The 60948-nt window shown below is 40.0% G+C and overlaps 3 protein-coding genes across 3 annotated transcripts in view; all 3 read right to left on the bottom strand.

Moving 5' to 3' along the window:
- Positions 1 to 277: 277 nt before the first annotated feature.
- LOC123659555 (unconventional myosin-IXa) lies at positions 278 to 31140 on the bottom strand. The gene is made up of 14 exons (XM_045594764.1): positions 31050 to 31140; positions 17307 to 17546; positions 16847 to 17013; positions 16395 to 16733; positions 12791 to 12990; positions 12113 to 12302; positions 11562 to 11825; positions 11264 to 11491; positions 10428 to 10612; positions 10132 to 10333; positions 9706 to 9978; positions 8851 to 9150; positions 1239 to 1661; positions 278 to 370 (listed from the first exon to the last, which is right to left on the bottom strand). Exons 1-14 carry the CDS (start codon positions 31138 to 31140, stop codon positions 278 to 280), a joined length of 3195 nt encoding a protein of 1064 aa, XP_045450720.1.
- Positions 31141 to 53698: 22558 nt separating this feature from the next.
- Positions 53699 to 54901, bottom strand: LOC123659801. The gene has a single exon (XM_045594973.1). It carries the CDS (start codon positions 54899 to 54901, stop codon positions 53699 to 53701), a length of 1203 nt encoding a protein of 400 aa, XP_045450929.1.
- Positions 54902 to 58223: 3322 nt separating this feature from the next.
- The window catches only part of LOC123659490 (fatty acid synthase), a 19058-nt gene continuing 16333 nt past the window's right edge, over positions 58224 to 60948 (bottom strand). The window contains exons 16-20 of the mRNA XM_045594704.1: positions 60752 to 60948; positions 60353 to 60681; positions 59550 to 59780; positions 59001 to 59165; positions 58224 to 58685 (exon numbers count right to left, since the gene is read on the bottom strand). The exon at positions 60752 to 60948 is cut by the window's right edge and continues 208 nt beyond it. Of these exons, the coding sequence (XP_045450660.1) occupies positions 58329 to 58685; positions 59001 to 59165; positions 59550 to 59780; positions 60353 to 60681; positions 60752 to 60948 (1279 nt within the window). The 3' untranslated portion in view covers positions 58224 to 58328. The remainder of the gene's footprint in view (positions 58686 to 59000; positions 59166 to 59549; positions 59781 to 60352; positions 60682 to 60751) is intronic.

Genomic DNA, 60948 nt, shown 5'->3' with positions numbered 1-60948 from the left:
AGTAATACTGCTCCGGCGGAGCTGGGACCTCATAAATATGTACTTAGTGACTATGTACACGTGCGGGGTGAGCCGGGCGTCAGGCGGACGTCTGGCGGGCGTCAGGCGGACGTCAGGCGGACGTTAGGCGGACGTCAGGCGGGCGTCAGGCGGGCGTCAGGCGGACGTCAGGCGGACGTCAGGCGGACGTCAGGCGGGCGTCAGGCGGACGTCAGGCGGACGTCAGGCGGACGTCAGGCGGGCGTCAGGCGGACGTCAGGCGGGCGTCAGGCGGACGTCAGGCGGGCGCGGGCGGCGGCGGCGGGGCGGCGCGCGGCGCGCGGGGCGGGGCCAGCACCGCGTGCGGGACCGGCACCGTGCGGCCGCACACCTGCGGGTCGTTGAGGTGGTTGGGACACAAGTTACTTGGATTTAACACAATTGAGTAAAATTAAAGACCCCGACTTCGGAGCGCGGACGAGCAAAGAGTTTGCAGTGACTATGTTAAACGGATTTTAGCGCACTGCGTAAGGTACCATGTACCATATTCGCTAGGAGTGGTACATTACGTCTCGTAACACGGGTCTTTACCCACCTTTACGGTGACACATCGAAAGAATTTTTAGATGATTTTGTCTATCTATCTAGTCGGGGTATCGATTATCGGGGTATCGGGGTACCGACCGGTATTAATTAAACTATATAAATTAGGCACGATAACTTTGAAATAATCATTATTGAAAATTAAAACAAAGGATTAATAAAAAAAACGTGCGTACGTACAAAGTACACATGTCAGAAGTGAAACTTCTTTGGCAAACTAGTTTTTAAGTCTCGTTTATATTTATACAAATTTAAAGCTTTAAATTTTTATTCCAGCGCCATCTAGTTCGTTTGCAATGTAATACATCGATATTAATGTAACAACCTTTGTAGATTCTATTGTACACGCTAGGTGGCTCTACTTATCAAAAACTACATTAATTTTTGTTCGACAAAAACGTTACCGTTTCATGAAAACGTTGCACGTTTCATCCGTAAAAATTTTATCCTCATGTGGCTAAAGAAGTTTTACTTCAAAAAACTTTAGAATTAACTACTGTGTCAGGGGTCCGAAAACACACAATACACAAGGACAAACGACCCAGATGGCAAACATCTGTATGGCCAATTCAAATGAATGCCATGTGCGGGGGCCCAACCCGCAACAGGCACGAGCCAGCGCGGCGAAGGGCCTCCGGTCAGTAGCGAGCGCGCACCTGCACGGAGACGTGTCCGCGGCGCGCGGCGCCCAGCGCCAGCACCGTGTCCCCGGCGCGCAGGCGCACGCCGCCCTCGTCCCAGTCCGCCGCCACCGTGCGCTGCTGCGGGTAGCCCAGCTTCACGCCGTGCGCCACCGTGTAGGCGCGCGGCGGCGGCAGCGGCGGCGGCCGCTCCAGGTCCAGCCCGAACAGCGAGCACGTGCGCTTCACCAGCTGCGGGTCGCACTTGTCGGCGGGGTCGGGCGGCGGCGTGCCGGCGATGGGCGCGGGGCGGCGGCGCGCGGGCGGGGCGGGGCGCTCGCCCCGGGTGCCCCGGCTGGGGCGCTCGCCCCGGGGGCCCCGGGCGCGGTGCTCGCGCCACGCTGCCTGGATGCACTCCGCCGCCGCCTGACGTCGCGCGCGCCGCATGCGCTCCAGCACCTTTGGTAGGAAGAATACGAGGCTAAGCCTTAGACTAGGAAAAATCGAATTATGGGGTTTTGGGGTGAGGTGTGAGGTACGGGGAGATACAGTAAAAGGCGCACAAGTGTTCCGGACAACGCTCTGATTTATTCTGCATACATATAATGAAAATACATGTCTTATAAACTAAATGTTACTACACTACACCACCGGGGCAAAATAAAAAAATAAAAATTAATTACATAATTAAGTTTTTTTTTTTTTGTATAAGTATATAATGTAAATATGAAAAGTTTTAATACGTAAAAGTAATAGTAATAAAACAATTAGTATGTATCTAAATATAGTATACAATAATTTGAAATGATTTAGAAATAAACATTAATTATTTATCTTTTACAAAAAGTTTTGTTCTATTTTTATGAATAATTTCAATTTTATTATTTCTCAAAATTTTTACATTCGGTTCCTGCTCTTCAATAACTAAATACGGGCCATTATACAAGGTATCTAATTTTCCTCCTGTTTCATTTTTTACTAATAACATATCATTTGGTTTGTATTTTATTTTATTTACCTTTTTATCATATTTCTGTTTTCTTTTCTCTTTAGACTTTAACAAATTTTCTCTCGCATCCCTATTAGCTGTCTGTAACCTGTACTTTAATTCTAAACTGTAATTGTCTGGATTGTATAAAGGTTCAATGTCAGAAGAAATTCTACTAGGTATTTCACATGATTTTCCAAAAACTAACTCGTATGGTGCATATCTTGTACTTGAGTGAATTGTATTATTATATGTAAAACACCAAAATGGTAGCCATTGGCTCCATGTCTCTGGATGGTTATCACATTGTATGCGCAAAAATGAACCTAAATGTTTATGTGCATTTTCAAGAGAACCAATAGTTTGATGATGGTATGCAGTAGAACTTAGTTTTTCTATATTTAGTAACTTACAAACCTGTTCCATTGTATCCGATATAAATTCAGTTCCACGATCCGTAGTGATGACCTTTGGGATTCCGAACCTTAAAATGAAATTATTCACAAAATTCTTAGCTATACTTACCGTTTCCTTATTTCTAAGAGGATATGCCTCTACAAATTTACTTAATTCACATTGTATTGTTAATATATATTTATTATCTTCTAAATCTCTATCTAATGGACCTATTATGTCTAGAAAAACTTTTTCCAAAGCAGAACTAGCTGTGGTTGTAATAACTAGGGGTTCCTTAATATGCCTAGAATGTTTACTTTTTTGACATTTTTCACACTTTCTAACGTAACTCTTAACATCATTTTCTATTCCTGGCCAGTAGAATTTACGTTTTATGTTATTTACCATTCTGCGAATCCCAGCATGTCCGCTTGTGGGTAGCAGATGATAGTCGTTCATAATAAATTGTTTTTCCTCGTCACTATCTATTCTTTTTATACCTTTCAAAATACAAATCCTTGGACCGTTATATTTATTTTTACTTTTTATTTCTTCTATAAGACTCCTTATAAATAACGCGTTATCTTCTTTCTTTATAATGCATATTTCTCTAATTTCTAACTTTTCACATATTTTCCTCAATTTTTCCACAAAAACGTCTCGCGTATAATGTGCTTTAAAATCAAGGTTAACATATAATATATTTTTATTTTTATTAAATGCGAAACATTCAGATTCGACATCCATATATTTTTTCTCTTTCATTTTTCTTAGTTCTTTCCCTTGTATTAAACTTAACTCAACTGATCCACTCGGTATTCTAAGTATTTCCACAACACTTGGTTGATCAGGCCAATTGTTCGGGTCAATACTTGGAATATCGCTTATCATTCTATCATCTCCACTTTCATTCTTTCTTTCTGCCTCTTTTACTTTCTTAGCCTGTGCTCTTGTTGTTACTGCTAATAACCTTTCATTCATAGCTTTCAAATCTTGGGAAGTCATACTTATTCGCGATAAAGCGTCCGCTATTACATTTTCTTTACCTTTCACGTATACTACTTTAAAATCATACTCTTCTAGTGCTAACCGAAATTTTAAAAGTCTACTTGAAGGGTCTTTTAGTCCAAATAGGTATATAAGGGGTTTATGATCCGTCATAATAGTAAAAGTACGTCCAAATAAATATGGTCGAAAATATTTTACACTCCAAACTATGGCAAGTAGTTCTTTCTGTATAGTTGGGTAATTTAATTCAGCTTTATTCAAAGGTCTACTAGCATATGCTACAGCTCTCATGTTATTATTACAAAGTACTGCACCTATTGCTGTCCCTGAAGCATCAGTTTGTAATATAAATTCTTTTGAAAAATCAGGGTATTGTAGAATGGGTGGATTTATTAAAGCATTTTTCAAAATATTAAATGATATCTCACACTGTTCAGTCCACTCATATTTGACATTCCTCCTACAAAGTTTATTTAAACAATTAGTTAATTCAGCAAAATTTTTAATAAACTTTCTATAGTAATTACACATTGCCACAAAACGTCTCAACTCATCGACGTTCGTCGGTATTGGGTAATTTTGAATAGTCTTAATTTTGTCTTGGTCTGGTTGAATTCCTTTAGAGGATATCGTATGGCCTAAATATAATAGTTCTGTTTTTAAGAATTGACATTTACTCGGATTTAGTTTGAGATTGACTTTACGTAAGCGTTCGAAAATTTCTATTAAGTTTTTATTATGTGATTCTAAATTTCTTCCGAAGCAAACACAATCGTCTAAATAAATAAAACAATTTATATAGTTAAGACCTGACATAGCTACTGACATGACTCTAGAGAAAGCGCTGGGACTGATCTTTAGCCCCATAGGTAGACGTTTCATTTGAAACTGACCTGTACTAGTTGTAAATGATGTGATTGGTCTAGATTCGGGTTTTAATGAACATTGATAATATGATTGACTTAGGTCTAAATGAGAGAAATAAATTGCGCCTGATAACGAATCCAATATCTCTGTTATGTTTGGTAATGGAAATTTATCATCCTGTATTACTTCATTTAACTTTCGATAGTCTATAACTAATCTCCACTTTTTATTATTTTTGTCATCTGATTTTTTGGGTACTAACAATATCGGACTGGACCATTCACTTTGTGATGGTTCTATTATGTCATCAGCTAACATTTGTTTAATTTGTTTATCTACTTCAGGTTTTAAACTATGTGGTAATCTATATGGTTTTATATAAACTGGATTTACATTTCGTTTCAAATTAATTGATTGTTCACACAAGTTAGTAGTCGTAAGCTTATCACCGGGTAAATAAAATATGTCAGCATACTTTGAACAAATACTCTCTATACTGTTACGTTCACTTGTACCTAAGTGATCAAGTTTCAAAGATTGCAACAATGTTTTTGCACGTGTAGAGTTCGAAGTACACTTATCAAAAGAACAAACATTATACTCTTTTAATGGTAATAGCTGAGGTTGAAAAATTGGAATAATAATTTCTTTGTCACTAGTGTTCATTAATCTAATAGGTATTATGTTATTTTTTGGTTTTACTATTAAACTAGCTAAAAATAAATTTTCTTGTAATTCTTCCTGTACAATCACACTATCTTCTTTCACATCTGAATTTAACTTTATATAATGAATAGTTTCGCATCGTGCTGGTATCGTTATATAGTCTGTACATAATTTAGGTGAAGTATATAATGGTATCTGGCTTTGTTTTTCATTTGTTAACATTAATATATTTTTCTCTAAATCGATAATCGAATAAAAATTGTTTAGAAAATCTAACCCAATTATTCCATCTGATTTACAAGGTAATTCCTCAAACAAATAAAATTTGTGTTCATAATTAGTTCCATCTAACGCCTGTAAAGTTAAATAAACATAACCCTCTGAATATGTCTTGCCACCTATACCGTTAATGACTATAGGGTCTTTATGTATCGGTGTATGTTTCGATAATATACTACTACGAATAGCCGATAAAGATGCACCGGTATCTAGTAACCACGAACATTTTTTACTATAGATATTTAAGAATATGTATTTTACATTGTTTTCGTAATTTAAAATATAATTTTTAGTCCCGAAAAAACTGTTTCGGTTCAGTAGTTTTTTCTTCTTCAAGTTGTACCGAACAAATATTTTGCTTACTACGGTTACCGCTACTATTGTAAATTCGACGGGGACCTCGAGTCGGGGTCGAGTGGTTTTTGTTAGAATAATATCCTGAATTATTATAATTATTTTTAACATACATACCTGTACGAGGGGTATTATTGAGATTGTTGTTCCGTCCACGATGTGAGTAAAAAATTAGTTTTATTGGTTCGTCCGCCTCTGCCTCTTTGGGAAGACCTATAGTAGGGGATTCGATTACCTCTTCTTTGCGCGTTGAATATATTGTTAGACGATGAAGGTTGTCCCAACTCCTCGTCTTCAGCAGCACGGACTGCATCCTTCAACTCGGAGTAGTCTCGAGCTGATATAATTGTGCTGAGTCGCCTATTACGTAATCCATCTGCAAATCTTTTAATCGCTAATTTTTCATTAATAGGTCTCAATATCTCACAAGCCTTCGGGTTTCCGTTGCTCTGTGCTATAGTGAGGCCTACAAATAACTCAGATAATTTATCTCCATACTCATGAATTGACATATTATTTTGAGATAAGTTATTTAATTGGCTAAGTATCGCATTTGCTGATTTTTTTGTTAATAAAGAATTTCTAATATCATGGATTAAGCTCTTTACATCACTATATTCGCTTTTTAATTTTAATTTAGCACATTTAGTTAACCTGGTTTTTAATACAAATGAAATTAATAATTTTTTCTGTGTGAAATCTACAAGATATTCATCATACATTTCAATTCCGTCAATAATTTTTTCAGTAGTTTCTTCCGTATTATCCATTACGGGAATTAAAGAAGTAGCAGTTTTTAAGTCGAACCTATCCATTTTTGTTATTTCCGATTTTTCCATTATACTATCCACACAATTAATTTTGTAACTTAAAATTTTATTATATACTAATTCAATGCGTTCTAATATTCCATAAACATAATCTTTTAATTCAACTTTACATTTTTGTTCGTTAAAAATATTAATAATATCTTTATATTCACGAAATAGTTTTTCAGCTTTTACAATTTTTTTATTCACATTATCTGTATATTGTAATCTTCTAGTGGGACCTAATTTCCTTAAATCAATTTGAATTTCACTTAACTTATTTAAAATAATTTCTAATTCTTTTTCCATATAGTTTTAAACTTACAGTCAATATTACACATAGTTCTTACATATTTTACGTAAATATGGTATGAAATCTATACACAGAAATTAACAATAGAGGGGAAGGAAAGGTTTTCACTTCACATATTTTCACTTTTCATTTATATTATTATTACTTTTTAACTTTTTACTTTCACTATTCACTTTTCACTATACCGTATCTCCTCCGTCAGCGTTTGTAGGGTTGAATCTGCCAGAAAACCTCTGCCGAATTCTCGTAAAAAATTCAGACTGCATTCTTTTTTCTATCCATTTCCTTTCTTTATTTCTCCAGCTTTTCCATGCCAAGTAAACCATAGTACAAATAAAAATTATTAGGGCCACGGTGATTAAAATATTACTCGTTTTTATGTTACTTTCGATTTCTGTAATTCCTCCAGTGTTACTCCCTGCAGCGGCATTCTGCGTTATTAATATTTCCTTATCTTCGTTTTTCGAGTAATTTTTCCCCATATTATTTATTAATTAGATATAGTTTTAATGAAAGTTTCACTTTATTCACTGCTCGTTATAAATTATAAATTCTTTAAAAGTTGCACCGAGGCACACTGGAATCCGTCGCGTTTGCGTTTTGCGCCGGTCACCCGACACTCGCAACCGCCACGGCATGGCAGGGTCGCCATGAGGTGTGAGGTACGGGGAGATACAGTAAAAGGCGCACAAGTGTTCCGGACAACGCTCTGATTTATTCTGCATACATATAATGAAAATACATGTCTTATAAACTAAATGTTACTACACTACAGGGGTGTGGAGGGTGGAGGGTTTACGGGAAGCTATACAAGGTAACACTGGCGAACGAAAAGGCTGTATGGTCTGTAAAAACAATGAATTTATGTAAATGTAATCAACATTGTTTTGGAGCGAAACGATAAGTGGCCTGTCATTTTTATTAAAACATCTATTTCTCAGTTGTTAAACATTTGTTGTATCGTTTGTTGAAAAACCGTGTGAAAACGTTGAATTAACGTGTGAAATGTTAAAATCATGTGCGAAATGTGAAAATAACACGTGAAAACTACAAAACGGAGCATGAGTAACATAAGTTGTATCGTCTGTTGATCTTGGAGTCGAGATCGTTTTTATTTTGAAAATAACTTATGAAACGTGAAAATAGCGTGTGAAATGTCAAAACAGCGTGTGAAATGTGAAAATAACGTGTGAAAGCTGCGAAATTCTTCTTCTAACCTCAAAACTTTAACCATGGGGTTTCGAGGTGTGACAGTGGTACCAGGGGTAGCATTCACCACCCCCCCCTTCTCCCCACGGTCTCGAAATTCGGTTTTTCCTAATCTAAAGCTTTACCGAATACGATAACATTTGTTTGTTAAAAATCAAAACGAAGTTTAAAAAATGCTTGGCAAGATTTCAGACCTAGACGATGGTTCGAGAAATTTAAATTCCACCAATTCTGAGAAGCACTAATTTTTAAGAGATGGTGATATTTTATTGTAAAATCATTCGTCGTTAATTTTACTGTGTTATACGAGACCAATTTGAATGAGCCATCTTTTGCGTCGATAACGATACGATTCAGCCTGTAACATCCCACTGCTAGGCATAAGCCTCTCTCCGTGTATGTTAGTAGAAGGATTGGAACTTAAACTACCATGCTGCTCTAACGCAGGTTCGCGGATATATTACTATGAGTAACGATCGTTATCAGGAGTATATGATAACGGCTGGGACCTACAGCTTAACGTGCTCTCCGAGGCACAGTGGCTCCACAAACCGGATAAAAACATTTGTACAAATATAAATAACCATCTTGAGCGGAATCGAACCCGTAAATAGCCGACTCTTAGGCGCATACATGACATAGAGATTGTTTTGGATTTTGAAACGATTAGTTTTAAGGATAAAAAATTTGAAAATGGGATTAAAAAATCACTTATAATTTCTATCTCCCGCGTTCACGGTGGTCTTGCGAGTCCCTCACCTGGCGCATGCCCTCGCTGAGGAAGACGTGTCGCTTGCCGAGTGCCCAGCGCACGGCAGCGGGCGATGCGGGCGCGGGCGGTGCAGCGGCGGCGGCCACGGAGCGCAGCACGCGCGCGCACGCTGCGCCCGCCTCGCGCTCCGCCCCCGCGCCCGCCCCAGCCCCCGCGCCCGCGCCCCCGCCGCCCGCCTTGCGCTGCCACAGCGCGCGGTAGCGCCCGCTGAACGCGCGGAACCGCATGCGGTGTGGGTACCCGCTGGCCATCAGCTGGACCGTCTCCAGTATTTGTAAAGCGCGAACCTGAGACCGAAACATATGAATAATAATAAAATTATTTGAAATCGTCACTAAAGTAGGATAGGAAAGGAAATTTCCTCTTGATATATCATACTAGCGACCCGCCCCGGCTTCGCACGGGTGCAATGCTGATACTAAATAGACTACAGAATGTCTTTATTTATAGTGTGAAGCTAGCTTATAGCATGGTTATTAACATAATAACAACATTCAAATATGCGTCGTTAGATTACACGGTGTTACAGAATGCGTTAAAGAAACAAAGGTTGACTGCTCGTTCCCCGTAGGTGATAGGGTGATAATATGTAACCTATATGTTGACCCGACTTCTTAATAATATTCGTGCCAAATTTGAAGTAAATTCATGCAGTACTTTTTGAGTTTATCCCGGACATACACACAGACAAACAGACAAAAATTCTAAAACAATATTTTTGGCTTCGGTGTCGATTGTAGATCACACCCTAAGTATTATTTTAAAAAAATATTCAATTTACAGTTTTGACTTTCCTACCATTTTATTATATGTATAAATATGGTAGGGGTCATATAGGGTACCTGTCGGGCAACCGTGACGCGGTCAAAGAGCATAGGTGTCTCGGTGGAGTTGGCGCGCAAACAGCGCACGAAGTGCGGGCGCGCGTGTACGAGAGTGCGCAGCAGGTTGTCGAGGCGCGTGTGGAAGTCCTGCGTGAGCGTGGAGGCGGGCGCGGTGGCGGCGGCGGGGGTGGGCGGCGCGCCGCCCAGCGCGCCCGCCGCCACCGCCGCGCCGCCCGCCGTGGGCGACGCGCGGAACTGCGCGCCCGCAGGCCCGCCCGCCGCCGCCAGCGCCTGGATGATACGAAACGAAAATGTTACAGCACAGCGTTAGGCACTAAAAGTAGTGTTACATCCGATTCTGTCGTCAGGGCGATGCTGTAGTGCGTGCGAACGTCACTAATTACGCTTTCAATGACCTTGAGATCTCGACGAGATTTCGGTTACCTTGAGTTCGGCGCCGAAGAGATGCGTCGCGAAGCCAAATTCGCAGGTTCTAGTATCGAAAGCGGCAAGCAACTCGTCGGGCACGGCGTCGCGGTTAGCGTCCAGGAAGTCACTGGCGTCGTACGTCACCTCACCCGCGTAGTGTCTCACGGCGAAGCGTCGAGGGTGCGGCGGTCTCGGTTCCGCTAATCTCGGATGACCTCTGAAAACGAAAGTACATAAAGATCGTTTTAGCGTCCCGTTAATTATTAGTGGTCGAGCTGCAAACAACAACAAGACTATACAATATGCAGTACCTGTGCGCGGCCTTGATCCGCGCCACGTACTGCTCGGCCGAGCCGCGCGCCGCGCACTCGGCGTCCAGCGCGGCCAGCAGCCCGGTGCGCAGCGACGACACCAGGTCGATGCAGGGCACGTTGTCCACGTACTCCACCTCCAGCGCGCCCGACACGCCCTCCTCGCGACACGACTCCGCCGACGACTGGAATTAACCGTTAGAATGAGCCGCTGCGATACGGTCGAGGGTAATATTAGTAGAATATAATACGAATCGGTTGTAATTAAACCTTTTAAACTTTCACTAGAGACCTGACACAAGAGTCTAGTGACAGTTTTTCTATAATTATTTCAAAAAACCGGCCAAGTGTGAGTCGGACTCGCGCACCGAGGGTTCCGCAAAAACAAAATTATCAAAAATATTTTTATTACATGATGTAACTAAAAATTTATGATTTTCACAATTATTCTTTAATCTGTACTATAAGACGTTGCTTCGTACCAAATTTCAAGCTTCTGAGTTCACGGGAAATACCCTATGAGTTTTGATTCCCTTGCGAGTGTCGAAAATTTGCAGCATAAACGGCTGTATCTTTTGATTGCGATGGGTTAGAAGTTTGATTTTTTTACAGCTCTAAGGGACAATCGACCTGATTTAATAAAAAATTTAACTTGATACCTCCACGCGTTCTTGAGAAAAAGAGTCTTGACAGACAGACGGACGACAAAGTGATCCTATAAGGGTTCCGTTTTTTCCTTTAAAGGTACCGTTTTTTACTTTTAAGGTACGGAACCCTAAAAACTTGGGGAAGCTAAGTTTTATGTATTTTATAATAAATGTTTCGAGCTCGAGTACCTTGAAAACGTGCGTGTTGTAGAAGTGTTGCATGGTCTCGGCGCAGAGGTTGGCGCACAGGTGCTCGAGGCGGCTCGGGCCGGCGTCCTCGAAGCCGAACATGTCAAGGATGCCCACGAAGCCGTCGGTGGCGTGGCGCACGGCGTCGTTGAGCGCCGCCATGGAGCGCGCGCCCGCCCGCCCGCGCGCGCCGCCGCCCGCCGTGGACGCGCGCCGCGACGCCGCGTCCTGGCGACCCTGCGGCGTCACGCACACACTCACTCGCTCGCGACCGATTGGCGCGCGGACTGGACGCCACACTCACCGATTCGTTGGAGTCCGACGACAGCGTGCCCAGCGTGGAGCCGAGGCGCTTGAGGGAGTTGGCGCGCCGCACGATGGTGGCGACGGTGCGGCAGTATAGCGCCTTGGCCAGCGCGTCGCGCGCGGCGGCGGCGACGGCGGCGCTGGAGGCGGCGCGCACCTGGCCGCGCCCGCCGCGCGCCGCGCTGCGCGTGCCCAGCCCGCGCATGAGCGCCGCCGCGCCCACGCCCAGCAGCGCGCCCGCCGCCACCAGCTCCGCCTGCGGGACAGTGGTGCGTGAGGCACGTATATGTGTAAACAGCCGTTCAACGGAAAAGGAAATAGGATGCGGCGTCCAGAGGTTGGCAGCGATGTTGGGCAATTCGGTCAAGAGGACAAGACGTCGACACATCGCTTAGTCAAAGAATTTATAAACATAATTAAAATGAGTAATATAGCATTTGCGACATAGTTTCTTTAAACTGCTCATATGATGTATGAAGATAGTTAGAATAACTTGGGTAAACGCTTTACTGTAAAAAAATTCGATCGTGCGATCGGCTCTACCTCTCCGTTTGGCTCCGCGTTTCCCTCGGCGTTGTCGGTGAAGTGCACGTTTCCGAGGAGCAGCACGGCAGCGAGCACGCGCAGCACGTCCAGGAAGGGAATGCCGAGCACGCCCAGGCAGCTCTTCCACGCGTGGAACCGCGCGCCGTCCTCGGCTTCGGGCCGGCGCGGGTGAGACGACGCCAAGTAGCTGCAACATTAAACATGTGGATGTAAGTTGTAATGAGTCAGTTATTCGTACAAATTAAATTATATATATGTAAAGAAATAGATAAAACTTTTCTTTGTTCAATAAAGAAAACTAAAAAATAACAAATAATTAAATTGGAACACTTTTATTATAAAATACTGTAAAAAAACTGAGCTTTGACCTCTTTGGCTGTTCCTTTATGCAAACGTTGATCCGACTCGAAGGACCGCTGAATTCCGGTATAGAAATATGGATACGAGTATGTAGGGAATCACTCGTACAGAGGATATATTTCGTTGCTGGTTAAAGGCAAAGATTACAGGAACCGTAACGTTGATCAAAAATCATTCTCGTTCAACATTAAGACAAAATGAAAATTTAAGCGACTCCAAAGAGCAAAACCAAAAATACAATTGTTTTATACGGAATTTGAATCCGTGAACTTTTGTTTACGTTAGCGTATTCGAGTACAATTAGAAGTGGTGTACCGCAAGTCATTGGCGGTGTAGCCGTCGAGGTGCAGCTGCGAGCGCTCGTCGGGCGTGAGGCCGGCCAGCATCTGGTAGAAGATGTGGTAGTTGCGCTCGCCGGCTGGCGGCCGCACCACGCGCGTCTGGTCCAGGAAGTAGCAGTGGATCTTGGTGCGGTACAGCGCGCCGTCCGTCACCTGCACCTCGATGAAGTGGCCCTGGAAGCGGTTGGACGCTCGTTAGACACATAGCTTTTATAAAATCGAACTTTAGGTAGCCGTTGTTGTCAATAATACTTGTTATGTTGTTTGTGTATGTAATATTTCATAATAAATTCATTGCTAAAAATAATATTAGTATTTGGAAGAAGATTGCTTAAACGATATAGTAGGGTGAGTTCACTAAATACTACTTTTCATGCAAATACGCTTCAGCCTGTAATATCCCACTACTGGGCATAGGCCTCTTTCCCCATATAGGAGAAGGATCAGAGCTTAATCCACCACGCTGCTCCAGTGCGGGTTGGCGGATATATTCCCTACTACGAGTAACGATCGCTATCAGCCGGCCTAGCATGCATACAACGAGATATCTCTTGACGAGAGAGAGAGATAATGTCTACATCGAGTATTTTCTCGATTACCCTAACATGCGCACTACGAGAGACAAAATTCTCTTCCGAAGACTTCGCCTTGTCGAGTAGAGAAACATTATCAACCATAATCACAACTGATTATCATTCTTATTTCTTATGTCGTAAAGTTGAATTTACAAGGTTATTGACCAATCGTGCCAAACCGGGATGAGCCAACGATTGTATAATTTCAAACGAGTGACACATGTTTTTTCTCGGCCTTTTGGCTAAGATAAAAAGTGTATATCTAATTTAAAAAATCTAATATGGAAAATAAAACGGCGTAAGTAAATTAATTTAATTATATATGTAAAACAATATGCTCGTGTTGTGCTTTATATCTTGTCGCACATTAGATAATTGTAATTCTATCACGCATTGTTTTTTTTTTTTTTAATTTTTAAAATTTTTTGAATTTTTGAATTTTTTTTTTGATTATTGATTTTACTTTTATTCTATTTAATTTTATTTTTACTTATTGATTTTTTTAATATAATTTTGTTTTGTTTTTTATTCTGAATGTTGTCTTGTCTTGTTGTACTAACCCAATATGGACTTATACTTTGGTCTGAAATAAACTATTATTATTATTATTATTTAGAATAAGAAGCAACAGGGCGCAAATACGTTTTTTGTGTCATTATATGGCACACTTCGCTCGACTTTTCGCATTTCCCGCTCTTCGTATACCGAAATTATATAATTATAATAGGGAAACGCCATGGCATACAAAAAATAGGCACCCGGTTTTATTTATTTTTTATTTATCGTCTTTCTCGTCGATAATATTGAAAACGAGAAGTTTCTCTTCCTAAAACGACAAAATTCGACAAAATTACGATGTCATGTTAGCTTCCGTAGAGATAAATATCACAGATCACTAAAATTTAATGATTAGCTCTTCTATTGACGTAACGAGAAGAGTATCACGTGCACGCATGTTAGCTACTGTAGACAAAGAGAGATAATACGAGAAAAGGGGTAGACAAAATTTTGTCGTGGCGCGCATGCTAGGCCTGCAGGTGTACATGATAACAACCGGGACCGACGGCTTTACGTGCTCTCCGAGGCACGGTGGGGAGACCCACAAGGACTGCATAAACACCCAGACCACTGCAAACACCTGTATGGCCAATACAAATGTTTGTCATGAGCGGGGATCGAACCCGCAACCGCCAACGCAACAGGTACAATCCATGACTGTAACCGTTGCGCCAACGCGGCGTCGTTTCATGCAAATATTTCGACTAAATTTATTTATAATGGTTGAATATTTTATGTATATACTAGCTGTGCCCGCGGCTTCGCCCGCGTTGAAATTAGTGTGTCACAAAGTTTTCCCGGCAAACTTCCAGTGAAACTCTCATTAAAATCGGTTTAGCCGTTCCGTAAACATTCCTTTTGAAGCCCTCTCTCCATTGGTGAAACCGCATGAAAATTTGTTCAGTAGATTTTGAGGGAATCGATCACATACACTTTTGGGGACTTTGTTTTATAATACCTGTTACTACAACTGTTACCCGCGACTACATTCGCATGGTTATGAAGATATGCATTACTATTAAGATGTTTAACGCAAATTATTTTTTTATATAACCTATAAGGCGAACTTATAGCTGCTGTACATGTTTCATACAAACTATCATCCCCAATTTAACCTCCTTAGGGGTGGAATATCACAAAATGTTCAAACAAACAACGAAGTTCTTAGCGGAAGTCTACTAACTATAATCTACCTCCCTGCCAAATTTCATCATTGTCCATCCTGGATGGATGGGACCATCCAACGGTTTTTGAGTTCTCGTGATGAGTGAGTCAGTGACCTTTCTCTTTTATATATATCTATATATATATATATATATATATATATATATATATATATATATATAGATATATAGATATATATATAGATTACGATGCATTATTTGGACAACTCCTCACCATCTCCAGCAGGCATTTTAAATTTCAACTCTCTTACTTCAAAAATATAGGACTTTCATACAAACTTCCAGCCCCCGTTTTATCCCCTTGGGGTCGAGTTTCGTAAAATCTGTTCTTGGCGGATGTCTACCTTTTATAAAAAAACTACCTACCAAATTATAAGTTTGTGGCTGTTATAGTTTCGGAGATTTCGTGATCAGTGAGTCAACCTACCATCCCCCGTTTTAACCCCAAAAGGGGGTTATTTCTAAAGATACATTATTTGGACGCTTTCTCATCATCTATCCAGCATACATTTTAATTTTCAAGTCTCTTACTTCAAAAACATAGGACTTTCATACAAATTTGCAACCCCCGTTTTACCCCCTTGGGGGTTGAGTTTCGTAAAATCCGTTCTTAACGGATGTCTACGTCCTATAAGGAGCCTACCTCCCAAATTTCAAGTTTGTAGGTGTTATAGTTTCGGAGATTTCGTGATCAGTGAGTCAACCTACCATCCCCCGTTTTAACGTCAAAAGGGGGTTGATTTCTAAAGATACATTATTTGGACGCCTTCTCATCATCTATACAGCATACATTTTAAATTTAAAGTCTTTTACTTCAAAAACATAGGACTTTCATACAAACTTGCAACCCCCGTTTTACCCCCTTAGGGGTCGAGTTTCGTAAAATCCGTTCTTAGCGGATGCCTACGTCTTATAAGGAGCCTACTTACCAAATTTCAAGTTTGTACGTGTTATAGTTTCGGAGATTTCGTGATGAGTGAGTGACCTTTCGCTTTTATATATATTATAGATGTAGTCTTAAAAATAATAACTGTCTAGTTTCCTTGCGGTTCTTATCAGCAGGATTTCAATTGTGCGGTAGATTTGCATTAACTATCAGTAACTAATTAAAAACTAATAATTAAGAAACATATTTTGTATAACGATGATTCAATAGTCAATAATGCTTTTGAAAAAGGTTAATATGTAGCTATGTCATCGCAAAGGGTTGTCCGGTTTTAGCGTTAAAGAGGATCAATCGTCGAACACGAATGCAACTCACGATGCGGCTGGAGTGCGAGTTGGCGTGCGTGGCGGCCGTGCCCAGCGAGCGCAGCACGGTGAAGGCGGCGGCGAGGTGCTTGAAGGCGTCGGTCTCGGGCCCGCCGCCCGCCACGTCGAACAGGCGCCGCAGCAGCACCATGGACGCGTAGGTCTTGCCCGAGCCCGACGCGCCCGACAGGATGATGGCCTGCGGGCAGCCCGTGTCGGCCTGGTGGCGCACCGCGTCGTGCACCAGCCGCGCCAGCTCCGGCCGCTGCGCGCGCGCCGCGCCCGGCGTCAGCGCGTTGCCGGCGTCCGTGTACGCGTTCAGCGCCAGCAGGATCGGGCCCGCGGACGTCTGCGAGCACACGGCGGAAGTGCCCAATAGAGACTTTGTAAAATAAAAATACATCTGATCGTGGGTCGTCGGCTCAGAGAAACGTTCTCGCCGAGGACGGACTGAGCACTTACGTAGAATTTGTTATGATAAAATCGCGCCTGAAGCGCTCGCACGACGGCGTCCTCCGTGAGCGGGCCTCGCAAGTGGATGAGGTCGTCCACGTCGGAGCCGGTGCCCGCGCTCCCAATGGTTCCCGTCGCCGGGGCGCCGCCTGCGGAGCCGGCTCGCCATCGTGCTTCTGTAGCGAGTCGCAACAGTAGTCTCATAAGAACTCATTTCTAAAACACGTAGGCAATATGGTGCTTAAAAATATATTAGTAAGCGAGGATAAGGTGCATCTTGGCCCGTCGCATCGAAGCATTTTAAGAGTGGGAAGCCTTTTAAGTCCGAATCGATACCGGTGCTCAGTAAATGATATACCTATATCAACCAATTCGAAAGTCCTATCAGTGAGATCAAATGAAGGTTTTAGAACCTAGGTCAGGTAGGTCACTCTCGCTTCACGGAGGGGAAACATCGTAAGTGAGTAACCTGGCGGCGGCGGCGGAGGGTGGTGCGGCTGCAGGGGCGGCGCGGGGGCGGGGGGCGGCGGCAGGGGCGCGCGCGGCGGCACGGCCGGCTGCGAGCCGCCGGGCGAGGCGGGCGGGGCAGCCGGGGTGGCCGGGGCTCCGGCCCCGCCCACGTGCAGGTGGTTGCGGAGGGTGACCAGCTCCGAGCTGAGGCTCAGCAGCCGCCGCTGCAGGTGCACCGCTTCGTTGGACGACGATGCGTCTACTTGACGAGGAAAATTTCTTTCATGAATCTTGAAAATATATCTAATTCTAACTGATGCCAACCCGTTTTAATTTAAACTTAACCAAGCCTTTTAAAAACGTGATTTGTTATGAGATATTTCAAAGCGTCGCGCAGTTAATTAAATTACCACACGCTAATGAAGTAAAACATGTCGGTGTACAATTATTTGAAACGATTTGACATCAAACGTGTACTAATTATTTTAGACGTTAAGAAAATCATACCCAATCATAGTCACCAACCAATACAAACTCTAATACGAAAGGACGAAGAAAATAACGACCACTTCTCAAACGTCAAACTAGTTTGTGGATGCGTCAATATACATAACTATCTCTTGATAATATTAAGTAGAAGTATTAACAAAGCTAAAAAAAGAATTATAGAGAATTTAAGGAAAGCAACGAATAAAAATTGTCTAGTTGAGATGAAGACAAACACTGTCCCGAGAAGATTTAAAAAATCGAACGATGCAAAAGTATATTTTCGTCCGTCTTTTATTAGTACCGATCAAATTTTACAAGATTTTTGTGGTCTGATGAAGTAAAGGGTTTCTATTAAATGTCTAGTTATGACTAACGTTTTATTGTTTGAATTATTCAGATACGAATGCATAATCAATGAATTAGAATGCTAAATTCATAAAAAAATGTTAGGCGCTGCTGACTCATGACTAAGTAACTTTAAATGTACATCAAAAAAAATTTATAGAAACATGTATTTACTAACGTTAAACATTTTAAACATTTATCAACGTTATTCGCTGTTGGCCCGTGCCTTTTACATATTTAATTTCGAAGTAACCGAAGAAAGAAGATACGAATTATGTGCATGACCATTGTGAAAAGTAGTAAAAAGTAACCGATATAAAACATATATAATATGGGGAATTAAAGATAAGAATATGGGGATTTTTTTTTGCGGATTAGCTCAAGTACCTGGTGGCTCATTAAGGATCACATACTGCGCGTTAGGTAAATAGTTCAGACATTTTCTTTTAATGTAAGAATTTTAATTTATCTAATAACAAATATTTTTTGTATGATTCTTTTTTTAAATTAGCTATTATTAGAGGAAGATCTTATAAAACTTCAAGGAGGTATAATAGATAAATGTCAGTAATTGATGAAATTAGGTATACCTAGCCAAATTGATTTAGTCCAAATTCACATAGTACTGCGTGTTACAAAAATGCTATTTTTGGTCAGTTGTACATATTTGTTGTTGTTTAATTCTGATTATTGTATTTTAGCTGCAGCGCCTGAGCCGACACACATTATCTCGTGCGCGGCACGCGGCCGTAGGGGGGAGGGGGGAACCGGTTGCCGAGCGCAGCGGCCTTAGTCGTACTCCGGACTCGCGCCATGTCCTGAAAATTCGACCTTGCCACCATCGAATTAGAATTTGTTTCGACCTGGAATTTGGAACACAGGCCGCGTCAAAAACCTTTTTATTGGTGCGCCGTCGAAGGACACCGCCTTCCCGGCCGCTTTCGACGTGGCTCCGAGTGTGCCGAGCGGTCTTTGTCGACTCGAGAGAAACTACTCGGAACTCGTGAAAGTTGCACAGAACTTTTGTCAGGCCTATATTGCGCAAATAACAACTCGCTCTGCGCGTGCATAATGTTCGTCTCGCGACAGGCACGGACCACACGTTTGGTGGCATTCCTTCCTGAAACTCTCGGCGACTTATTATCTCATTAATCGGATTCCCAGCAAATTGTTCTCGATACTCGAGTAACTATATACCCGGGTGACAAAAAATGAATTTCATAATAGAGCGATCGCGTGCGTCGAACGCGAGAAGCTAGCGGTAAAAAATTCGACGGACTATTAACTCTGAAACAAGTCTGTGTGTATTTTTCCTCGTGGCGCAGGCGGTCCCGAGGTGGTGAGAAAATAAACGGACGCAGCTAGTTGCGAGTGGGTCGATCGGTTAATTGTGTTCTCAGCGCGCGGAATGTCGGCCCGCGCCGCGTCCGCTCGCGGGCGGCCGCGACGGGCCTCTTTATAGCTTCGGTTTAATTGTAAAACTTAACTCTGAACCGTTATTCCGAGATAGTATATCTGCTTTAACAAACTAGTAATGCGATGGATTTAATTGACAAAAGTTAAATGACTAGTACGGACGTTATTAAATCTTAAAATTGGAATATTTTAAGTTCATTTCTACGACTGTGCTCTGACAATGAGTCAAAACGAAAGGAGAAAGTCAGTTATAACCAGTACTACCAACCTAAACACTATATACGACATAGGGGTCGTTTGCTGGTAATAGAAATTGTATAACAGTCGCTATACAGCACAGTACACCTCAAGGCAGTATCCTGGGACCACGTTTGCTTTTTGTTTATATAAATGATTTATATTGTATAGAACATGAAAACATCCTTTGTGACGAGAATAGATAAGTTAATAGATAGATATTGTATTGTAAGACAAAAATTCATTTTCTGTTAAACGAAAAACAATGGTAATATTAAACAGACGAGGCATATTATAGAGTTACATTTTTTGGTTATTTTAATAATAAATATGTACAACAATATCAAATCAGAATATCTTAAGAAACTCCGAATTTTAACCTATTTTGATATAATTTCTCAGTGAATTTCAGTGAACATTACTTGACGTTAAATTATTATTATTAGATTAATATACGTATAGTAGATCAGTGCCAAAGCGTTTGAAAATGATAAAAAGTAAAAAAAAAATTATTAAAACAGGATGAAACCTATTAAGAAAGTGAGAAAACATAACAAAATACATTTAATTAGAATTTATTAAATCAACTTTTTTAGCGAAAAAAAGCAGCAATAAATACCAATCAAATTTTATACACAAAATCCTCTGAGACAAACTTAGCATTCCACGGATTCACCGTGCGGTGCCGGGTCTATCGTGTGGCAGATGAAAAGAATCAAATTTATACACAAAATCCTCTTCAAATATTATCTATTTTGGCACGTATTTTGTAATCTTTATATTTCATGGATTTGCAATTATTTCATTTATTAATATAACATGAAAACTTACATTTTTCGAGGAATCAAAGTGTAAATATTATTATTTTTTAAAGAAGTAAGTTAGTGTAAATTGAATTAAAAGGAATTTTCGAATTTGAGTTTTTTCGTTCTTTTTCACTTTCTGCGAAAATCTTATATAATAATATTTTGATACCATTAAGAGGTGGATATTCCAACACAAAAAATATAAAGAAAAATAAATATTTTTAATAAAAAAATACAGTATATTTAAGACAAAAATGTAAGTAAAATAAAAACCAAAAAAAGACCGAAATGTAAATTTTTGAACTATTCGCATAAATTTTGAGGTTATGTAAAAAAAGTGTAAACACTAAAGTTACTAGATATTTTATTGCCTACAACTTTGCCATTTAAAATTTTTGGATACGACTTGTTGTTTTACGGAAATCGTGATAAACCTTTTTCAACCTTAGAATCTCCTCCCCCTCCCCACTTCCCGACCTTAAACCGCCCTTCAATTATTTTTCCTTTTATTTTTGTTATATTTTCCTAATTTTCTAATGGTTTTCATCCTGTTCTGATTTTTTTGGCCTCAAAAATTATCGACCCTGGTCTATAGACAGGAAATTTCAAAAAAAAAAAACATATTACCTACGATAGAAATATAAAAACGTAACGAATTGAATAAAGTGTGAGTAAATTCCTGCGAACTGCGTCACTTCACTTTCCTGATCTGTTGTTAATGGTTTAACATAATAATATTTCTAATGCTGTAGCATTAGAAATATTAGAAAATATTACTTAGACCAGTGCTTTTAGCCTTTGAAAATGGTAAAAAGTGAAAAAAAATATTGTTGGATGAACATTGTAAAAGAAAGAGAATACAACGAAAATGAAAGGAAAAATAAATTACGGGCGATCTGAGGTCGGGGAGTGGTAGGGAGGGGTTGCATTTTCAGAAAACATTTATCATTGTAATGCATATATTTTTTACACCATCAGAAAGTAGAGATTTCAACAAACAAAAAGCCTAACGACTTTTTTAAAAAGCTGATATTTTGTCGTGAGAATTTTCAATTGAAAATCGAATACTGATCTAAATACGGTTCTTCCTATTTCGCAACGCACTTGAATACGTTTCAAAATTTCAGTTTTATTTCATACGTAGCTGATGTTTAAAATTTTTATAAATTGAGCATTTGGCGCACGATCCATAGATTATAGGTAATTAGTGTTTAATATCTGATTTATAATTCACGGTCAATGTGTGATACATTGAACTCGTAGTATTATGAAAATATTGTGCAAATGACATTCATTGTTGACTTGTTATCGTTGATAGAGTGAAACCTTGCTTGTAGAGACAATGAGATATAGAAAGTGTTTTTGTATAAAAACTGTTTGTATTATGGAATAATAAATAAAATGTTCTATTATTATATTCTGTATAAAAGTAATAAAAACACCTTAACTAAGTAAACTGAGCGCGGTGAGAGAATGTTTATAAATGGACGAACATTCAACAGAATGTAGGAACTCATTGTACTTATGGTTTTTTTTTTTTTTAATGAAATATTGAGCTCCGCTGTACGAGTGTGTGTCGGGACGTGTTTCATTAAAACCGTACGCACGCACCCCATAAAGCGTTTACTTTCCGCTGTAAAGTCACTTCGCAGAACGCACAGTCTTGACAATCTAGACACGTAACTTCATTCTAATGAAGGGACACAAGAAGTTCTTTCATACAAAGCAGTACAAGTCATTAAGAGATGTTTTGTAAGTATGCGATAGTCCGTCGGTCACTACATCCAGAGCCGCTCGCAGCCGACCGCACGCCGTCCGCACTCGCGCGAATTATAAATAAGCTACTCGAAGTCGTGAAACGATTAACTTTCGCGGCTTTTATTTTGATCCGCGGTCTGTGGTTATTCTTAAGACTATATAAACTAATTAGTAGGCTATAAGTCGATAGAAAAATATTTTGTTTCACTCATATAACATACATCGCATATAAATGTCTTTCTTTCTACGTATTTTATGACGCTACAAAGTTCCGCAAATTTGATAATGAGAAATGTGAAACGTGAACAAAGTTTTCAAAATATGGTCTCTATATGTGTAAAACTTGTTGATTTGTGTAATTCGTGTCAAGGCCAATACATGAACTTATTTACAGGAATAAAAACAAATACTGTATTTTGCAGCCAATTTAGCGGGGTCGACATGTTGAACATTATATTTTTTATATGAAAACGAAACAATCGAAAAAAATTGCGAGTCCGAAAACTTCAGAAATGAGTCACGACAATTAATTGTTAATGACAAATGGAACATGTCTATCTGTCTTGGTGTTATGTACAAATATTTTCTTCCGCGTAACGTTCCTTATTTGTGAGCGTGTGAAAACTCTAACACAGAAATAGGCGTATAATAAAAGCCGGCCTGGTCAGGTCGAAATTTCGTCAATCCGGCCTGTTGCGGAACGGATTGATCAAACCATGATGACCTAACTTTTTGTTTTAATTCCAACATAATTAGAGTATTAATGAAGCGTAAAAACAGCACAGGCTATATGAAATTATGTTTTATACTAATTTAAGACAAAATTAATAAGGTCTCTTTAGAACAGTGAGAATCTCAAAATTACTACAATGAAATAATTAACATTTATTGTATTAGTTACTGTTACAAACTCTAAGCACTCTAAAATAATTAAAGGACGCACACCGCTTGTGTTATTTGACCGTGAAAATAAAAAGACATGTATTTATTATTTAAATTCCTTCTATAGATAGATAGCGACAGAGACCTGCGAAATATCCGTAACTTTTATGTTTGCTTATGTTAAGATTAAAGATATTTTTATAGTTTCGCTTAAATCCAAAACATCTAAGTTAAAGTTCTTTAATGCCAGCACAATAAGTCTAGAAACTTCAGCGTTGTTTCAGTTGTAAAAATAGTTGAATATCTTCACCACATCACATCACAGCAAGTCTCTTATCTCAGCACCAAAGGACTCCTACACTTAAGAATCACGTTCCCTATTTCGATATTCGCGGTTTTTTTTCTCAAAAAAATGACATCACTGGATCCGGCAATTCGGCAGCGGATCCGGCAGGTGCAAAATGATGCCGGATCCAACGGGTTACCGGATCCGGTTTACCAGATTGCAATCCCTACATAGAAATCTTAAGAAGAACACGTATTAATGGGAATATTTTAGTTATGAATAGATTAACTTTCAAGTGTTGTCTCTGTCAGTCTGTGGTTTTCCCTAAGACTATACTCGTATAAACTAATTAGTTAGCTATACGTAAATAACAAAATATTTTGTATCGCTACTAAATAACTTGTCTTGAATGACTGCTTCGTTTTGCGTTTTATAAATAGGTATAGGTACATAAAGGTGCAGGGAATGTTAATAAAATCGCATACTCGTGTAACACACAAGATCTAATACGATAAATCTTCGAGATTTCTAATGGTGTCAGAGTCGTGCAAAAAACAAGAGTGTTATTGGTCGGCGACGCGTGCACAAGAAACTTGTCACCGGACGAAGGCTTCCGCGGCCGCTGCGCCCGCCGGTATTGCGCCTCTGATACACGCGTGCACCTCTCATTACGGTCGCGTGCATTCAAAGAATTTATATGCGATAACACAGGAACGTTACTTACATTAACTTAAATTAATAATATAAAAAGAAAACGGTCGGTGCGGTTTTATTTGAGGTCAAAAGAGCCTATAATTTTGGTATAAAATTTATACACAAACACGTTTGTAGCGAGGTATGGGGTCGTCGACCGATACGAGTCTATCGGCCGTTTGAAGCGAGGTCCGCACAATGGGGCGAGTGGATTTACTAGCAGTAGCCCGCGGCTCCGACCGACACGCACGTATCTAATCGCCTGAGTGCGAAAAAAAGGCGGCGCGCGTCACCGCTCACGTGCTCACCGTCGATGTGTCGCGAGGAATTTTCTCATTACACGACGACGCGGGCTCTAGGCCTTATTGTGGATGATTGCCATGTCGGACACGGGCGACACACGCGCGCATATGGAATATTGTGAAAGCCTACAAATACAAACAACAAATACTACTTACAATCTATACATCGTGTATCAAACATTTCTTTGCTCGAGTAGATTTCAAGCCTGTTTTGAATCGTCATTAGACAGAGTATACAATATTCTTTAATAAATCAATTATAGTCGTTGTTAAGTAACCGTCGATTATGAACATTTTTTTTTTAAGTGTAAATATATAAATTCAAATCTCTTGCGTGAAACCCAGCGACACTGCGCACGTATTTTTAACCGACTTCCAAAAAAGGAGGAGGTTCTCAATTCGACTGTATTTTTTTTTTTTTTTTTTTTATGTATGTTACATCAGAACTTTTGACCGGGTAGACCGATTTCGACAAATTTTGTTTTAATCGAAAGGTGGTGTGTGCCAATTGGTCCCATTTAAATTTATTTGAGATCTAACAACTACTTTTCGAGTTATATCTAATAATGCGTTTTTACTTGACGCTGTTTTCGTCGACCTACGTTGTATTATACCGCATAACTTTCTACTAGATGTACCGATTTTAATAATTCTTTTTTTGTTGGAAAGGGGATATCCCTAGTTTGGTACCGTGATAAGAAAACCAGGATCTGATGATGGGAGCCCAGAGAAATCGAGGGAAACTCTCGAAAATCTGCAATAACTTTTTACTGGGTGTACTGATTTTGATAATTTTTAATTTAATCAAAAGCTGATGTTTATTATGTGGTCGCATACAAATTTTATTGAGATCTGATAACTACTTTTTGAGTAATCTTTGATAACGCGTAGTTGCTTGACTATTTTTTCGTTGATCTACGTTGTATTACTTGTCGACGTAATTGAAGTCGGTTTTTTTTTCGTTTGCGAGCAAACACAATTATTAATTAATACACTCATTTAGTAAGTAATACGTTATGCGTATTAAAACTGCTCTTTAAAAAAAATCGGCTGTGGGACCTTGCTATGGAGTTACAATTTCATCGTTCTCAAACACAAAATAACACATTTCACAAAAAAAGGAGACTGGTGTTTTGGAATGTTGATTTATCTGCGAAAAAAATGATTAGAAATATTTTATATTTAATGAATATTTCATTTTAACTAAGTACATAGTTCTAGAACCGGAATGTAATTAATTTAATCATAGAATCAAGTCTATACAGTGGCTCCGTCGGCGAAATAAATTATCACATTAATCATAATTTTACGATTAATAATAAACCTTTACGAATATGTTTTTCATTTTCGCTCAGTTAAGGTGCACACTGCTCATGAATCGATTCAAATTCGATTAAAACTGATTTTACTCTTTATACATATAATATGATGACGTTGTATCGTTTGTTTTGTTAAATTTTTTTACATGATGTAGACTGGTACTGAGAAAGTTTTAGGCTACTCTCTTGAAAGTAAAAAAAAAAAACACAAACCCCCTCGATAAGTAAAGAAATTTATTTCGAGTGTCACAGTTATATGTTTATCGTAAACATCTTATATGTACGATATCTGATTAGTGTTTCTACGGAAAGGTTCACTTTTGAAATATGTTGACAAGCTTTAAAAAAAGAAACAAAATGAAATACAAAAAGTAAGTTTTGTTATCCGTTCTAAGAGCACGTGTTTTAGAACGATCAAGATCTGCGTTCCAAGAACAAGCCATCTCGCTTTCGATCAGCTCGTGATGGACCGGCTGACTTCTGAGCGATGTATACAACATACCGCGAACCTTGGACTATGTTGCGAGGAGATCTAGAGTATATCAGCATACTGAGGTCTAGTCATTTAATTTTCTGCCTGACCAATTATATGGGATCCTCTTCGTAAGATCTGTTGAAGATTTGTTTACGAAAACAACAATTTATTGAAAATTAATAAAAAAAAACTTGGAACCAACTTTACAAACTTGATCATATACAAATAATACTAACAAGTTAGGCCAAGGAGTATATTCGTCATAGTTGTGAGTGAAGGAGGAGCGGCCGCGGCCGGTGAGAGGCGGTCGTGCGCCTCGGAGCGGTTACATCGCCAGCGCCGGGACCGCGGAGTTATGAAAACGAGTCGCTTCCAAGAACTCGCACTAAACCATAGACATGCCTTTTAGTTATAAAGGTTCATAACTTCAATGAAAAACTCTTTATTTGTACTGCAAGTATGACTTAGTCCACTTATAAGAAACCTTTCCATCAATTATTATCGATAGTCATTAATGGTTTTCTTATTATACATATCTAGTACATTGAGAAATACTTGAACTGCAACAGCATAGTACGAGTATATATCAAAAAATATTTTACCCATAGTTACCTACGTAAATAAAAATTAAAACAGAAATAGTTTTAGTGACGTGACTATATTTATAAATATCTGTAGGTAAATACACCCTAGTTTATATTTTTCGGTAGTGAAAAATATAATCGAAATGTGTATTGATTTGAATCGTCCACATTATGTTTATGATAATGGTATGTGTGTGTTTATATGTAATGTGTATGTGTTTAATGGTAATGCGGATAATGTGCACGTTTGCCTGTTTATGTTTATATTACACACAAAGTGTATGAGCTAAAACTAATCAGTTTGCAGAGCTAAGATAATAAAATAAATGAATTATTTACTAAATGACTTTGGGTGTTAGTATATAGAACAACTGTAATCAATAAATATGTATTGCCAACATGTTACACCTATGTATCTGTATACCGTAGGCCTATTACTTATTTTTATACGTATAGAAGCTACATAATTATATAGCAACGAGTACCGCGGACTTCAATTGGTTATTCTAATTAAAAACAAAAACTCGTTCTCGAGAGAATTCGTTTTGAAATAAAATATTAATTAGGTAAATGTACTCGTCGAGTTGTCGTCACAGGAAATATCTTTCTGTAATTTGAATTTTAATACCGTTTATGATAATCGTCAAACGATACGTCGCTGATATTTTTATGGTCGATCTAGATAACACGGAGCTACGAGTACGACTTGCTCGCGGACCGCCACATAAAGATAAATCTTTACATGTTTGTATATTAATTATGCGTGAGGGTAAACTTCCGCGAACCGATGTACCCGTCGGTGTCGACGAACACCTGGACGAGTCGCGACGTGTACTCGACACGTTCGGCAGGCGTTCGATCAAAAAGCTCGTGAAGTGAACATTGGTTCTACGAGACGATAGTTTACTGCTTAGAGAGGTTTACTGTTATTTCGACTGCTATTGCAAGGTTGTCGGTGTTCTACCCGATAACAACCGCTAACTGTCTAACCGTCTCACAGCTGCGCAAACTTTTAGTGCTGTGATGGAGGAGTTTCAGAACGTAATTCGTCGCTGAAATGAGGCTCGCTGAGACTCACTACATTGTCGAAAATAAAATGATTTTTAAAAATAAATTTAACACGTGCAACACTGAGCGCTGTCTCTCTGGACAAAACTCAGTGGCTGTCTGGGTTCATGCGCGTAACCCCACTGGGTGGAATTACATTGAAATTAACTCCAATATTAAGCCTACAACTAATATTATGAGCCCTTTAAGTACATACATGTTCGCTAATGTGCCATATTGTTTTAATGGTCCTCTCTGGCGCCCGATTCCTAAATTTTTACGAGTAGCCGCCACAAGCCCACAACACGGTCGACAATACACAGATGTCGCAATAGGTACGTTGTGTACATGAATTCACACAGACTTCGAAACCGCTGAGCAAATGAAACGGGCTATTTGTTACTCGGATAAATTATTAATCAATACAATGTTAAAAAAAAAAACAGAAAAATGATTTAAATTTCTAACGGGTCTATTCAGATGTATATCATAAAACTATGTTGGTTATAATAATATACAATTCCAGAAATAATAACTAGCAAAATTAATTAAATTATTAATTATGTATCAATTTCACAGAGTATTAAATATCGTCGAGGAAAAAAAAAACAAATTAGACAAGTTTTTTTAGGAATGCGTACGAGTTGCTTTGAGAACGAATAAAAGTAAAAAAATATTAGGTGTTTCCCCAACCAGACTTCGATCTTGGTTTTAGAAACCACTAAGAATTTTCACAAGAATTACAATTAGAACTACCCCACAGATCGTCTGTAGATTTAAACTTTTATTTTTGAAATTGCTCCTCCAAGTGGTTATAATAAAATATCTTGTAGGAAAATCAAGGCAAGGCAAATAGTTGAATGAGGTTTAAGCTAGTTTAGTACGACTAAGTACCAACGCACGGCGTCCGCGCAACGGTCGAGTACGCGTTGAAGTCTTTCCCGCGGCGACACGTGCGACCTCTCCGTAGCGCGCGTGTGTACATCTACTCTACGCTTAAAGGTAATATGTTTTCAAAACATGTTACATTATGACAGGGAAATTATTCTAGTCTTAGAATTTAAGTTGTTCTTGCCAGATCGCTACGTCAGGGGAGAAATGCCCTATGTAGAGTACCGCCGACACGCTAGATTAAAGTAAAAATTGTTACACTGTTAGAACCATGGTAAGTTTTCATCTATTAGTTAGTTAGGTTCAGTTCCTGTCGTATATAATAGTGTCAAGAAATTAGATTATATATTATGGTTTTGTTGTTGTTGTGTCTGTAGCGGTCCATAGGAATGGTCGGGACGGGGACGGTCGACAGGTGCCGAAGAGAATCGAGACATTACCACTTGTGCAAATATTTCATAATATTCAAAGACTAAAATTTTGACTGAATTAAGAATTTTAAACATAAAACATTTACAATTTTTAGAAAAATAAATATATTTAATAAAATTTATGATACGTTTGTACTCAGAAGTTCGCGGAGGTCACAGAGCAAGAGAAAGGTTGGTCTCGCGGTTATCGGCGGCTGAGAGCCGGGGACCAGGCATTAAAGCTAATAATTATGCTCCTTATTGTTTCTAAACCTCAGTTACGTAGAATATTAGTCGTGCTTGCAGTTTAACTAATGTTACTTCTCTCCTTGCTTATAGTGTAAATTTTGTATTAAAAAATTTAAATGTGTTTTTAACACTCCCTAGTCATGTACATGGCTCGAGCATGCGGAAGATACGTAAATTGCGTGTTTTTGACGTTTGGTGATCTACGACAAGACATCGTTATTTTGCACTAAGCGGCTTTTTGCAGCGCACCGCCGCCGCCGTCGTGCTGCCATAGACATACGAGTACATCGAGTACGAGTGCGACGCATCGCTTTACATAATGACGGCGCGGCGCGGCGGGACGCAAAAACTGCGCGTGCGCCGCGAGTGCGTGTAATTGAAGTCACACGCAACGCGCACGGACGACGCGGAGCTTTGGACACTAGCATGAGCATAATTAAGACATGTACAGATTGCAGAGTCGCTGTCCGTCCGACTCAACTCTCTCTCGGAATTACAACATTGTATATCTCTGACGGACATGTAATTAAGCCTAATTTGAGTGGGAATTGAAACGGCAGATTCGAAAAACGGCGAAGTTATCCCGGCTCGTGTGAAAGCAGTTAAGGTAATTAGATCATAACCGGCAATGGATACATTCCGACGAAGCGAGCTTTGGGTTACAGCTTATATCGTCAAAATAATTTTGCGATTTCGTGTATCGTTAACAGTGGATACTAAGAGGCTCTCAGCGGCACTGTGATTCACGACGATAATATTTCTCGTTGTCGCGAGAACCTGCCGAGAGACCCGCGGCGCTCTCGAAAGGGCCGAATTTACTTAGATACCTGCGCGCCTCGCCTCCCTCTCCCCGCCGCGCCCGCGCCCGTCTCTATGAGCTATGCCGTTAGTCGCCTGGCAGGCGCAGCCACCCCGATCTCTTGCAACAATCTTGGTCTATGTATACAAATATTATTGATATATCACCTAGTTTTGTATATAATACAAAATTTAAAGTGTAATTTGACTATCAAGTAAATTATATCATATATTTAGGTATAATATATGTAGGAACCTATCGTATTTACATCCTCTCTGGTGCTTTTACAAAGCACTTTAACCCAGCATTTCTCAGGTGATAAACTCAGTAGGTGCATATATGTTTACATAACTTATGTGCTATTTCGTTTACTGTAGCAAACTTGTACATATCTGACCTTTGTTTTGTAAACAAGAGTGCACTGAGTGCCAGTATTTACCTGTTGCAGTGAAAAAGAAACCCAATACAGTCGACCACAGCACCTATCACTATCATTTCGATCTAAACGAATCTTCGCATGACTCAACGTCACAATCGAACTAAGAAACGGATGGTCACAAAAAACGTCCACCGACTGCCGACGGGCGCAGTCGGCCATCGGGCCGGAGGAATGATAATCTGCGTCAATAACGCTTAAAGTAACACATAAAAAATTTAAAAGCCTTCAATTTTCGGACACCATATAAGTAGTAATAAAATGATCACAATCTCGCGGCCGGCGCTCGCGCGGCGTCGTCGGGCGGCGGGCGGGACGCGCGGGCGGCGCTCGCTCACCTTGCAGCTTCTTCTCCGTCTCCCAGAACTTCTGCAGCTCGGTAAAGTACTTGTCGAGTATGAACACCTTGGAAAGGCCGAGCGTGGCCATGGCGGGCGGCGCGCTCGCATCACACTTCGCGGCCGCGCCGCTCTATGCCGACAACGGCGACTACTCTCACGCGCGTCTCTCCGCACACTGCCGGCTCCGCGGACCGCGCTCCGCGGCGCGCTGCTGCCCCCCGCGCTGACCCGCAGGCCCGCGCGCCCGCAGAGCCTTCTCGTTGAGCCCTTGAATCCCTTTATTAGGCACAATTTTAAAAGTATGCGCATATCTTAGTTGTCTATTAATATTGTTGCTAGTTGCTTAAAATTATATTTAACATAAAAACATCGGCGGATTTATGACTGTAAGTACAGTTTCAGACAAACATCTCATTCACATTAAAGAACACGAAAAATTGAATCGATTGAAATCCAAGGATTTCACGGCATATCAATACGACATCGATGCGGTCTTGGAGTTTATTTCATGCATTTAAGTATCTTAAGCGTCAGCAGGTGAGGCGGAGGCCGCGAGGGCGCGGAGGGCAGGGTTGGCCGGAGACTGGTTTGTTTATTCGTAAGCTCAAGCGCCGAAAGCTTCGTTCATCGGCCGGGCCTCGCCTCGCCCGCCCGAGCCTCGAGCCGCTCTACCCGCGGGCGTGAGCGGCCACCTGCAGCTCTATCGGGGACACGTCTGACATTGGCGATGTTGATCATTGATCTCGCATGTCGATTGATCCTAATCCGATTGCGCCGTTACCGAACGGAAACGTAGACAAATGCCGTTCTACAATAATTCGATTGATGCTGACACGCTCACTACAACGTTCTACACAGTGTCAGCCTAGTCTGTAAGCCTCTAAAAATAAAAAATCTAAGCGAAACTGTGCGCCTTTTTACCAATAATGGGGATGAATTGACCCTGATATTGGCAAATAAATGCTCCCATCGGAATCCAACAAAAATGTTAATCTTGTTCACAAAATTCTTAAAAACTTGACTCACCTCATATTCTAACATACACACTGGCATGTTACAAAAACTCTAATTGGATAAGGGGCACAGTCCATACGATAAGCAATGAATGAATAAATGTGTGGTGATTAGAATAGTTTCTACTATGACGAATATCAAGTCTTAGTCTGATGAATTTGAGGCTCTGGAGCCTGATTACTAGTTTTTTGTTCACTTTTGGACATAGATAAATCTCGTAAATACAATCCTCGTTCAACGTACGTCGGCGATTTTGATCAAATTGTTGGTCCAGCGGTCTTCACTCCAGGACATCTCCCACCAGCCAAGTGATCAGCCTACTGCTACTTTATCTTACTGATTCTTCTGGCAACGTGGGTTACTTTCTTTCTCTGTGCGGATAATGTCATTTCTGATCTTTTTTTCGAGAGATACTCCAAGCACAGTAACTTCTATAGCACACAAATTGACTTCAAAGTTGTTAATTATTTTTATTATACATACTGGTTATTTACACAAAAGTGATTTTAACACAAAAAAATTACAACTGTACATAAAAGTATATTTTTTTATATATTATTTTTTGTATGTGTCAGATGAATTATCCCGTTTTCCTCATTATCCTAATTTTAAATAAATATTATATTATTTCAATCACAACTATATATAAAAAACGTACGTACAAATTGCACATGTCAGAAGTGAAACTTCTCTGGAAAACTAATTTTTAAATCTCTTTTATATTTATACAAATCTCAAGCTTTAGATTTCCGTTCCAGCGCCGTCAATAAAAACGTTGCCGTTTCATCAAAACGTTGCCGTTTCATCAAACCGTCGCCGTTTCATCAAACCGTCGCCGTTTCATCAAAACGTTGCCGTTTCATCAAACCGTTGCCGTTTCATCAAAACGTCGCCGTTTCATCAAAACGTCGCCGTTTCATCAAAACGTCGCCGTTTCATCAAAACGTTGCCGTTTCATCAAAACGTTGCCGTTTCATCAAAAGTTGCCGTTTCATCAAAACGTTGCCGTTTCATCAAAAGTTGCCGTTTCATCAAAACGTTGCTGTTTCATCAAAAGTTGCCGTTTCATCAAAACGTTGCCGTTTCATCAAAAGTTGCCGTTTCATCAAAACGTTGCCGTTTCATCAAAAGTTGCCGTTTCATCAAAAGTTGCCGTTTCATCAAAACGTTGCCGTTTCATCAAAAGTTGCCGTTTCATCAAAACGTTGCCGTTTCATCAAAAGTTGCCGTTTCATCAAAACGTTGCCGTTTCAACCGTAAAAAAATTTCCCCTAATGCACCTAAAGAAGTTTCAGTTCAACAAACCTTTTAACTCACACCTACTAGCGTTTGATCCTAAGGCAGCTTAAATTTTGTAGTTTTAAATAGCAGATAACTTAAATATACAGGCTGTTCAGTTCATGGGTAAAATCCTGGCTCATTTTTAAATTTGACTTCGTTTAAATAGACAAACTACTTTGATAGATTCTTTCTGCATGATACTTTTCGTAAGCGCGTAAGATGTTGGCTATAATTTACAATAGAAAACATTCTACGAGAAAAATAATTCGTTTTTTTTATTGGTTCTCTAGTTGTATGCGGCAGTTAGAATTAATATTTCACTTTATCGACGTTTTTTATGGCTCAGAAAAATAGTATCGAACGGTTATGCAGAATAACGTTGCCACAGGTATTAAGACAAAGTAAAATTTAAAAAAGGTCTAGACATTTTTTTTTTACGTAGAACACGATTCATATATGTACAGAACCCCAATTTGAAGGAGTATTAAGAGTCGAAAATCCTGTATATTTCGTTGTGTTTAGTGTAACGCGCGCCATCTATCGTTACGCACGCGACTCTAGGTCACGCCGTAGCGCTGGCGCTCGATGTAGAGCGCGTCGAGCTTACTAGAACCTACGAGCGAGCCTAGAGCTTTCGAGCTTTACCGCGAGGGGCCGCGATCTGTATCGTCCACTACTGCGCGCTCACCAAATTATATTAACTGCAAACGAGTGCGATGAAGATTATTAGGATTGTTATTTTCATAATCTCCAGTCAGTTTCATAATCGATCAGTTATCCCCGCTAGATGTCTACTGTTGTCACCTCTCATCCAGCAAACATCACGGAGTAGGGATGAGAATGACGCCGGTCTTTACTCACTATACCGTTTTCGGCCATTTTTTCTTGTTTTTATTTGTGTATCGATCGTAGCAGTTATACGTATTATTTTTATTTTTCTGTGCACTAAATAAAGTTTACTTTCATTGTCTACAACGCTTTCGATTATAAGTAAATCCCCGCACACTTATAGACGTTTGCCGGCTCAGCTAGTATATATATCTGACTACCGACGGTTACTACCGACTGCCGATGTTGTAGATGACGACTTTCCTGTCTCATTTATATATATATTTTTTCTCTTTTTATTTTTATTTGTATTATATGTATATCAATTATTCTTCTTCTTTTTATTTTTTCTTTTATAGAACTATTGTATAACAAAAAAGTAATAAACAGTGAATAAATTTTTCACCTTACCCCCACGTGACGGTAGCGAAACGGCCAAGCCACATATTTTGACTAAGGTGTAGAGTTTGTGAAGTTAGGGCGTGTAGAGTTAGAAGCTTGGCTCTACGTGAGATCTGATAACTTTTTGACAGTGCGAGCCATATGATCTCGTCTTGGCAACATTTTACATGAAAATGTTTTTGGTGGGATATATATATACTTCACAGTCTGTAAATGTATAATGTATAAAAACATAAAACTTATAAGAGGTATAGCTTATGACCATTATGGTGTGCAAATATTAAATATCAATGTGGTTCGATACAATATATTTTTAACATGAACTGTAGGTTATTTATCATTGAATTATTTAAATTATTTATTTTTTCATTATTAAGTTATTTATACATTATTAATACCTACGGCCTACCAGTAGTCCAAGCCGCATAACGGGCATCGGTAGGTATAGTCTAATCGCGTAGAGTTTTCGTTGTACAGGTGCACGTCCTAACTCTAATTACTTGCACTGCTGACGCGGTACGCCGCACGCTCCGGCTGGTCGCCCGTCGCGCTAGCTCGCGATTCATTAGCGGTCCTCGTGCGTAAACGTATCATCACCGTAATGAACGCCTCCGGTTCGCGCTTTTATCGCAAATTTATAAATTAAAAATGATTGTGAGAATTTAAATTATATTTAATGGATTATTCGCAGGCTCACTCACTCAGTCACTAAGTCGGACGCGTTCATTTCACATATAAGCATGAATAAGTACATTTTATGTAGAGTGCCAGAAAATAACTGCAATTACAATGAGTAATGGAAACCGAGGTGTTTGCTTATTTACCTCGATACCTACTCGAATGTATTAAACTCCTATATATTAAACTTTCAGTGTGTGAGTAACATTTGACAAGTAAACGTTGTCTGAGTGTATCTAATTGATAATAGAGTCAAACAACAACAAGCCAAAGCACTTGCTTTTGTAACGTTGACTAGCATACGATGACGAATAAAATCAGGTGTCTATTCATATAGGGGATAAAATTAAGTGTTGCAATCAAGGTATTATTGGTACGACTGGGAGATATGACTAGAACCAGATTATCGTTAACACATATATTGTAACGCCTTAATAAAAATTTCCACATTGATATTTCTTTTCTTCTGGACGTAGTTTTCTGTATATTTTTATAATTTTCATTTGTGGATATTTAAAATATATTTCTATCGTAAACCAAAGGCCATTAAATGACGTCGTCGGTAACATTTTGCACCAAAAGAACAATGGTCTAGCGCCAATTAAGCTGCGGAGCGCGCTCGCCGCCGCGCCGTCTAGATAACGCGCGTGTAGTGATATACTGCACCTCAGCCTAGCGATTATTGCACACTAGCCATTATGCCTGTTCTCTAAGCCTACCTTAGAAACAGACGACCGTGCGTGTATGTTATAAGATATTTATTTATTCTATTTATTTTTATTTAATGGCTTTCGACAACCGTGTCGCTAATAGGACCCAATAACTACTGAAATCTGTTATAACATAACACCTTAACGGTAAGTTAACTTTTAATTAAAAAATAGTTAATGTGATGTAAAGAATGACGACAATTCCATTAAAGTCAAAAAATCAATTTACTAACGAGTACGTGGTCGTTAGCTCTACGAGTTACGTCAACGGATTGATTTAAGATCATGAACTACGTTTGAATAACGTTACTTATTGATGTTCAGATGTTCGTGACTGTGTGCTGTTTCACGAGAGGGTAAAACACACTACGTATTTTGAATCTTCTAGTGTTCTTAATGTTTTGCTTCATTTAAACATTTAACCGACTTAAAAAAGGAGGAGGTTACTCAATTCGACCGTACTTCGTCGTTTATGAACCGATTTTGATAATTCTTTTTTTGTTGGAAAGGAGATCTCCCAAGTGTGGTACCATGATAAGGAAACCAAGATCTGATAATGGAATCTCAAAGAAATCGAAGGAAGCCCTCGAAACTCGCAGTGATGACTATTGCATTTTGTTAATTTTTTTCGTCTACTTACGTTATATTACTTGTACGATGTAATTGTAGTCGGTTTTTTTTTCGTTTGCGAGCAAATACAATTATTTATTCAGTGTTTTTAATAACTTGCTTCATTTAATTCCTACTTTACTCAAAGGTTGCTACTACATACCGAGTCTCTGCGAGCGCACGCGGCGCGGCCGGTGCGCGCGCGTCCGCCGCTCACTCCGCTCCTCCAGCGACGCCTCCTTCTTCTCTTGGTCCACCGTCTTCGGTCTGCGGACACATTTGCGATTAGCGTCACAATCCCATTAATTAAAGAGTGACTTGATAATTCGCTTGATTATAATGACCTGTTCGACTGAGCGTGTCGAGAGCGATAAGTGCAGAAGAAGTCTGGTCGAACGTGGTGCGAGTGCAGCAGCGCGGCCAACGGCACCGCGGCGGCGGGGCCGGCGGGAGTGGCAGGGCCGGAGCCGGTGGAGGCGGCAGGGGCGGCGGCCGGTACGCCCTCGTACGTCTGGTCCGGCAGCAGCATGCCGCGAGCATGGCGGCGCGGCTGCGTCTCCACTGCACCGCGATCGGAGACGACCGCACGCCTTCCTCACTTCCTCGGAGTTGACGACATTAGTATGTTTTATCGTATGTCTACAGATGCACTTACATCTCAACAGATAGAACTTGAGCATCCGTATATTTATTTTATAGGATTTTTCCTTTCTACTGATATTCTCTACTGTTATGTCAAAACACGTAATAAAAATGCAAGTACAGTAGTATGGGTGCTTTTCACTCTTTCACGCAAAAGCTACTCAAATGAATGAAATCGGTTCGGGGCAGCTTCTGCTTGTATTTGTTCCATACCGTTACGTAACAGGTAGTACCTAGCATCATAGGTAATTGCAATGTCGACATTGTTTCCATTTTCAGTCGTAAAAAAATTATTAAACTATTTAAAACAGTTTATCTACACTGCCTTGTATAGTTTTTAACACTTTATTCTCATTAGCACTGTGATTTATATATAAAGTGGCATATTTTGCACTCTGTTGGAGCACGCGTGACACGGAGCTTGCAATAGTGCCGATTTATAAGGAACTCAAAATAACCGTTAAAAAACATTTGAAATGTGCCGTTTTCAGTTTTAATAATATGCCTTGCTTAGATTGGAGTTTTAAAGCACACACCTATAAGTTCCACCCACCGTGCCTCGGAGAGCACGTTAAGCTGTCTGTCCCGGTTGTTATCATATACATCTGATAGCGATCGTTACTCATAGTAGGGAATATATTCGCCAACACGCAGTGGAGCAGCGTGGTGCTCCGATTCTTCTCCTACATGGAGAAAGAGTGTTACGCCAAGCACTGTAATGTTACCGATTGAATCAATCAATTAATCATTCTTAACTTTGCAAAAAAAATTATACACGCGTATGTGTTAAAAGCTACTTTTTCCGTTACTGATTACCTGATCAATTCAATGAACCCTCTCGGTTCTTATATCGACGTATTTAGCGATCAACTTATATAATACTTGGATAATAAATAATACAGTAGTACTTAATTTAGTCATCACGTACGGTGTCATAATTATTGTCCCGATGTCAACTGATTTAAGTTTATAGGTGTAGACAACTAAGAATCGCCAATGGTTGTTTTTGACACGTGAAACAATCACGGCAATACGAAATCAGTAATGAAATGTGGGAACTTAAGACTCGTAGGCTTTACAATTCGACATATAAGAATAGTTGACGAGAAGAACTAAATAAGAATCATAAAAAAATACACAGAGGCAGTGGTTAGTGTGTAGTGCTGAAAATGCAGACCACTAGATACTTGGTTTACACCAAACTTGACAGTTAATGGTTGGCACCTACTAAGTTCATAAGTTGGGATGGACATGTGACCCGAGCCACGCAAGGTTTTTAATATAGATATTTTTTTTGTATGCGCTAAATTCAAAACAATATTTTAATTGGATCATTTGGGTATTTATACCTGAATAAATAAAAGACTTTCAATGTCATTAGATTATCGCTAAAGTAATCTACCTTTTTGTCAGTAGAGATTATAAAATGAAGTCATTTAGAACGTTTTATACTCGTATCACTTTTTAGTTTTTAAGTATTCGGCTCTCGAAGTACACTCGTGTATCACGTCGTCTGTCTGCTTCTTCGATGACGCATTAAGACTGTCACAAATGTTAATAACGTGTTTTATACGGAATGATAATGTTCCAAATCTATTCGAAAATAAATAAAGATGTTTCTGTTGTACTCTAACATTTCAGATGTAACGTTTGGGTCGTCAGCGAGCAGTCATTACGTTCGGTGAGTCGGCAGAAATGTACCAAAATACATAGAGTTTTTATTCTTCTAAATAATGGAACCAAACTTTCGTTATGACGAAATCGTTTATCTCAATTTATTATTTTTCAATTATAGTCTACAAGTGTGACTCTCAGAGGAGAAGAGACGCAGATCGCGGAGCGCGGGGTGCGTGGCCAGTCGCGCGCGTGCTTTTTGCTAGGATTCGACACCGCATTGTACCGTCCAGCCTGCGAGACACGACCCACTGCACCGTGTGCACTAAATTAGTCTACCGCTTATTATTAATTTCGAATACCGAGCACTCAATGTTCACAGTTCAATTATCGTTCCTGAACAAGTGATTGTCGCATAAACTCAGCAACATTATTAAATTAGTTTTGAGCCTATAAAATTCCCTCGCCATGGTTCAATAGAATATTTAAATAGACAAACTAGGCTCTAACATGTGATCGTTATATCGAGCGAGCGCACGTGACGGCGACGCTGCGCGGGCGCGCGACACAGAAACAAGGCGACATTGCGCGGCGGCGGCGCGACGCGCAGTGACCACTGAGTGGAGCAGTCGGCCAGCGCGCCTTGCGCCGGGGAGAGCGGCCACGAGCCTTCCCGGAACGACCTCCTCATTTGGAAGCCGGCCGCATTCGGTCCACAGCGTCGCATCTCATCGACTGTCAGCGGATCATTAAATATCATTACAAGATGAGTACGAAAATGTCACACGACAGGGCGAGCTCTACATAAGGGTGCGAGTTGCGACAAAGTAAGGCTCGATATTACTTTATAATTGATCTACTAAGTAAACCGTCGACCGTCCGGCGGGCCGCGTGCGAGCCTTTATTGCCGTCGCCTGCGTTTCGAAATATACAGTAATACAACGCGCATCTGGTTCCCAAAACGAGAGACGTCTCACAGTCAGAAAAAGCCGCGCGACTGAACTCGTCACATTATAAATTTTAATCCTGCGGCCGCTCCGCGCGGGCCGAGAGCGGAGACCATGTATTTACCGTATGTAATATTTAGATACAATAATCAGTATAATTGTGTTATATTAGAGTATTATTGAAAGTTGAGATCTTAGGTCTATTTAATTGTACAATAAGACTTGTTGATTTTATTAAATCGTCTCTGATATCACGCAGCATAAACGTAATGTGGGGAGCCCTCCGGCCCACTGAACCGACAATTTACGTAAGATCACCGGTGGAGGCTGGATGAGGATTGCAAGGAACTAGGATGTTTCGCGCGAATCTAGAGGCCTATGTCCAGCAGTGGGCTGCGGTAGCCTGACGCGAGCTATGATATTAAAAGTATTAATCACATTAGATTTTTGGTATAAATGATTTTAAAGTTGATTAAACAAAAAAAAAAAACTTATAATCGACTATCCCAGACAGCTTGGCTCAGTTGAAGAACTCATCACACGATGCCACACGCCGGGGTCCGCGGGCGCAGGCGCAGTACGAGCTAAGTAACTGTCAACCGCTCTACATTTTTTGCGGCACACCGCGCTACTGTCGCGCCGCCTCGCCTCCGACTCGAGCCTGCCGCGCGCGACCCACAAGCTACACAAACTGCTCTGACACATCTTGACACATGAATAATCTAACGATACGTAAATCATATTCTGAGCTCGTCATGAAATCCGTGTACTCTATTTTACTTAAATACTTTTGTTAATTTGCCAAGCCAAATAGTTTTTAGTTTGTTCCAACGAAATGTTTTTTTTTTTTTATTTATTTTAGGCTAGAGCCTCTTTTAAAGACCAAATAGGCCATACAGGCTGTAAATATTACGCTACAACTTACAGAACAGGAGTACTTAGTGGGTACCTATTCGTTTTTATCGATCAATATTAAGGGTACAGAAATTCGTGCCTTGCAAAATTATTAATAGCATCTACAATAACTACCTGATTGTTCTATATCTAGCCTCATTTAACTAGTCAACGAAACTATAATTGCCCCTGTTGGTCGTAGCGCCTTGGCAGGTTCACATCCAGCTCTAATAGGTAAGTATTCTGCTGCACTGGGATGACAAGAGGGTTCAGACGTCAGAATTGATGACAGTCCTATCCTTCTGCATAACCAAAAATTGTCCAATATATTTTAGCGTATATATTTTTTATGCAAAGATGATTTGTATGGAACACTAGCTGTGCCTCGCGGATACGTCCGTGTGATTTTCGATCCACTGGGAAAGATCGGATAAAAGTAGCCTATGTGTTCCCTCGGATCTCCAGCTATCTACGTGTAAAGTTTCATTACAAACAGCTCAGTAGTTTTTGTATGAAAGAGTAATAAATATCCATCCATTATCACACACTTTCGCATTTATACAATAATTATGATAAGTATAAGCAAGATAAACGATTGTTGTCGTTATAGGTTTTAGCAACAACTTATTTTTTGTTTGTATTACTTATTCTACCGCCCCTCACGCTACTTGCGCTATCTCGAACTCATACGCAGTCGTCACCGATGGACCGCTCAATAAAGTCATTGAGATTTTTTCCTGGCCGCGCCGCAACGGCTTCTAAACTAGTATGCCTGTCAGGTAATCCATGTTAAAATTTATGAGACAAATGCGATTCGAATACTAGAGTAGAAATAAAGAAATAATGTATTTAGAAGTAAATGCTCTCTATATTTGCTTTAAGAGGTTTTGTAAGATTCGATCGATGACGTCGATATGGTATGGTTTTATTTATTTAATCTTTTAAAGTATTCAATGTAAAAAATTTCACCTCGATGACATATCAATTCAACCAAAACACATTTTTCACGGAGACGTTATCACCAAAGTATTGTTGAAATGAATAATTTATGTAGGTCGTATTATACATGCTTGAACGTTGGTAAAAAAAGTTATTGACAACGTCAGATTCGGCAGATAGCTCTCAAATAAAATTCAGAGTTTGTCCAAAAACTAATGAACACCAAAGCACCAATAGTAAGAGCGAACGCTATTTTTGTACATGGATATTAAGTTCTGCTGCGGAATATAATAAAACCACTTAACCACAGCGAGTACGTTACATACGGGGCGTAGTTTTATTGCAGGAGGTCGCCGAGAGCTGTTGGCGCGGGACGAGACGTATCGGGTTTATATCGGGGACCAGTGGACAGCGCAGGAGAAACTTCGTTTAAAAAAAACAAACAAATTGAGTGCCTTTTGAAAAGCAGACACATTGGTAGTATTATGATAATTTAATCTTTTCATTTGCTTCGTTACTTCTATCTACAAAAAAGGCGAATTACTTGGTTAAAAGTACTTAAATTCGCGTTTGAAATGTACTTGCAGTTTTGAAGACAGTCATACTGTTTCAATGCTGAAGTTATTTATTATCGGACAGGATCGTTAGTGAAATTACCGCATTTAAACCAACTCTCAAGATTATTATAATACTTATTAAAAGGAATTTCTTACAATATGAAAACTGTGACGCGAGAACGTTGATTATCTGCTGTAATCTTGATTGCTGAATGCGACCTCTGCTTCGACTTTCTCGTCAGCGACATTGTAGATCAATAAAAATTTACTAAAATTAGACGTACGTATTTTGTTGACCTATCAAGTAACATAATAAAAAAAGTGCGTGCGTACAAAGTACACATGTCAGAAGTGAAACTAATTTGGCAAACTAATTTTTAAGTCTCGTTTATATTTATACAAATTTAAAGCTTTAGATTTCCGTTCCAGTGCCGTCGACAAAAACGTTGTCGTTCCATCAAAACGTTGCCGCTTCATTCGTATAAATTTTACCCTCATGCGCCTAAAGATATTTCACTTCAAAAACAAAAAATACAATAATAGAACACGGACTTCTAAAATTTAAAATACGATTATAATGTATTGACAGTAAGTTTTTATGTTGAAGTAAAATATAAAGTCGTAATCGGCGAGTTGAGCACGATACGAGCCGCAGCGGTCGAACCCAGACGGAGCAACCCTTCTGCAATTAGATGGGTGTGCCGCAGCACGCGGCGCCGCGAATTGTGTGTGAACTACAGACTCGCACGTGACGACGGCGGCGCGCAGGGACGCTCCCACGCCTCGTCGTCTCCTCCAACTTTCATTGTTTTTGTATAAAATTCATAGCTGTGTTAAACATGCGACGAGTTCGTATAAGTATAACAATACTAGTAAAGTTATTTATCATATAACTTTGTACATCTAGTGATCGACTAAAGGCATAAAATCAAAATAGGTAAATAAATAGATACTTATAAAATTATAGCAAATCGATATAGACGTAGTGAACTATGAACATTTTTTTGTAGAAGGTTTTTAATAATCTCACAAAAGAAATGAAACTGTACGAAAAACAACTAAACTGTTACTAACATTAATTATAGCAAACAAATGATAGGTACCTTACCTGCGTAATGCGTATGGTACTGCATCAAACATTGGCCGTATTAATTTGTTTGTTGTCGGGTGCTTTTTTTCTATAATTATTTTAGACAATTTTCTTGTTAACTGTTTTTAACCGACTTCCAAAAAAGGTGGAGGTTCTCAATTCGACTGCATTTTCTTTCTTTTTTTTTGTTTATGTATGTTACATCAGAACTTTTGACTGGGTGGACCGATTTCGACAATTTTTTTTTAATCGTAAGGTGGTGTGTGTCAATTGGTCCCATTTAAATTTATTTGAGATCTAACAACTACTTTTCGAGTTATATCTAATAATGCGTTTTTACTTGACGCTTGTTTCGTCGACCTATGTTGTATTATACCACATAACTTTTTATTGGATGTACCGATTTTGATAATTCTTTTTTTGTTGAAAAGTTGATATCCCTAGTTTTGTACCATGATAAGGAAACCAGGATTTGATGATGGGATCTTGGAGAAATCGAGGGAAACTCTCGAAAATTTGCAATAACTTTTTATTGGGTGTACCGATTTTGATAATTTTTAATTTAATCGAAAGCTGATATTTATCATGTGGTCATATATAAAGTTTATCGAGATCTGATAACTACTTCTTGAGTAATCTTTGATAACGCGTAGTTACTTGACTATTTTTTTGTCGATCTACGTGTATTACTCGTCGATTTAATTGAAGTCGGTTTTTTTTTCCTTTGCGAGCAAACACAATTATTCTATAATTATTTTAGACAATTTTCTTGTTAACTATTTTGTTCTATCTTAGTAAAACTATCGGCTCCAGCCGTTACCGATGTAGGCATTTTAGACACCTGATAGCGACCCTTACTGGTGGTGGGGTGATTATCCGCCAACCCGTGAAGCAGGTGGTGGATTGTTTTAAATCTTCCCGTACCTATACAGTATAAAGAGAGAAGTCTATCACAGAAGTTGGGTTTTATATCTGAATCAATCAATCAATACTGTATACACACAGAACAGGCACCAGTTTAGTAAAGTGACATGATAGACTGGTTCAGTTACTGCACACTGCTCTTCTCACCTCACGACTGCTACTCGTTTTACGATTCCTCTAGTCGCCAGGACTTCGAACACAAATTAAAACTCGGCGAATGTATCGAGTTAGAACAAAAATGTGTAGAATTTAAACAGATTACAGAACATCGTATATCGGTTCTAATAAACGTAAACAAACTGCAGGAACGCGAAAGTGTAGGACGACGCCGCGGCGCGCTGGTGGAGCGGTAGATGCCGTCGCAGAGATAGCAACCTGCGGGGAAATTCCTGAGACCACCCGCCACACGCGAGCTCGCTGGACTAACTCGCCTGTCGCCACATTTGTTACACTTCTGTCATTACGACGTTTTATTGTCTTTTTAACCGACTTCCAAAAAAGGAGGAGGTTCTCAATTCGACGGAATTTTTTTTTATGTATGTTACATCAGAACTTTTGCCCGTGTGGACCGATTTCGAAAAATTTTCCTTTAATCGAAAGGTGGTGTGTGCCAATTGGTCCCATTTAAATTTATTTGAGATCTAACAACTACTTTTCGAGCTATATCTAATAATGCGTTTTTACTTGACGCTTTTTTCGTCGACCTACGTTGTATACCGCATAACTTTCTACTGGATGTATCGATTTTGATAATTCTTTTTTTGTTGGAAATGAGATATCCCAAGTTTAGTACCATGATAAGGAAACCAGGATCTGATGATGGGATCCTAGAGAAATCGAGGGAAACTCTTGAAAATCTGCAATAACTTTTTACTAGGTGTACCGATTTTGATAATTCTTTTTTTGTTGGAAAGAAGATATCCCTAGTTTAGTACCATGATAAGGAAACCAGGATCTGATGATGGGATCCTAGAGAAATCGAGAGAACTTCTTGAAAATCCGCAATAACTTTTTATTAGGTGTATCGATTTTAATGATTTTTAATTTAATCGAAAGCCGATGTTTATCATGTGGTCACATTTAAATTTCATCGAGATCTGATAACTACTTTTTGAGTAATCTTTGATAATGCGTTGTTACTTGAGTACTTTTTCGTCGATCTACGTTGTATTACTCGTCGATGTAATTGAAGTCGGTTTTTTTTTTCGTTTGCGAGCAAACACAATTATTGTATATTCGTTACACTTGTTTCTGTTTAGAATTTTAACTTTTGAGGAAATCCTATTAATATTATAAATGCAAAAGTTTGTAAGGACGTATGAATATATGTATGTTATTTACTCTTTCATGCAAAACTACAGGACCGATTTTAATGAAACCTGATGAGAAGATAACTAAAGATCTACAATAACACATGGACTATTTTTTATCCCGACACTCCCACAGGATCAGAGATTATGCGGGTGAAATTGCGTGGTGCATCTAGTAATTTATACGAAAAAATAATGTCTACTCTATACTTATCGCATTCAGCCTGTAACATCCAACCGGTGGGTATGGGACTTTCTCCATGTAGAAGCTTAATCCACCACGCGGCTCCCCTGACGGATATGTTCCCTACTATGAGTAACGATCGCTATCAGATATTTATGATAATAACCGGAACCAACGGCTTAACGTGCTCTCCGAGAAACGTTGGAAAGACCCACAAAGACAGACATACATACAGTAAAGAAATATTTGTACAAGTACAAATATCCATCCCGAGCGGGAATCCAACCCACGAACTGTCGGAGCTTTAGCCGACTACTCAACACTTATACTACTACTCTATACTTTAGCTTTTTTAATTTTTAACCGACTTCCAAAAAAGGAGGAGGTTCTCAATTCGACTGTATTTTTTTTTCTTATGTATGTTACATCAGAACTTTTGACCGGGTAGACCGATTTCGACAAATTTTGTTTTACTCGAAAGGTGGTGTGTGCCAATTGGTCCCATTTTAATTTATTTGAGATCTAACAACTACTTTTCGAGTTATATCTAATAATGCGTTTTTACTTGACGCTTTTTTCGTCGACCTACGTTGTATTATACCGCATAACTTTCTACTGGATGTACCGATTTTGATAATTCTTTTTTTGTTGGAAAGAAGATATCCCTAGTTTAGTACTATGATAAGAAAACCAGGTTCTGGTGATGGGATCCCAGAGAAATCGAGGGAAACTCTTGAAAATCCGCAATAACTTTTTACTGGGTGTACCGATTTTGATAATTCTTTTTTTGTTGGAAAGAAGATATCTCTAGTTTAGTACCATGATAAGAAAATCAGGATTTGATGATGGGATCCCAGAGAAATCGAGGGAAACTCTTGAACATCCGCAATAACTTTTTACTGGGTGTACCGATTTTAATAATTTTTAATTTAATCGAAAGCTGATGTTTGTCATGTGGTCACATATAAATTTTATTGAGATCTGATAACTACTTTTTGAGTAATCTTTGATAACGCGTAGTTACTTGACTATTTTTTCGTCGATCTAGTATCTACGTTGTATTACTCGTCGATGTAATTGAAGTCGGCTTTTTTTTCGTTTGCGAGCAAACACAATTATCATTAAAATAGTTTTCAACCAGTAAGCAAGACGTAGGTACAAAAATCAGCCAAGTGCGAGCTGGACACGAAGGGTTCCGTACCATTGACCAGGTAAACAACAGTAGGTACATTGATTTTAACATTGGGCAAAAAGCGGCAAAATATCTTTTTTATTTTAATTTTATTATTTATCATCACAGTAAATATATAATTAAGTATTTTGTGAATATTTCAAGTGCCTACCTCATTGATCTTTTTTATAGATCAATGGCCTACCTGTTACTATTTATTGATATCGAGCAAAAATAGGCAAATAATGGTGTTTTTTTTATGATCGCCGTTCTTGAGATACACCCTGGTGACAGACAGACAGACGGACGGATGGACGGACAGACAGCGAAGTCTTAATAATAGGATCCCGTTTTTACCCTTTGGGTATGGAATCCTAAAAAACGTATTCAAGTGTGCGACAGTCCTTCTTTACTAGCTGACACGCGCCCGCTGCACTGGGCATTTAATTTTATTTTCGTCCACTAGCGCCATAATCCACAATAATTGTCATATTCTCAAATCTTCTGAACTATGCGTTCAAACAATATATTTTTTACTTAAGAAATTCGGGAGGGCAGAGTTCTTCTCACAATGCTGTTGCAGTCATTTTTATTTATAATGATTGATGGACCACGCCAAGTAAGCATTAACGCCCATAAACCAACTTCATTATTTTAATATAATTTAAGTGACCTACCCCTGCTAGATTTATGTAGGTATACATATAATGTTGCGGACTGTAAAGACTAACATTTTTTGGGGTATTTTATTGATGACGTATTTTTTAACAACAGCGATGCAGTAGTGCTATTTCTTCAGACCTGTTTAACAAAAGTTAATTTTTTGGTAGAAGACCTTATATTATTAATTTTATTGCCATAACCATAATATATAGGGTATAAGTTTATTAGATCAAGAGCCAGCCAAAGCTATAATGAAGGCACGAGTTAAACTTCATATTTAGCCATTGCTTCTACCGGTTTTGGAAGCATGCGCTGCGAAGTTTTTAGTTTTTATGAAATAACGAGTCTAGGACTCCCGGGCTCTTGGACTATAATCCTATGACACTCAAGAACAGTGTAGATTTCTATTGGTAAAAGAATTTTCAAAATCTACAAACCTACAACAATCTTAAAAATTTCACCTTTTTCATAATAGTATTACGTGTTGCCAATACTTCTAAAGGTAGCCCTACCGGAGATTTTGGGAATTACTCGAGCGCGTTAAAATAACATAATGGGACAGCCTTGCACCTTGTGAAACCTCAACCATACTTTTATATAGTTTCAAACGTCTAGGGCAGGCGATCAGAGTGCTTAGTGCGAGTTTTGTTTAATCTGTCTCGCAATAACGGGCGTAAATTTTAACTTTATTTTGTATGGGAAATTCGGCATTTCAACCTAGTTCTCGCGTTTGCCGCTAGATGACTCTGTATCGATTGTATCGTATACTATTCTTTATCGTTTATGCTGCACTGTTTAAATTCCTATGCAAAATAATCTTCACGTATAAACGCGTTTCCCTCATGTTTCTGTGAATAAAACTCGCACTAGACACTCAGATTAGTGAAAGATGTCGATTGTTAGAAAAACTCGAGCGCGTCAGATTATTATACTATACAAACGCTTCATCAGTGGCGTAGCGTGCTTGTCGGCCGCCCGGGGCGGAAAAAAAAATTGCCGCTCTCTTATTTAGATAATTCTATTGAATGTATACTATACATATTACATTACATACATTATTATAAAGAACTTTTCGGCAAAAACAGTCATCATTATTTTGCATTGTACGGGTTATATCTATACAATAAAAATTGTAGTGTCTGTAATAATCAAATAACCGCTTTTTACTAAATGAATATGAATGGATTTATTTTTGGCTTGTCGCTTTTTTACGTAGTTCAAAAGTCAACAAAGATATTTGTGAGGCTAAAATAAGTATAATAGCAATAGTTACCAACCACAGAATACGATTCTGGATGAATAAGAGCGATTTTTCACTCACCGGAGAGTTATAAAAAACGTCCAGATCTTTTTCTCTGTGGTTTTGCGATAGTAAATTCTTGTTGTCTGATACTCAGAATAATGCTCCGAATTAATGGTTTCAATTAAAGGATAGCTGTCACTTACTTCTTGTATGTAATAGAAGTCATTCTCGCTGATTATTAGTCACTTCCGCGCGCGACTTCATCCGCGTGGAACAGAGGCGCGCGCAATACTTGATCATTATATTACTGCGATGTTATTTTAAAACTGCCATATCTCTTGAGATACTCATTGAAATCCAATTATGTAAAAGGCTATTTTGTTTTAAATTAAATACTTGTGATGAATAACGTATTTATTTAGATAAGGATTAATATCATGTTTAAGAAAAAAAAAAAATAGAAAAAAGAACATCTTCGCAAATAATGCATTATTTTAGAACAAACTTGGTTAGCATAAAAAAGGTTATAGTGAGCCAACCTTAAAAGATAGATATATGCTGTCGCGGACTTTTTTTTAGAACTTTTAAAGAGCATCAATTCTGGCATACATGATGTTTGCGAAACTTTAACTGTTTTTACAGCGCACGCAGCGGAAGCTCTCAAACAGAAAAAAGAAACCCCGATTTTGAAACATTCTTCATTGGTGCTCCGTTCCTTTTGGTCTTAGCGTGATGATATATAGTCTATAACCTTCCTCGATAAATGGGCTATCGGACACAAAAGAATTTTTCAAATCGGACCAGTAGTTTCTGAGATTAGCGCGTTCAAACAAACAAAGTCTTCAGCTTTAATATTAGTATAGATAAACGAGGAAATCCCACAAGTTAAGATATTGCCAGTCGTTCGCCACAAAATAAGTAATTAAAAATTCCGTGCTCGTTTCAATCGATTCGAATTTGTAGTTGCGATAAAAAGAATGTAACTTGGTTCAAATATCTACGATTTTATTTTTGTGTTACCCCATAGAGCAACACGGAGGGGAGTAGCCATTGCGTCTGCTACCGATACAAAATTGTCTGTTATTTTTTGCGGGGGGGGGGGGGGAATTACACACATGCACACTTTATCTAATTCCCACACAAAAATAATCGTCTGTCACTACGAAACTCACACATACTAAATTAAAATCACACTTACATTTTTCACACACACATAGATACATTCTGTGTCATTACAGTATAATGACACGCCGCAACTACACTGACAAGTTTCTTACAGCCATGGTTGTAACAACTGTCGATATCCATTATCGATAAATTCAAGTACTCGGTTAGGGAAATAAGGTTTTTAAAGTGATACAAAGGTAAGATGTTATTATAAAAATAGGCTTAATTTATTATATCATCATTGCAGCCTATACAGTCCACTGCTGGACATAGGCCTCCACAAGTTTACGCCAAAAATAACGTGAACTCATGTGTTTTGCCCATAGTCACCACGCTGAGCAGGCGGGTTGGTGACCGCAGTACTGGCTACTACAAATCAAACATCTTCATGTAAAATAAACAATTATAAAGAGTAAAGATTTGATTATTTGTTTGTTAGCATTGAATAGGCTCCGAAACTACTGGACCGATTCAAAAAATTATTTCATCGTTGAGAAGCTACATAATCCTTGAGCGACATAGGTTATACTATATTTTCAAAAATATTAGGGATCCTTACTAAAACTCCAATAATGTAACCCAAGGGATAAAAAAATAACCTAAAAAATTCCTTACATTGCGTACGCTGCAAAATATACTGATAATAGAAATATATAATGTAGTAAGACTTTGTACAACACATCATTATCTACAATAATTGTATTTGCTCGCAAACGAAAACAAAACTGACTTCAATAACATCGACAAGTAATACAATATACGTAATATATAATAATAATAATAATAATAATATATTTATTTCGGGACTAGCCCATATAGTGTTAGTAACAATTTTTCTTATAATCTAGTGTTAGTACAATTACAAATTATAAACAAAATATATAGTGTTAGGTACAAAAAACTTAGAACTAAACTTACAACTAAGTTAGTAAAACTTATAAATGTAATATAATAATTTCTTCCTATGGGACCCCTGTGCTAAAGATTATAGTTAGCAGAAGGAGCATGAAGCTGTACCCAGCGACAAAATAATGGGGAGTCCCATCGGTCGGCCAAGACGTTCAGGATGGCGTTCGATGCTCCGCGTACTCGCGCCCACAACGACGCACACCGCTTTCGAATGATCGCGTGGAAGCAGTCGGTGCGCGCCTCGGCGAACATAGACGACGCGCTACAGAAGCGTGGCAAACCAAACAACATCCTGAACGCGTTGTTGTACTGGACACGGAGTGCACTGTATGCTCGCTGCGTGAAATCGACCCACAGACCGCACGTGTAGAACGATTGACAGTAGGCGTTGAAAAGTGTTATTTTGACTTGTTTGCTACAACGCGCAAATCTGTGAATCAACATGTTACATCGAACAGACAGCGCCCTACGCTCTCTTTCAATATCCACCGTGTCTGTCAAGCTCTCAGTGACCCAGTGACCCAGATATTTGAATCGGTCAACTCTTTTCAACTGAGAGCCCCCTAGAGTAACACAAGTTACTCTCCGTTGTCTCCTCGCGCCCGTCGCCCGAAAAACCATGAATTCGCTTTTCAACGCGTTATATCTGAGCCCATGAGCCACTGCGTACTCTTCACATATGTGAAGCAACTTAGTCAAGGCGCCGATCGATGGGCTCAGCAGCACCATATCGTCTGCGTAGCTGATGTTATTGATGCAAGTCCCGCCTACATGGCATCCTATGTAGGTGCTGCTGAGCTCCTCGATCAGCTTATTAATATACAAGTTAAAAAGCTTGGGTGAGGTCAACCCCCCCTGCCTCATCCCACATTCCAACCCGTACTCATCCGATCGCGAGCCAGCCCATTTGACGCAATTCCTCTGGTTGTCATACCAATATTTAAATATTGATATGACATCAAGAGGTAGACTGCTTTCACACCGTAGTTTTCTCCACAACAAATTGTACGATACTAAATCGAATGCCTTCGACAAGTCCAAAAAGCAAGCAAAGACTGGGGTTTTTCGAGCCGTGTAGTACTGCACAGTTTGCTTGAGACAGTAAATGGCACTCTCTGTGGACAAGCCAGGCTTAAAACCAAACTGTAAATCGTGGATTTTAATATTTTCGGCCAGTCTTCTGTCAAGCAAACCATCCAGCACCTTGGCTATTACCGTAGCCAGAGATATAGGCCTGTAATTGGACAAGTCGGAGGCATCCCCCGTTCTATTCTTTATTATAGGTACAACAACAGTATACATTAATTCCTTTGGTAGGTAGCAATGGCTTATACATAAATTAAAAAACGTAGCCAGAACTCGAGGCAAGTGCACCCCCGCGTATTTCAGGTGCTCGATACTGAGATCATCGTGACCGGGAGACTTACCTCTGGCCATTCCTTTAATAACCGAGGCGACCTCACCTTCAGAAAACCTAACAGTAAAGTCCCCGTCGCAACACCCAACATCGAACACCTGCGACTCTATAGGGAGGGAAGACTCCACTTTAAAGTGTTCACGGAAGGCATTTGCTATGTCAGACGGATCAAACTTACCATCAACACTCACAGGGAGGCTCGATTTTGGATTAAGCTTATTAGTATTTTTCCAAAATTTATTGAAATTTTTATCAGCATGATTTTGAGCAATAATATCTAATTTTATTTGTTTTTCATTATTTTGACAATATTTTAACTTAGCTTTAAATAATTTTTTCGAGTCACGCATCTTATCATAAATAAAACCAGTGTCCGGTTTACCATACAATAACCAAGACTGATACCAAAACCGAGCCTCCTTGTGAGCGCTACTAACGTGCATATTCCAGCCCGCTATGCACTTATGCCTCGTCACTTTTTTATCGACATAGCTACATGCTGCCGACTCCCTCAGAATACATACAATCTTATTATACATAGCTGTTATTTTAATTTTATGATCGACATTTGAACACTTTTTATCATTGCATCCACAAAAATCCGCCGGAAGGTCTATTAAGCGTAATTTACTATTACAACTATCAGTATATATCTGTATTTGATCACTGTCCCTTTCACCCCATTTTATTTGATTAAAATATTGTGTGGGGGCCACAATTTTACACTGAATCTTGCTTATGTTACATTCAATTAATAAGGGAAAGTGATCAGACCAGTAAACATCATGATTCAAAACAGATGCATTAAGTACAGAATACCGTGCGGCACTAGTAACAATACAATGGTCGAGCCACCTGCGAGAGCCGTGTGAGTCACTAACATATGTATAGGTATTGCTAGGTAATAGTTCCATATCTACACACGACCACATGTTTTCGTTACAAAAATTTAAAAGTTCTAGTGAGAACTGCTCACCGGGGTGTGCGTTGAAGTCCCCAAGTATAAAAACAGATTCGATGTTGTTTGTCTCCACTAAGGCACTTATTTCACCCATACAGTCCGTGAAATCAACAAGGTTCACCGCCGAGTCCGTAGGCATATACACAGTAATCACTAGCATCGACTTACCACTGTCGAGGTGTATTTTAACAGCCGCTAAACGCACACTATGACACTCAACTACCGACACACGCGGGAACGCAGACTTCCTCCACAATAGTGCCACCCCACCGTACGGTCTTCCACGGAGAATACCCTGTGAAGTGTCTACCGCTGATTTTCCAGTAAACGCGAAGTCCTCATCTATATTTCCCAGAAAGTGAAGATCATGTGGTAGGAGCCATGTCTCTTGTAAAGCAATTATGTCAGCATCCCGGCAGAGAGACCTCACACAAGTAACAGACCGCTGTACATTCTTACAGTTGAAACTAATTATTTTAGTTGTAACATCCATTATTGATTAAAGGTAGTCCTGGGCATTTGACCACTTCGGTGTCTTCCTTTGAAGTCTATAAAGCGTCTAAATGCCACCCCTTCCGGCCAAAATTCATCTCTTAAAAAATATGCTATTTTACTTTTAGGCACATAGACTTTGTATGCATCATAATCTTTTGGGATTTTCATAATAACTTTCTCCAAATCAACAGAGACTTCCGTCTTATTTTTTACATAATTTAGAATATCGTCTTTCGTCACATCTTTCGCTATGTTATAAATATACAACGGTATTCGTATATCCGCCGCTTTAAAATTTACATTTGATTCGACAACGGCTTTCCCTTTGTTACTAACAAATCGATTTTTCAATCTTTTTTTTTGTACCAATATCCATTGCTTATTTTCTTCTTGAGGCTTCCATTCGCCCTGTTCCAAAACTTTAGAGTAAGATTTTCTATCCTGCGGCTTGCAGTCATTGTAGAACGGCCCGTCTGACGGTATTGTAGGCGCAGGAACATTCAACGCATGAGTCATGCGCTCGCTCGGCGTAAGCTTTGGTTTGTTTACCTCTTCGAGCGATCCGCTCACAGCTGACTCGACGAAGTCAGCCGGTGACGCACCGTTATTCATTTGTTTGGTCGATGATTTGTTTTCAATACTACCCTCTTCGGGATGATGATTTTTATAACGGTTTTTTCTGCTCGGTGATAATGAGCAGGGACCCTCACAAATGTCCTTCTCATTGCTGAAAGGCTGCAACCCCATGGGACCACTGTTACATTCGAAACTTTGTAACATACAAGCTCCCCTCTTCGGATTTATGTTTCTAGAGAGATTATTTGCAACCGAGGCACCTTTCAGCGTTTCAATGTCATGTTTCAGTTTATTAAAATCCTCCTTACTTGCATAGTACTGAGAAATATTGTTGAGATCCTGACGCATCTTCACTAAGTCCTTGAGAATTTGTGTAACATCGACATGGTCGAAAAGAACTGGGGGTAGTTTTTGCAACTCCCGTGCGACGAAGATCGGTAGGACTTCTGGATCAGCTTCTTTCAGCGTACAGAGGATGTCATCAATATCTCTTACAGTCTTTCCATCACGTTTTCTGATCTTTATCTGCTTCGATAACGATTCATACAGTAACCGTTTCGCAGTCACAATATCATTTTGAGAGAACGCCGTGACACATATACGGCTGATACTCTCCTCATCCATAATGTCCATTTTATTACAAATGAAAGCAAGTACATACGCGTTATCAAAGGTTACTCAAAATGTTGTTATCAGATCTCGATGAAATTTAAACGCGACCACATGATAAACATCAGCTTTCTGTTAAATTTAAAATCATCAAAATCGGTTCACCCAGTCAAAAGTTCTGAAGTAACATACATAAAAAAATACAGTCGAATTGAGAACCTCCCCTTTTTGGAAGTCAGTTAAAAAGTGTCGCGACAGCCTATGTCTAACTATTATAGTTATGTCACAATACGTTTGGTGCAACGTTGTTGTGCCAAACAATGCCATTTTACAATAAACGATTTAAAGTTAACATATATTTTGAGGAGTTGATGATGTACACGGTGATGTCAACGAATCGGGAGTAGGGAGCGTAACACTAATGGCATCATAAGATGATAGCTTGTCATCTGCTAGATTTAATGATTTGTTGATGACTCTGAAAGGATGGACATTGTTCATTTTCAAAGTTGATAAATCTAAGCTTCATTTCACTACTATGACTAAGGTGAACCATATCTTGATTAATTTGTACATGAGACAAAAAAAAAAACTTACGGGACAAAAACAGTGTGGCGTTAGTGTTGGTTTGGTGCCCTCGACTAATCCTGCTATTGTTCGTCAACACTTAAAAGTTAGTGGTATTGATATGATCTGAACAAATTACACTATTTTTTGTGGGCGTCCAGGTTATACTGTTATTACTATTTTTTTCCATGTATCCGTTAAATTTGGATTTTTAGAAAACCTGCCAAATTTTTATATAAAACATTATGGTGGAAGTTCACATTAAGTAATTCTAGTAAAATATATTAATACTCATAATACGTGTATTATATTTAATTTAATGCAATTTTATTATATAACTACGTTTATTTAAAAAAGATAGCAATATAATATTTTAAATAAATCAAAATCTCAAAAATGTCTGTCTCCTCTTTTGCCTTTGCCATTTTTTTCGATAACCATCTACAAACAAACCGGTAACAACACTATCGCTCGGCGACAGTGACTTCTCGGAAATAGACTCCGATCAGTTGCTCGACTGATCCGCATATTGTATGCGGGCGAGCGGCCTGTGTTGGTAAACAAATCGAGTCAACACGAACGATAATATTTGTAATTTTTAAGTTTAAAAAAGGTTTAAAAGAAGTATACAAGTAATAATGTGATTAAAAAATACTTACGTATGAAAGGTAACGCCATTTTATAGTAAATTTGACGTGGCAAATCTTTTTTTGCAGCAAAAAACAGAAAAATTTGGCATTTTTCGAAGGACGTTGATTCAATCGCGCAACTAGATTTAGTCTAGTGATCAGTGCGGCGGCAACTAGTTTTATTGTTTGCATATGGCCATTTGGCCTTATACCTTGACAGAGAGGAACGCCTGTACATGGCTACTCCCCTCCGTGTTGCTCTTTGGTGTTACCCTCACATTAGGAATTCTAAACATTTTTTTGAATATCATATCAAAAATTGACCGCTCCAGCGGGATTCGAACCCGCGTCTCCGACTGACCGTGTCGGCGCTCTAGCCAATTAAGTATATTAAAATTTGAATAGTTACGGGTTTCTGTAAAGAGCTCACTATAGACGGCGCCACGGTTCGCTTAAACCGAATATAAAAATCATCATATCAAAAATTTCGATCCAGTGGGTATATCGTTCCATAGCTTAATTGGCTAGAGCGCCGACCTAGTCCTGATAGAGCTTGCCGGACCTAGCATGCTTCATTCTATCCTGATCCGGTCTAGACACATGATCTAGTTGAGCCTGACTTTTTTTCTAGTCGCGCTGTTCGGCTATTTAGACTCATAGTCGATATTATAATCTTGAAATAGTAGCTTTCTCAGGATACATGCATAAAATCGTTTCAGCCGTTAATATAACACAAGTATAATATATTGTCCCAATCTCAGAACATAGTAGTATAAAATTTAATCTCCTAGTTAGGATTAATATCTCGGATACGATAAATAAAACAACGTTGTCAAAAATAATGTATTTTTAATCACAGAGCACTTGCGCTAGTTCTGTAATAAATAAATTACCACAACAACCACACTCGGGAACTAACTACTTACACCTACTTACACTAACAAGAAGCGCTCGGCGCACCGACGCCCGCGACTGTCGCACTACCGTCGCACTACTGTCGCGCAACTGCGACTGGCACGAGCGCCGGTGCGTCGCGTACCGGAATGTTTCGTATCACAAGCGACGAGCCAGGCTCTACTGTATGTAATAATTTAATCTACAGTTAAAAATTCTACTGATTACCCCGCTTAGTTTAATAGAGGCCATTGCACTTAGATTATGTCATATGTCAAAACAACTGTCACACCCGGCGGAATCTTTTCGCATATCGACGGGTGCAAAGTAAAAAGAGTTATATACAAAATAGCAACTTTTCAGGAGAGCGCAAAATAGGAAAAAGTGCTCCCATTTTGTCAATTTCAAACCAAATTTGTTGAAATTTTCATCACTGCTATATTTTTTAGAAAGACAAACAATTGTATATTTCATTTCATCTAATTATGTTTAATTTACGAGATATTGCAGTTGTCTGCCTCTACATTGTGCTTAAAAATATGACAACTGAGTTAACTACCACTTGGTCGTTTCTACATAGGAATTAATAAATCTGGCTTTAATAAAGATGTTTCATATATTTATAAGTATGACTTTTCCAATTCCAAAAATTTCCAAAAACGTCTTTCCATGTCTATTGTGATCTATTCAAATGGTTTATTATTATGATAACACTTTCACACAAACCTTAATACGGAAAAAACCAAAACAAACAAACATTGTTGCCGGCCGGCGAAGCACATGACATCTGACTGATGACACAATAGGAATGAACGTGCGCCCCCCGTGCGGACTGCGTAAAAGCGGCCAGGTGGTAGTTGAACGCATGTACGTCGTGTAATTTTACAAAACAGCAGTAGTTGTCTTCTTTTACTTGACAAAAGTACAAGAAATGGGGTGATATTTGTATTTTTTATTTTGCCATGTTGTAAAATATAAAGTTTTTAGTTAGTTACTGCAATAAAAAAAAATCTCAAAATTGTAGTTAACTTTTTTTACTTTGCACCCGTCGATATATACATAGTTTTAGATTCGTTTAAAGCGATGAGGCGTGGACAATAAGGTTCACTTCCGAGTGGAGGCCATCACGAAAAATTACATTTCTACGTCTACGTACGTAGTCGCATTTTACATCTACGTTATAATCGACCGCGCGGCCGCGGAGATACATATGTCGCGATACATAAGCCTATGTACTCGATGCGACGCTCGCGAACCGGCTCGCGACCGACTCGACGGCTCCCACTCGCGATCACGTACAGCAAGGTAGTCAGTCAAAAAGTCCGTTTCCGCCGAGGAGCACCGGCGGCGCGCTAGTGCTGCTCCAGCAGCTCGGAGAGGTGCGCGGCGATGGCGGCGGCCGCGTCGCCCGTCAGGATGGAGCGGTGCGTGCCGGGCAGCTGGCGCGTGGTGAGCGGGCCGGTGCACACGGCGCCCAGCCCGTAGTCGTCGGCCAGCGCCACGTAGTTGTCGCTGGCGCGGAACAGCGTGACGGGCCCGCGCAGCTTGCCGGCCGGGCGGTACGAGTCGGCCACCACCAGCTTGCGGTAGAAGGCGGCGGCGGCGGCGCCCAGCGCGTCCGCGTCCGGCGGCGCCGCGCCCGCCAGCAGCTCCGTGGCGCGCTGCACGCGCTGCTCCCAGCCGCCCAGCCTCTCCAGCTCCGCCGAGACCTGCGCAGGGGCGCCGTCAGTACGGTAGGGCGCGGGGAAATATCCTGCGCACTGTTTAACTGGGGCAGTACCTCGATCTTACAGAAGATCACGGCTAAATAATATTTCTTTCAAGCAGTGCTGCATTCTTACGGTGAACAGGTAAGGTGACTAGAATTCCTGGGGGGTTTAGGGATAGGGTGGGACACGCGCTTGTGATGGTTCTGGTTTCGATGGCGTCTGAGCCGTACGCTTATTTACCGACCTAATTGTATATAAAAGAAGCTCAGCCGACGCCGGACCGACTCTCCGCGGCTTCCGAGGCGCGAAACTCACCTTCGCAACGTCAACCTCCTTGAACAGCTGGATGAAGTAGGTGAGCGCGTCGGCCTCGTCGGTGTGCGTTGTCCTGGCGGCGCGCTTCTTCGTGCTACGCGTGGTGTGAGTCGCCACGTAGGCCGGCGACCCGTCTACTAGCACCAGCCGCGTCTCGCAACCCGCCTGTCGTTGTTGTCGGAGGATTTTATTTAATATTTTTTAACATGTGATATTGTGTTAATGATGTGTCCGAGGTGAAATAATAATAATAAATGGTAAGATTGTAACAAATATGAGAAGGAAATATTAATAACATTACATTTTTTAATACGAATATTAACAAGTAAGAAATTTTCTATGAAGACGAGAAGGAATAATAAATTGTTATCAAATGTTTCCGACTGCGCCAAGTAAAATTTCCTTTCTAAGCTACGGTATTCACATATAAAATAAAATCCTACAATCGATTTTATAATTGCCAGAAAAAATAATGAAGTAATATAAATAAAATTTCGTATAAAATAAGCGAAGTCTAGTATAGTCGTAAGTGTAACGGTAAGACGGAACCTGCTCGAGCTGCAGCGCCATCTCGAAGGCCACGCCGGCGCCGAAGGAGTAGCCCAGCAGCGTGTAGGGCGGGCGCGGCTGCAGCGCGCGCACGTGCGCCACGTAGAAGCGCGCCAGCGCCGCCATGTCGGCCAGCGGCGCGGCGCGCGTGCACTGCAGGCCCAGCACGGGCGCGCGCACGCCGGCCGCCAGCGCGCGCAGCCCCGCCACCACGCCCTCGATGGGGTGCACCTGCGGGGGCGCCACGAGCTTATAAGGCATTTCTTGTTGGAGAGAAACGCAAATATAGTCTTTATTTTGAGATTTCTAGTAAAAGGAACAGAAAAAGTATAATTACTATTATTATACGAGCAACTCGTATAATAGTATTAGATTTTTTTAAATGTATGTTCGGGGATAACTTCGTCTTTTGTGAACCAATTTTGATAATTCTTTTTTTGTTGAAAAGGAGATATCCGAAGTGTGGTACCATGATAAGGGAACCAGGATCTGATGATGGGATCCCAGAGAAATCGAAGGAAATCCTCGAAAATCCGAATAAGTTTTTAACGACGTATTTACTTGACTATTTTTTCGTCTACCGTACGTACGTCTACGTATTACTTGTAAATTTAATTGAAGTAGGTTTATTTACGTTTGCCAGCAAACACAATTATTATTTATTCGCTCCCGGTTGCTTGAGCCTCGTCAATACACTGATTGTATCTCCGATAAATCTACATTACGATAGCGGCATCACTACACACACACACAACACACACAGACTAGTTACGACGGGACGATAGTACTTCGCGAGGACTCACCATGAAGACGGGCGGCACGTCGTCGGACGTGGCCGCGCTCGGCAGCTTGACGACCACCTGCTTGGGCATGAGCTCCCCTTGCGTGGCGAGCTCCACCAGCTCGGCTCCGGGCGGGGGCTCGGTGGCAGCGGCCGCGCCGGCCTCTGTAACGTTGCTCTCGCCGCCGAGGGTGCGCAGCTTGGCGAACGTGAGGCCTCTGATCTCCTGCACGCCCAGGATGACGTCAAAACCGCGCTCCAGCGTCTGTTTTATTTCAGCGCCCATTAGAGAGTCCATTCCCAACTCGGCGAGGTTCGTCGTGTCCGACACCTTGCTCGGGTCCTTGATACCTGCAGGAGTAAGGTACGGTTAGAGCGGTCTTCGCGACGAGTGGGCGGCCGGACACAGGGCGACACGCACCGAGGATGTTGGCGACGGCGTGCACGAGGTCCTGCTGCGGCTGCGCGGCGGCGCGCCGCTTGTCGGCCAGCACCATGGACGCGGCCACGGCGTGCGGCCGCGCCAGCAGCGCGCCCAGCGCCTCCATGCACGACGAGATGCGCTGCGGCAACGTGCCGCCCACCACGGCGTCGTCGCCGCCCATGGCCATGATGAGG

The sequence above is a fragment of the Melitaea cinxia genome, chromosome 14 (assembly GCF_905220565.1).
Source record: "Melitaea cinxia chromosome 14, ilMelCinx1.1, whole genome shotgun sequence".
NCBI classification, from domain to species: domain Eukaryota; kingdom Metazoa; phylum Arthropoda; class Insecta; order Lepidoptera; family Nymphalidae; genus Melitaea; species Melitaea cinxia.
The sequence above is the reverse complement of the archived record's forward strand: the minus strand, read 5'-3'. Positions and strand labels throughout refer to the sequence as shown.

What these genes read in the sequence shown, in the direction of transcription:
- LOC123659801 (XM_045594973.1), bottom strand. Translation starts at nt 54,901, where the DNA reads ATGGATGAGGAGAGTATCAGCCGTATATGTGTCACGGCGTTCTCTCAA.
- LOC123659555 (XM_045594764.1), bottom strand. Translation starts at nt 31,140, where the DNA reads ATGGCCACGCTCGGCCTTTCCAAGGTGTTCATACTCGACAAGTACTTT. An exon ending in TACACCGCCAATGACTTGCG is followed by an intron (nt 12,303 to 12,790) that starts GTACACCACTTC and finishes TTAATGTTGCAG; the next exon opens with CTACTTGGCGTCGTCTCACC. An exon ending in CGGATCAAGGCCGCGCACAG is followed by an intron (nt 10,334 to 10,427) that starts GTACTGCATATT and finishes TTTCGTTTTCAG; the next exon opens with AGGTCATCCGAGATTAGCGG.